The 71280-nt window shown below is 36.9% G+C and overlaps 6 protein-coding genes across 8 annotated transcripts; 4 read left to right on the top strand and 2 right to left on the bottom strand.

The window, feature by feature from the left end:
* The first annotated feature begins 3929 nt into the window (after window positions 1-3929).
* On the top strand, window positions 3930-8464 carry LOC125471773 (pectinesterase-like). The gene is made up of 3 exons (XM_048572514.1): window positions 3930-4654; window positions 5091-5526; window positions 7622-8464. Exons 1-3 carry the CDS (start codon window positions 4025-4027, stop codon window positions 8311-8313), a joined length of 1758 nt encoding a protein of 585 aa, XP_048428471.1. The 5' UTR covers window positions 3930-4024; the 3' UTR covers window positions 8314-8464.
* Window positions 8465-24444: 15980 nt separating this feature from the next.
* LOC125471775 (pectinesterase 3-like) lies at window positions 24445-28071 on the top strand. Its single transcript, XM_048572518.1, is given in 3 exon segments — window positions 24445-25510; window positions 25512-25701; window positions 27143-28071. Coding segments are annotated over 3 exon segments (1758 nt in total). The 5' UTR covers window positions 24445-24625; the 3' UTR covers window positions 27826-28071.
* A 1615-nt stretch (window positions 28072-29686) lies between these two features.
* LOC125471786 (alanine aminotransferase 2-like) lies at window positions 29687-34262 on the top strand. The gene is made up of 15 exons (XM_048572538.1): window positions 29687-29934; window positions 30586-30636; window positions 30725-30775; window positions 30874-30939; window positions 31023-31084; window positions 31229-31307; window positions 31399-31503; window positions 31608-31718; window positions 31984-32121; window positions 32255-32329; window positions 32455-32575; window positions 32673-32827; window positions 33200-33274; window positions 33383-33586; window positions 33905-34262. Exons 1-15 carry the CDS (start codon window positions 29713-29715, stop codon window positions 34019-34021), a joined length of 1632 nt encoding a protein of 543 aa, XP_048428495.1. The 5' UTR covers window positions 29687-29712; the 3' UTR covers window positions 34022-34262.
* A 3923-nt stretch (window positions 34263-38185) lies between these two features.
* Window positions 38186-42328, bottom strand: LOC125471749. The gene is made up of 5 exons (XM_048572458.1): window positions 42088-42328; window positions 41436-41967; window positions 40457-40955; window positions 40175-40256; window positions 38186-38894 (listed from the first exon to the last, which is right to left on the bottom strand). Exons 1-5 carry the CDS (start codon window positions 42142-42144, stop codon window positions 38670-38672), a joined length of 1395 nt encoding a protein of 464 aa, XP_048428415.1. The 5' UTR covers window positions 42145-42328; the 3' UTR covers window positions 38186-38669.
* A 15698-nt stretch (window positions 42329-58026) lies between these two features.
* Window positions 58027-59287, top strand: LOC125471802. 2 transcript variants are annotated; one of them, XM_048572583.1, is made up of 3 exons: window positions 58027-58374; window positions 58575-58699; window positions 59005-59287. In XM_048572583.1, the coding sequence occupies exons 1-3, from the start codon at window positions 58207-58209 to the stop codon at window positions 59141-59143; spliced, it is 432 nt and encodes a 143-aa protein (XP_048428540.1). In that variant the 5' UTR covers window positions 58027-58206; the 3' UTR covers window positions 59144-59287. The 2 variants fall into 2 exon arrangements, with proteins under 2 accessions (XP_048428540.1, XP_048428539.1); XM_048572582.1 differs by having other exon boundaries at window positions 58035-58374; window positions 59002-59287.
* A 575-nt stretch (window positions 59288-59862) lies between these two features.
* On the bottom strand, window positions 59863-68976 carry LOC103930674 (1-phosphatidylinositol-3-phosphate 5-kinase FAB1B). 2 transcript variants are annotated; one of them, XM_009340034.3, is made up of 12 exons: window positions 68441-68976; window positions 67217-68061; window positions 66308-67045; window positions 65532-65685; window positions 65064-65408; window positions 63998-64909; window positions 63581-63912; window positions 63206-63329; window positions 62959-63129; window positions 61061-62590; window positions 60661-60927; window positions 59863-60525 (listed from the first exon to the last, which is right to left on the bottom strand). In XM_009340034.3, exons 2-12 carry the CDS (start codon window positions 67822-67824, stop codon window positions 60205-60207), a joined length of 5502 nt encoding a protein of 1833 aa, XP_009338309.2. In that variant the 5' UTR covers window positions 67825-68061; window positions 68441-68976; the 3' UTR covers window positions 59863-60204. The 2 variants fall into 2 exon arrangements, with proteins under 2 accessions (XP_009338309.2, XP_048428537.1); XM_048572580.1 differs by lacking the exon at window positions 68441-68976 and having other exon boundaries at window positions 67195-67368.
* Window positions 68977-71280: the final 2304 nt, after the last annotated feature.

Below are 71280 nucleotides of genomic sequence, written 5' to 3'. Positions count from 1 at the left end.
CGCTACCCGGAAACTGTGAACTGGCGTTTTGGCATAAGGGTATCACTCCAAGATACTAGAATGTGTCCGGTATCAGAAATCATACTGCCTAAATACTGGTTGACAGCATAATTACTACGAGTTTTCATATTTGAAAAACTTATTGTATAGGATACGTAGTTATGGGGTTTTGAAGTTGTGGACGATTATCAATTGGTTACTATAGTACTTGTAAGAAAATTTTTAGAGATCACAATGTACCACTGTTGCAATTGAACTATAGTAATATGACCTATTTGTATTGGCAAACCCTTATACCTTTATTATAAGGAAAATACAATATGATCTTTCAAATATGAACTTTCAAAATATGAACTTTCTAACATTACTCGTAATTCACATAAAAAGTTTCCTTGTATATAGATGCACTATTTCAAAGTGAGCATCTTAATTAAAACTCATGCAGTGTTTCACCACAAGTTTATGGACCACTAGCCAGTCAAAAGAGCCACAAGATTTCACATTTAATCTCCAAAAATTGTTGGTACCACTTTCTTTAATTTAGGCAAGATGGAGCACGAGAATTCCATGTAGCTACAAGCAGCTGAATCCTCAAACTTAAATTCATCTTTTCTTCGTAACTGCAACACTCACCGACACATGGATTTGATTACATCCGACTTAGCCGATTATTGTAAGGAGCTTATTCCAATCTTATTTCTCAATCATAAGATCACAAAATGGCGTTGCAATGACACTTATCGTTTTGAAAGTGAGAGGTGTAGTGGAAATGCCATGTCAAGTGCACCTATCAAAATCAGAACAGAGACAATAAGAAATCAGAGAATGATAAAGTAGCATGTGATAAATGTGAAAGGGTATAAAATGCGATGAACCCAGCTTTTCCAAGAAAATGATTTACGTACATTCACATCTATTTTTGTTACTTAATTCTGTTTTTATTTATTCGGTTCAAAGGCCAAAATTATTCATAAAAACGTTAAAAAAAAAAAATTCAATGTAAAACAAAACCAAACGGCTCGAATTTATTTAAAATGTTCCGGATCACGAGATCATACATTTTTGCGAGGAGTTGGATTCTCTCCTATTCTTTTTCTCCTTCCATCCCTTCCCTCCTTTATCAGTTCCTCTTTTCTCTCTCTACAAAAAAGGAAAAACAAAATGATTATGTGATTTAATCTCGAACGTTCAAATATGAGATAAAGGGAGGAAGATAATCCATATTAGATAAATTTTTTATTGTGCCGAGCATATAATTTGGTACACTAAGTATAATAATATAATTTATTAAAAAGTTTTAACTAATAATATTAAAACAAATGTACGAAATTGTGTTTTATGTACATTGTATCTTTTTCTTTTTGTGGCCCAACTATACGGGGAGCGGGAGTAGGGGTCTTTAGTTAGGGTAAGTCCATCGTGTGTTCCAGCCCGAGGGATAGGTGCAGGAACAAGGGCATGTAGCCCAAGAGATGAAGCCCAGCGTGTGTTGGCGAGCGAGCCCGAGCAAGTCTGAGCGAGAGGCCCGACGATTCGTGCCAGCCCGAGCGCCCAAAGGTAATGTGATGTGGGCTGACGTCAAGGCGACGTCAACCACAATATAAAATTAATAAAAATATTAAATATTAATAAAAATTTTTAAAAATGTAAAACCCGGTAAGCTTCGAACTCAACGGCTCTCGTCGGAGTTCGTCGCCAAGGCTGATGATACACCCACAAATAAATGGAAGAGATCCAGTCCCTCATCTACCTCAGCTGCCGCCGCACCCCACACCGCCTTCGCCTCCACGCACTCGCGATCCCCCTCCTTCCACTCGCGCGCCCAGATCGCACGATTTGGGATTTGTTTTTGGGGGAAAAAGAGAGAGAGAGAAAGATTTTAACTAAGGAGTTGGCAATCCTTTACCTACTTAACTAAGGAAAAACTAAATTTTTGCACAAATCAGCTATTGATGTTGTCAGAGTCTAAGGGCCTGCCTCGGGAGCTCAAGTGAAAGAGAGCTGCTGAACTAAAAAAAAACACAGCTTTTGGAATGGTGCTTTGGCACCATGTGAAATGAAGAAAAAAATAATAATAAAAAAAAGGTTTTGGTATGGTGCATCGGCACCATAGGAAAAAAACAAAGATTTTGGAATGGTGTGCTGCACCATGTGAAAAGAAAAAATTTTAAAAATAAAAATAAATTTTTTAATAGAAAGTGGTACAATGAGATTAATTAAAAATCCTATCCGAAATTACAAATAAAATTATTTTTGTATTATTTAAAAAAATACTAATATTTTATTACTTATTACAAAAGTTATTTAATGTAGGGATGAAAATGTAAAAAATAATTACTGTTTATTAAAAATAATTAATATTTACTAAATAAATTAAATAATGAATAACCCTAAAAACCTTAGCAAATGGTGGAACTGCCCACAGGAGGGGATAAGCTTTTATTAATACTGGATACAATCATAAAAGACGAAATGTTTCACAGTAAAAGAGGAAAGAAGTTCAGCGTGATCAAAAGAATCTTGCCCCTCCTTCCCCGAAAGGTCATGAAGGAGGTGCTTTTCTGTCAGTTACTCGTTTTTTGTGTCAATTTTTTTCGAGTAGTTTTTTCGCCGGATTCTGGTTCTGTTCCTTAAAAATTGAAAGTATTCCATACAAGGAAAAATGGGCACCGGCATGGCCATTTATAATTCATGCAAAAATAATATGCTCAACAGATAAAATGTTAAAAACTTGAACACCATCCTAGCTAATTAATCGTTTCTCATAAAAAAGAATGCTAGCTGATCATATAACTAGATTGTATTTTGAGTTATTATAGGTGTTGTGATAAAAATAATAAAGTAAGATCTAAGATCAAGATATTTCAGGAGTTTGATCTCCTCAGATAGAATAACAATAGAAATAAAATAATAGTATGTGTTGCCTTATCTGGAAAATGAAGAATAGATTCGAATTTAAAATTTCTTTCAAGATGAAAAGAAAATTACCATTAAAGAAATAGTTATGATTCATGCAAATAGATTTAAGTTAAGAACAAGAAACCATTACAGAAAATTTGTTTACATCAGAAAGTCACATGGCCTGATTAACATAAGAAATTTTTATGGGTACATACGAGAACAAAAGTCAAGTTATATTTTACATGTTATAATAAGAATAAATGATAAAAGTAATATGTAACATTATTTTGAGTAGAATACGTGATGATGCTTTTAGTGCGTCAAAAATTTACTCCAAGGGGGAACAATATATGTGACATCCCACATCGTCCAGGGGAGTGATTCTTAAATGCATATTCTCATCCTTACCTAGCACGAGGCATTTTGAGAGCTCACTGGCTTCGGGTTCCGTACGAACTCCGAAGTTAAGCGAGTAGCGCGTGAGAGCAATCCCATGATGGGTGACCCACTGGGAAGTTGCTTGTGAGTTCCCAAAAACAAAATCGTGAGGGAATGGTAAGCCCAAAGCCGACAATATCGTGCTATGGTGGTGGAGCGGGTTTGGGAAGTGATCCGTCCCGGATCGAGATGTGACAATATACCAGACCAAAGCCACCACAATTTACTTCACTAATTTTATGTAAAGAGTAATGCTCAAAAAAATAAATTATATTTTAAAAAATGAAAATTAATAAAAAAAAGTTTGAAAATTTTAAGTTTTAACAATAAAAATAAAATAAAAGGTAAAGTGAATAGTATCAACATTAATTTTTTAATATAAAAATATAATTTTTTGTTAAAATAAATAATACCGAAAATTTTCTGTTAAAGTTTTATTTTAAAAATTATATAACATAGATGTTAATAATTAAATTATTATTTAAATACTAATAAATATATTTATCTTTTATTGGTAATACTTCACATTATCTGCAAATATGATGTAAAAAGTTGAGCTGGATTACTCTTTATAAAGAACCCCATATCCTCCAGTCCCAACTCAATCAGTCCCCTCTCTTGTCCTCCATGTTCTAAATTTTGTGCCCATTTTCTCTCTTCCCAGTTCCGACAGGCTTTTTCGAAAATGGCCAACATCAAAGAGTTTTTAGCCAGAATGTCCGAATCAGGCAAAAAATTATCCACAAACAAGAAAAACAAGAAGCTCTTCATAACCCTTTTCGCAACCGTCCTACTCGTGGGCGCCGTCATCGGCATTGTCACCGGAGTAAAGTCCTCCAAAAACAACTCCGACGACGAAACCATCGAGGCCTCCCACGCCATAGTCAAATTCTCATGCAGCTCCACCCTCTACCCTGATCTGTGCTTTTCAACTCTTGCCCTTCACCCGGAAGCCTCCAAAAAGGTTTCGAGCCAGAAGGATGTGATAGAATTGTCACTGAACATCACGACCACGGCGGTGCAGCACATCTTCTTCACCGTCGAGAAGCTGCTGAAGTCCAGGAAGAATAAGCTCGCTAAGCGTGAGAAGGGCGCTCTCCACGACTGTTTGGAGACCATTGACGAAACCCTCGACGAGCTCCACGAGGCTGTCGAGGATCTCCATGATTACCCTAATAAGAAGACTTTGGTTCAGCATGCCGATGACCTTAAAACTTTGATAAGCTCCGCCATTACCAACCAAGAAACTTGCCTTGATGGGTTCTCGCATGATGGAGCTAATAAGAAAGTTAGGAAAGTTTTGTTGGCTGGTGAGGTAAATTTCTGAAAATATTGATATTTTGTTGATGAAAAATGATTTTTGCGCTTTCATTTTTATTCTATTTTTTTATTTATTTTTGTTAATTATAATCTGATTTATTCTATTAAAAAGTTAGAAATAGATGTAAATGTGGAGAGTGTGAAAACGGTTGTTCAAAAATCATTTCACTTTGTTATATTTCTCTATATTATATTTTATGCGGATGTTTATGTAAGTTTTTCTAAATTACTTTTGTATAATGTTTCTATATTTTTGGACTATCTATCTACATTTCAATTTTTACTTCACTAATTAATTTCACTTGACATCAATACGTTTGTTTTGTTGATATATTTTCTCTTTTTTTCTGAAATATTCCTACCAATTTTTCTGTTTTTAGACCGCCGATATTTCTGTTAACACCGATATTTACACAATTGGCGTCACTCAGGAACACATAGAAAAATTGTGCAGTAATGTACTGGCCATGATCAAGAACATGACCGATACCGACATTGCAAACGAGATGAAAATGAATGTGAACCGAAAACTCAAGGAGGATATGGTGGACGAGCACGGCTGGCCGGATTGGCTGTCGGTGGCGGACAGGCGACTGCTGCAGTCGTCTTCTGTTACGCCGAATGTGGTGGTGGCAGCAGACGGCACTGGGAACTACAAGACGGTGTCGGAAGCGGTGGCTGCTGCCCCAGAGAAGAGTAGTAGCAGATACGTGATTAAAATAAAGGCGGGGGTTTATAGAGAAAATGTCGACGTGCCAAAGAAAAAGACCAACATTATGTTTTTGGGAGAAGGGAGGGTAAACACCATCATCACTGCTAGTAGAAATGTCGTCGATGGCAGCACAACTTTCAACTCAGCCACAGTTGGTAAGTCCAATTTTTAATTTTCAAGGTCCCTAATTAATGAAAAAAGATCCCACCGAATCATTTTTTAAAAGATCCGAAGAATTTCGTGATGATGTCCGTTTCTTTAAATTTATGAAATTTTGAAATTGTCACAAAAAGAATTCGAACCTTATCTAGTATTTGGACATCATCTCCAAATTTCTGGTCCACCAATTTGACTAGACAGAGGACTTGTACCAACACACAAGCACATGGCCTTGCTTTTAGAAAAGTCATGGTTTTTTTCGTTAATTTTCTTAGCACCCAGCTCTTTTTTTCTGCATTTCCAATTCTGATCATATTTTAAATATTTATGACTACATTATTAGTGAACCATCAGGCAGTGTCTCTATTGTTTTTGTATATGGTAAAATAACATGTGTTTGCGAGATTCAAAAACTAATTACGCACCACTCTCTGATGTTGATATCTTATTTTTGACCAGATTCTTTTGGTGCTTAACACTGCTACGTAACACAAACAATCCGACTTCGAGCTTTTCCTCAATTTAGATATATGTCATTGTTGAAATATAATGTGTGTTGTGCCCTCATGTCTCTGTCTATGTCTGTTTGATTGAATGTTGGCGTGGTCGACACTTTACAGCCATCCCCACGCCCCTCCTCTTTCAATTTGTGTTCTTGCCATGGCTTTTACATGCTCATAAATTTGAAGCTAGTTTCACTATAGCAATTTAGCATATCCTAAAGGATCCTTCTTCGATGCTTCCTTCTACTTTGTTTGTTTGTTTGTGTTTTTTTGTTTATGTATATATATATATATATATATTTTTTTTTTTACATGTTTTTTTTTTTTTTTTTTTACTTTTCTCGTGGTTGTACCTTCAATCATGGTGAAATTTGAGGCCCAAATCAAGGTACCAATCAAACCGACACTCTATTTTTTCAAAGTTTTGAATATAATTTGGGGCATAATCTTTGATGATCACAAGGTGTCGTTTTTGTGTGTCTATCAGAACAAACCATGTTAGACCATGTGTGTCACCTCTTGCTGTCCCAACCAAGTCATCGCCATTTTAATTATGTACATATAAAATATTATTAGCGTGACACCAGCTGCCTAAACTGAATACTTCAAATTTCAATATCCCGATCTCATTCCTCTATGTTTCTCTCGTGATCACTTGATGAGGAGGACAAAGAGATAGATAATAAAACTGTTGAAAGTAGGTTTTCGCGGCATGATTATTCACAAGGGTAATGTTAGGGAAATTAAATTTTTATGCCAAATTGTGTATGTCATACGACACGGTGGTTGGTGATTATACTATTATTTAAGTGTTCATTAACGTGTTGTTTTTTTTATTGATGACCTATCAAATAGTTTACAAATTTGATTTACCTAGCATTACTCTGTTCATAATCTTCTCGCACGACCCTTGTTCTTTGTTGTACTACCATTTAAAATTAAATTGAATGTTGTTTCACCATCCTGCTTCATTCAAATAGAAAAGGATGAGAGTGTATGGGGAACTAGAAGGGTAGAGAAGTCAGGTCCGTTTGGATCCTGGTCCTTGGCCAGTACTCCACATGCATGTTCTTTGTTTGGCCGTTGGCCTGTTTGTAGCTGAGTCATTATGTTTTCCATTCATGATTGGTGTCCCCATTTTTCAGAACAATAAAGCCATTTAAATCGCAATTAATCAGAGTAGGTATTTTGTTTGTTTTTGCCTTGGATTGCACTACGTTGGAGAAAATTTTAGTTGTGACAGGAACACGAGTGGTATACCACGTATTTTTATGTAAGTCGTGAGAAATTTTATTTTTTAAGTTATTAATTTTTTAACACACATATCTCACCATTTATATAGCTACACGTGATGTATTATTCCGTATGACGGTCACATTGAAAAATTTATGTCCATGTTGATAGATTCTGTTCACAAATGAAACAGACCATTAATTACGTATACGGATTGAGATTAAGAATCTGCTTAAGCATCGTTGATCTAGAAGCTCCAAGTAAATTAGGGCAATTGCGTACTGAGAGTTGTCAAGAGTTTGACAACGTAACATTTCAAATATCTGATGAAAAACGTGAATATTTATGGTTGCAGCTGTGGTTGGTGAGAAGTTTCTAGCCCAAGACATAACATTCCAAAACACAGCAGGTCCATCAAAACACCAAGCTGTTGCCCTAAGAGTAGGGTCCGATCTCTCAGCATTCTACCACTGCGACATTCTTGCGTACCAAGACTCACTTTACGTGCACTCGAATCGCCAGTTTTTTGAAGGTTGCTTGGTAGCCGGAACAGTTGACTTCATCTTCGGCAATGCTGCTGTCGTGTTACAAAATTGTGACATCCATGCAAGAAAACCTAATTCCGGCCAGAAGAACATGGTCACTGCACAAGGCAGAACTGACCCAAATCAAAACACCGGCATCATCATCCAAAAATCGAGAATCGGCGCCACTTCCGACTTGCAAGCCACAAAGAGCAGCTTCAAAACGTTTTTGGGAAGGCCATGGAAGGAGTATTCAAGGACTGTGATCATGCAGTCAAGTATAACTGATATCATTGACCCTGTTGGGTGGCATGAGTGGTCTGGCACTTTTGCCCTCGACACTTTGTTTTATGGGGAGTATGCTAACACTGGGGCAGGCGCTGGGATTGCAAATAGGGTGACGTGGAAGGGGTTTAAGGTAATTACAAGTCCCGCTGAGGCTGAGGCGTTTACGCCAGGGAACTTTATTGCTGGTGGTAGTTGGATTAGATCTTCTGGTTTTCCATTTATTCTTGGGCTGTAAAATGTAAATTTTACACTTGTTTTGTTGTCGTACTATTGTATTCTTGTGAGGTTAACTTGTGTTGGGTGATGTTTGACCTAAATTGTAATAATATCCCTTAACCTACTATCTGTTGTAATCAATAAGAGTATCTATTATTTTTGTCAAGAAATCAAAGTAATGTAGTGCAAAGTTGAAAGTTCTTGATGTGGATTTATTGAATCACATAGTAGCGACATTGTGAAATATATTGCAAAATTATAGTAACTATTTACATAAACAAATATAACAAATTAAATGTGTAATTACTATCAGACTTGTGAAATTTAAATGAGAAAAAAAAAAGAATAAGAAATTATGGCCTGTGAACCAAAGAGAGTGCAATGTCATTGCAAGTTGTAGACGCCTCCCCACGTGAAGGTTATGGCGGTGTCTACAGCTCCAAGATACAACCCAAAGCCTCATAGGATGGCTAATCTGCTATTCACGCCAACGGCAGACGGAATTGCCAAGTAATAATCAATTGCACAAGGAATAAAACAAAAGGATTGCAGGAATTGATCATCAAGAGTGAGGGAGAAATAATAATTTTTAGCATATTCTATTTTTCTGTATGAGGTTTCATATTTAAAGAACTCCTCATACCCCTTCGAAAAAGGATACGACTCTTCAAATAAAACACAACTCTTAGATATTAAAAATAAGTAATATAATAAGTTTTGAATCTTTAAAACAAAATCAAGTAAAATACTTAAAATAACTGACAAAACCCCACAATGATTCAAAACTCTATTAGGAATAAAATAGACACATTTGAAAAATCGAAGTTTGGGCAATTTGTATACTATGCAACAGGTATAGGTGTCTTTTGGACTTGAACCTACACTTACTGTTCATAGTTTTCGCTTGAAGGAATCATAGGAAACTAAGTGTTGAACTGGATAACCTCGTAATTCAGATTACAACATATGTCGCACACAGTATTGATAAAAAACTTGGCGTGAGTCAACGCTATTTATGGCCATGCGTGTAACGCCCCGACCCCAAATATTTATTTTTGGGAAATAATTCCGATGATAGTGCTAGTTCAAACTCTTTTTTATTTTACTACCATTAAACCTTATTCTTTATTTCAAATTCCTAATTACTCACAAAATCTACAACCAAAATTTACTTACCAAAAACATAAGATTCTAATAATCAATTAAATCACCATAATTTCTTTTCTTCCCTCAAATTTCCAACAAAAAAAAAAAAAAAATTTAATCTCAATTATTTAAGGCTGCATCTAACCCCTGTTAGACTACCTACTTACCCTTAATGCGGGATCAAGCCTTTCATAGTTCATCTTTCATTTTCATTCCATTTCCAAAGACATTCAAGTAACCAAAATAACCAACATTGGGTATAATAATCGAAACACATCAATTGGATACCAAATTCATATTTAGAATATCAAAATTTGTACAAAATGGCAGCATCGGCCCACTAGCCACACACCGTCGTGGGTGGCGCTCGGCTACCCTGACTCGCCAGAAAATTTAACCATTTCCAAAAATTACCAAATTTTGTAACAATGTACAACTCAAGGAGAGGAACTTTTTCATACAGGGGCCGAACCCTAGTTCGGTCGGGAAGTGGCCAGAAAACCCCTCGAGCCGTCGAAAACCCTCGATATGGGCAGTTGTCAATTTGGCTCCATGGATGCTTCGACGCCCCCAACCTCGGTTGGGCTTTGTTCCTGGTCTCAAGAGGATTTGAGTGATGGTGGTAGTCGACGGTGGTGCCTCCCACATACGGCGAATCGCCGTCGTGCACCCATTTACACCGGCAGGCTCCATTATTGTTAAACTAGGCCCAACTCCTTTGATTTAAGGTGCAAATGGAAGAGAAAGGATCGGGGAAGGTTTCCCAGGTGGTGGTTTGCCATGATGCATCGAAAAAATCGATGAAAAGTCGTTGGAAGGGGAAAATGGAAGCAGGTCAGGTCGGCGGGTCGAAGGGAGGGAACCTTCTCCCCCCCTTTTGATTCGTCCACCCCCTCATTTTCTCTCCTTTCCTTTCCATTACAGCCACACATGTGGCACATCCATTACTCCATAAAATCTGGAGCCTTCTAGATGAATGTTAAAATTACAAAAATATCCTTGAATTTCAACGTTAATAACTTCTTCGTTAGAACTCTGGTTCACGAACGGTTTACGCCTACACGTTCAAGAAATCAAGCTCTATTCAAACATATAAATTGTGACCTTGAAGGGTCTATGGATTTTAGATAATTAATTTCCAAACTTCAAACTTGGTAACTAGTTTAATTTAAAACTCAATTCAAATAAATTCTCGAAAAATAATATAAAATCTCAATAATACCAATATGTAAATTATCAAAATTTTAAAATTCCTAAATTTTGATTTTCATAACCATAAATTGATTTATTTTCGATTTTCTCCACATATTCATAATTATGAATATTCTATTCCATATATTTAAATTTTCAGGGTATTCCAATGCGCTTAATCTTGATTTCATGAGTGTTATTAGAGAACAATCCAATTCTAACAATCACGGCCTCACGACTACTCTCACTTAGGTGAGTCCTCCAAAAGTACATGTGACTTTTACCCTGCGAGAGATTGCTCGCCTTGGAACTTATTCAGGACAATCTCATTCCTTAACATCACACATCATCAGCACAAATATCATAGGGATGAGCATGGGATTTTATTTCAAATCTCATATTTTAGAGTGCTGGAATATAAGTCACACAATATGGATTGTTTTTACCCAATGAACCCTCTTCATGGGATTTCCAATCACAAAGGTTGAGTTTCCTCCGTAGATGACTTCGTTATAGGTTTAAGCCCATCTTCCTCGACAAATCTAGGACTCCATTCCTAGATAGACCTTTGGTTAATTGATCAGCAATATTCTTTTTTGACTTCACATAGTCCAAAGATGTAACTTTGCCTCACTAAGTCTACCACGGCCTTATTATTACAATGTATGTATGTGGCAGGTATAGACTTGCTCACCAATGGGATATCAAGCAGTGCTTTAAAAAATTTGCTTCGAGGCACGCCTTGAAGGCAAGGCTTCAACATTTTTGCCTCTGTTTTGTGGGAGTCGGCGACATACTCGCCTAGGCTTCATGGGGCGCGCCTAGGTGGCTGAGGCTCGCCTGAGGCGCACCTGAGGCGCACCTGAGGCGTCCTTTTTTCATTTTTAAGTTGCAAAAATCTGGAATTCTTTGAGTTGCAGAGTCTGCCCAGCGAAGAAGATGAAGATAGCTATGAGGTTGTTTTTTTTTTTTACTTTTCATTTTTCTAAAATTTTTATAACCCACTTTGCTTATATTTATTACCTCTCTTTGCTGATATTTATTACCCCACTATCTTTCTTTGTCTTCACTTTTCATTTTTCTATACTTTTTGTTACCCCACTTTCCTAAAATTTATTACCCCACTTTGCTGATAATTATTACCACACCATCTTCCTTTATGTTCATTTTTTAGTTAAGAGTGTTTACAAAGTATTATATATATATATATATATATATATATATATATATTAAAAAATGGGTGATTTTGTATAAAATCAATACAAAGTTATCATATTGACCATAGATCAACAATATTTATGTTATTTATAAATAGGTCAATCATGTATTTTGACACTTAAATGCATGTAATCTGCCTCTACTGCTAGCACCCACTTCAATTGACACCCCATTTCTCATATATTTTTACATTTGGATTCAGACGCTGCATTGCAGTTTTTATTTCCTGGTTCCATTTTTTCATCACTTGGATTAAGACACTGCATTGCAGTGTCCATTATTCGCACGACTATTTATTTTTACGTTTGGATATAGACATTGCAATGTAGTGTCCGTTTCCCAGTTCTGTTTTTCTTTTTTTAACATTTTGATTCGGAAACTACAATGCAGTGTCTGTTTTTTTTTTTTTTTTCGTTTTTATATTTTGATTTAGACATTGCAATGCAGTGTCCATTTTCTGGTTCTATTTTACATTTATATTCAAACACTGCATTGCAATGTCCGTTTCCTGGTTCTCTTCTTATTCCCGTCATCATTTTCATATTTCATGAAGTCTCTCTCGACCCATAAAATTAGTTCTTAAAAAAAAAGATACATTTCATATCATATAAAAAAGAGAGATAGAACCCATCAAATTAATCAAAATGCAAAATGATTTCAAGCCCAAAAGAAGAAAACATCAAAACCCAAAAAATTCATCCCCCCGCAGATCCTCATCATGACTTTACCTGTTTTGGGCTTAACAAGAAGGCCATGGTCGGGGCCCAAAGGAACAATATCGTGCTACAGTGGTGGAGCGGGCCAAGGATATGGTGGACCTCGGGTCGAGATGTGGCAATTTGGTATCAGAACCTAACCCAGGCCGTGGCGTGTCGCCGAGGACGTCGAGCCCCTAAAAGGGGTGGATTGTTACATCCCACATTGCCCAAGGGAATGGATCATGTAAGCATGAGTCCCACCGAGAACAAGTTGTTGGATTGGGAATGGAAGAAGGCAGAGAGAGATCGACGTGGTGTCACATCTCGGCCCGGTGTCCACCACATCCCGGGCACGTTCCACCACCATAGGACGATATTGTCCGCTTTGGGCCCTGACTACGCCCTCACAGTTTTGTTTCTAAGAACTTCCTAGTGGATCACCCATTATGGGAGTGCTCTCACGCGATACTCGCTTAACTTCGGAGTTCCCATAGAACTCAAAGCCAGTGAGCTCCCAAACGGTCTCATGCTAGGTAAAGATGAGAATATACATATAAGGCTTACATGGTCCATTCCCCTGGGTGATGTGGGATGTAACAATCCACCCCCCTTAGGGGCCTGACGTCCTCGTCGGCACACCACGGCCAGAGTTAGGCTCTGATACCAAATTGTCACATCTCGGCCCGAGATCCACCACATCCCTGGCCCGCTCCACCACCGTAGCACTATATTGTTAGCTTTGGGCCCCTACTACGCCCTCACGGTTTTGTTTCTGGGAACTCGCACAAGAACTTCCCAGTGGGTCACCTATCATGGGAATGCTTTCAGGCACTACTCACTTAACTTCGGAGTTCCCATGGAACCCAAAGCTAGTGAGCTCCCAAAAGGCCTCGTGCTAGGTAAAGATGAGAATATACATATAAGGCTTACAGGATCCATTCTCCTGGGCGATGTGGGATGTAACACATGGTGTCTTGGCAGGGGAAGATGGAGCCCATGTGGACAGTTTGACTATATATTTCACATATTTGGTTGGCGGTTGGTCATGGGGTGGAGGAGAAAGGTCAGGCAGCATGTAATCACAATTTTTTTTTTTTTTGAAAAAAAAAAATGAGAGAGAATGAAAGTAGGGTAAAATTCCAACTCTTGATAATGTCTTAAAGCCCATGTAGCATTTATCATTGACTTATACCTAGTTAATAAAAATATGTCATTGATTAAGTCCATAACAAAAATATGTCACTAACATATGGCTAAATAGTAAAGTTTTTATTGATCTTTGGCTAAATTACCTTTCAAAAATTTAGGTATTGTGAAGCTTCACCTCACGCCTCAAGGCTTTCGCCTAAGCAGGGCTATCCATGAAACGCCTCGCTCACGTGCCTTCGTCTTTTAAAACATTGATATCAAGCAAAAAATTCTTGGTCCATTTAGCCTCTATGCATGTAGTATCAAGAGTTAGGAGTTCAAATTCTATTGTACTTCTGGAAAATATTGTTTGATTGTTAGATCCCCAAGATATAGATAAAACCAAACCCTGGGGGCAGGCGGGGTAGACTGCTAATGTCACAAGAAAAGGATAGACTACTTTGAGAGGAAACAAATATTCTGGACAATAGATAAACCTTATCTTATTAGGTAATAATGTTAATTAGCCTTCAACTATGTCACCATGCTCAATGTACATCATAAATTAGGATCCCAAAGTTAACATATATAATTCCCGTTCCTAAATGGCTAAAATTTCTTTGGGATTTTAACCATGGAAGGAGGGGGTGTCAAACTACTTCCATACCAACTCAATGTAAAAGTAGCATGCAAACTTGCAAACCACAAAATGAAGCCCAAATCAATCATTTTCTCCCTCTGCCAGTCCCGTCCTAGTTATAGTTATAAGGGTGCGTTTATTGCACCAAACTGTCTAAGATTGGACTAGCTTTAAGAATTAAGCTGGATTGGCTTAGACTAGATTAAGCTGGGCTGACTTAGTGAAGCGTTTGGTACAGTGTCGGACTAAGAAGCAGGGCTATAGTATTATATTATTAAATATGTATTTATTAATGTTTTATTTTTAATTTAATGTATCAATTAATATTTTGTATTACTTTATCTTTTTTCCCTATTTTTCTAGAACTATCTTCCTCTCCAATCTCTTCATTCATCTTTTTCTCCGCCACTCCTTCCCTATTACCCTTTTCTCCCATTTTTGTCCCTTCTTTTCTTTGTACCAGTCTCCTTCCCCTCAATTTTTTCTCCGGTTTTACTTCTGTACCAGTGTCCCCTTTCCCTTCCCTCCCTTTGTATTTATTTTTCTATTTTTTTCATATTCGGTACCTGTATTTTCTGGACAAATCATAGTTGCGCAAGAAAAATCACTCAAATTCACTTCACCCGATGCAAAAGTTTTTAATCTTGCACTAATCCTTTGCATGAAATTTCCCTAACTATGTTTCCAACCCAACCCTTTGCACCCAAAACTTTTTAATTTTAAAATCCCAAGTCACAATCTCTTAGCAACTATGTTGTCAATGGAAGAAAATGGGTCACCATTAGCAACAAGGCTGTTGTTGTCCAACCACCATGACTGATGTCGGTGGTGGAAGAATATGGGTCATCACCTCTGATCAATGATGCCTAGCAGCCCAGCCACCATGAACGTCTGAAGCTTCAAGCAGAGAGAGAGGAAATATAGAAAGAAAGAGAGAAGTGGGGACTGGGTAGGGGTGAAGCGAAGAGGAAAGGGTCTTAGCAATCCGCTCCTTCTCGAGGGGTCTCGCTAAGACCACCTAGCGAGTGTTTTAGTCAAATCCCACCTAGTCTCATTAAACTTAGTTCCTCTTGCAAACAAACACAGGACTACACTAGCTTTTATTCTAGTCTAGTCCAGTGAGGCCTAGTGAAGCTAAACAAACACACCCTAAGAGGGTAAGAGGGTCCAGGAACGGCCAATATGATGTGCAGATAGATACTACAACAATCTAACCCAAATAATTTTAAACACAAAGCTTAGGTTTACCATCATTTTCAAAATAGGAAATCCTTAAAGGCGAGTCTGTCCGGCACTCTCGCCGTGAGTACTAATAGAAAAATAAATAGATAGAATATAAAGGAAAACTAACGAAAAGTCCAAAAAAACTTTCTTTTTAATGAAAAGTCATTTTTAAAGGTACAGTGAATAGTAACAGTAAAATGTATAAATCTGATTTTTAGTTAAAAGTGAACAGTATCGGGAGTGTTTTGTTAAACCTCCCTTTAATAACTGTTTAATAGATTACAAACTACACTACAAGGAAATTAGCTTACGTACTGGACTTTTTTATTCGATGTGTACTCCTTGACTGCATCCCAGTTCACGGAAACATGAGGCAGTTTAACAATGTGACACTGCAACAAAGAATAGTATGAACAGTATTAATTTTTATACTTACATTATAAAATGTGTAAATAAAAATTGTTAATTGCTTTTAATTATAATCTCCAACAAGACTGTACATGTAACTTGATTCTCTGGCCGTGTAGAGTAGTAGTAGTAACGTTTGCCTTCTGTATAGCCAAAGAAGCATATTCTAGGTTGCGGAATTGCAGACACCCATAATGTTTACCTTCAATCTTGTCGACATCGACACTCTGCATGCCATTAGCACCAAGCCTACCAAAATATCTGAAGAGATCATATTTAATAACCTGCGTACACATCAATTATTGCAAATGAGCTAGATTTACATGTTGAAAACCTATATCCTTCATACCCAAAAATATATGTAGTTGTAAACCTTTAGCAAGAGCAGTTTAATAAACATCCACATAATTAAGCAGTAAACAATAAATAGGAACGACTCCTTCGCTGAATCTCGTTCCCCTGTCCCCCGTATTGCCTCTATAGTGACTATCTGCTCTACGGAGGAGTGTTACGTGGGCAATACAGCACGATGACCATAGGGTTAACACGATGTTATTATGTTTCCTGGGAAACAGAACCACAAAGCATGGTGATGGTATTGTGTAAGAATTCTTAATTGCCTTTGGAGTAAGATAGGTCACAAGATAAAAAAATACAAAATAAAAAAATACAAAAATAAAAAAAGCACAACACAGTATATTATAAGAAACATAGTGAGTGATATTATGCCATAAGAAGAATAAAGTGTCAATGGTCTACACGTGTTGGTCATCGCGAATAGGAAAGCGGTGGAAAGGTGAGGAAAGCAGCGGAAAAGCCCAAATCTTCAACCCCTCCTCTTTCTGGAACACAAATTCCATGGCCCTCCTTCAAGTGGCTCTTCTACCTCCGGCGAGGTCCATGTCACCATGGGTCCCATGTTCGCCGGCAAAACCACCGCCCTACTCCGCCGGATCAAGTTAGAGGGCAACAGGAGCAGGTAAATTTTAAATTTTTGGTTAAACCCAAGTTTGATTTGTGAAGGTTTTGGGTAGAGATTGAAGCTTTGTGTACGGTCGTGTTAAATCGGTACCGAATTTCCCTTAAAGGAAACGGCACATTAATCAAGAGAATGGGTATTACTATACTATGTGCGTGTAAATATATGGGAATCCGGCCATGGCTCAAAAAGAAGTCAAATGATTTATCCAGCATTCTGCTTTAACGGATTAGAGGGCAGGGATGCAGGGTAGACCAACCACAAGATGCGAAAAGAAATGCACTTGTTGTACACACTGTTTCATCTCAATCTGCCTGCCAAGTTTCTAGTCTAGTCTAAACCAGACGCTTAATACCCATGACGAATGTTATTGGGTGTAATGCCTAACCCGTTAACTCAAGGAGTTGAGTTCGGGTGACTAATACATAAACGAATTGTAATCAAAGAAATCCAAACCCGTTAAACTCAACTTAGTAAATTGCATATACGATGAACAACTCTGTTAACATGGCACTAATGGGAGAATATAGGATAAAGCTTAAGAATGAAAACTCAATCGGTAATCGATGTGTCACCAATAGAAAATAAGCATGTTAATCAAAATTTAAGTAATAATTCAATCATCAACAATCATATTATTTGATTTATACAATTCGGTTTAAAATTTTACACTAAAAATTAAAAGGAAAAAGTAAAAATTAAATAGAAAAAACCAAAAACCGCTTCTCCCACGATGTCACGTTCTTCGTTCCTCCTACAAAACTCCAACCACGTTCTTCTTTCCCCCCACAAAACTTCACCACGTTCTCCGTCGAAAATAAAATAGGGTTCTTCGATAATCTTTAAGTATTTAACTTCCTCAACCCTAATTTATTTATGGGATATCTGAGAAAAACCTATTGAGGTTTGAGAAGGGCCGAAACAACCCAACATACTCCACTCACTGCTCATCTCTCCATCTCGCATGGTAATTGCAGCTGCTGCTTCTCATCAACCACGATCATCTTACGTATTCAACTTATTTTTCCGTGTTTTTTTTTTTTTTTTAGTGTAATTACTGTTCAGATATGCATACCTTCATTCATTTGATTTGATTTCATTTTTGTTGTTGAATTTATATGCTTTTTATAACTAAATTTATTCTGTCCTAAATATTTGTAGCTTTGAGTTTCAAATAATTAGGATGGAATGGCTTTTGGAGAGAGTCGATGTGAGGCACTACTACAGTTGCGTAAAAAACGAGTAATGTTATTCATACCATATTTTTGTACCACATTTTCATACCATCTTAGGTGGCATTTGATGTGGACATCCACATCATTTGAATTAATCAAAATTTTAAATTTAGTTCATTATTTAATAAACTAATAATTAAGAAAAACTAGTTAATTAAATGATGATTGTGGTATATGAGGAGTCTTTCTCCTTCCGTATCAAATGCTACCTAAAGTGGTATAAAAATGTGGTATAAAAACATATTATGAATAGCATTAGGCCCTCAAAAAAGGCTACTTTTCCTGCCAGAGATGAAATAGAAAGGGATAACAAGAATGGTGGTCATCCATTAGGCCCTCAAGAAGGCAATGCAGCCAATGGTCTTTTAAAAACGAAGAGAGAGAGAAAAAAAAAAAGAAAAAAAGAAAAAGAAAAAGAAAAAAAAAAAGGTATTTTCCTTGTGCCTTATGATTTATGGTTCAACTATATATAATGGATGTAAACTAAATTTTTCTTCTTTTGTCTTATGTCGCCTTTTGGTTTTTCTGATCAATTAGTTGATGTACTGATGTTAAGTCCATACAGTGTACTATATATTAACAAAGTTTACGCCCATTTTGCATCTTTGTTGCAGTCTAATTAATCATATAGGTCGACATGATGAAGTCCGATTGAGACGTACAAATGTTTTCCATTTTCAAAAGTCAAACCAAAGGCATCATAGGAGCAATACGTTTACCTATTTACACTATATGCTTCATTATATAAAGATCGCGAACACAACATGGGATTGCAAGAAATGTTGTACATACAAAAATTTTGTTTCCATTTAAGTTATCATGTAATTTTTCAAAAAATTAGTACTTAATATCACATAACGATCTACTCCCTTCTAAATTTGTGATTTGTCTTATGAATGTCATTTTTTTCCCATTTTGGGTCAATGCGTCAAAAATTAACATTATTTAGTTTTGGCACCTTTCAAAAACTTTATCCCATGTTCTTCAATGTAACATTAAGAGCACTTCCAGCGTCCTCTTTTGCCCTGTGGACTGGCTTAATTTGCAATCCAATCCCCTGCTAAAGTGGCGCCAGTCCATTCGGGCAATTGGGCTGAGGGTGAGCTCGTGGAAGAACTCAGCCATGTCATAAAAAAAAATTGCGTCAGGCACGTGCATAACATGCGCATGTGGGGGGCGCGTTACTGATAAGATTTCAGGCGGTGGGACTTGCATGGCAGCCCGCTCAGTAGCCGTTGAATCTGCACCGTTTGATTTCCAAATCAGCAGTCTCGGTTTTTCCGCTTTACAAATTTAAAAAAAATAAGAAAAGTAAGAAAAAAACAGAAATGTTACGGTGGGCACGTGTCACAATCTAGACGGTTGGATTTCAAATTTTTTTGTAATCTAACTGTTTAGGTTAACTAAGTTAATAAAAAAACTAAAAATCCGAAAAAAATTCAAATTTTTTTTTTCTATAAATACCTTACAAGTTTTACCCACCTTACACCACACTAGTGTAAGATGTTTGCTCATAACTTATACAACCATTACAACTTTTACAATATCCGCCTTACTTGTGTCATAATTTTTTTTCTTTCTATATTTGGTCTCCGTATATACTTGTGTCAGATGTTTGCTCATAACTTGTACAAGTTTTACAATATCGGCCTTACTATCCAATTGTTTATTTGTCTGTTTCCATACTTGGTTAAGAATGTTTTGTATCGGAAGAAAATAGAATCAATAGTATTCCCCTCCTGATCCTACCACACAAATTGGAAATTCTTTTCATTGTCTAACACTTTATAAACAAACCCCTTATTTGTTGTTTTAGATGCTCAACTATTACCAAAAAAAAAAAAAAAAAAAGTAAACAAGAACGTTGCAGAGAAGTGTTACACAAGTCGTAGTTATGACAAATGGAAGGGTGTATGGCAATATACAAGATTTCAAATGGATTTGAACTCATCCATTTGAAATCTTGTTCATTACAGGATAATCTTTCATTTGTCATCACTACGACTTGTAGAGCTCCATTGTAGAGGTTTTATTTACTTTCTTTGTGATGGTTGAGCGTGCAGAAAAACAAAAAAAAGGGTTGTGAACGTCAGACAATGAGAAGTTCAAATATTTGTTGAGGAGGGAAATGTTATTCTACCATTTGAATGGGATCATCTATGGTAAATGCTTTTATCCAAAGCTTTTTGGCAAAGCGAAAGATAGACCTTCAAAATGTGGCAAACCAAAAGAAGACTGACCACGGAAAAGTGGAAGAATTGACAGAGCAAAAGATAGACCATGACAACGACCTTAGTGAGGGCCATGTCCACTTTGTTTGTAATGCAATTCTTGGGTCTATCTTGCATAAACCACACCAAACACCAGCCTTTTTTTCATCAACAAGGTAACACATGATTCTTTCAATTTATTATCATCTCATGTAGTTGATCCAATTTAGCCAACAAATCTTAGCTAAGTAAATCTCTAAAAGCTTGAAAACCTAATTTAATTTTCATACCTGTAGATGGTGATTTCTAGCCAATTATCTTTGCGATGTTTTGCACAAGAACGAAGAGGGAGAGAGATGAGAGTGAAGAAGATGGTGATTTCTAGGGCATAATCTACCTTTGTTCATTGCTATATATATCTTACCTACTTTTACGTCGGATTGACTAATAGGTTTGCTTCCGATATATAATTCGTTGTTTCTTCTTACGGAAATAATTTATATATTATATATTGTATATTGCTTTCTATCTCTCTCATTACATTACTACTAATTATGATAAAACAGATCAAAGGACCAAGGTGAAGAACATGTTATATTGGACAGAATCCTAGTGCATGCATATTGCATAGCATTCCTATCAAATTAGCTGTCTTTTTTGTATTCCTCCTGGTTTTGTTTTGTTTTTGTTCTTTTGGCTTTTTTATGTCTCTTTTCTTGTATGTATGGACGATTAAAGAACTGAATTTACATGTATTTAAAAAAAAAAATGAAAATAGCTATATCAGTAATTACTTCCACTGAGGCAGTTTTATTTTGTAATTTTCACAGTTTTTTCCCTTTTTAATTTTACGCGTTTTGAATACTTCACCTTTTTTGTTTTCTCACTTTATATATATATATATATATATATGACATGTGTTAGCTTTTTAACAAATATCCTTGTGTTTAGAACGGGACGTCAATGTGACAGTGAACTTGTCATACAAGTTGTTCGCAGCTTAAAACATTAGCTAATACTACACATTTGCTAATGAACTCTCTAATTGATGTGAGATCTACCAATATACGTTGACATGTGTCAGCAAATCTATTAATTTTGGATATCTAAATAGCATTACATAGAGTGTAAAATTGAAAATGCATATGGGCTTTAGGGGCGGAATCGCCGGCTCTCCATCACATATTCGGCATTTCACATCAGCACGCGGTATTACCGTACAATTAGTTAGATGCCACTATTCTATATATCCCCACCCTCAATATAAAGGGAAGAAAAATGCAGAGGGGTACCCTTAGCTTTAGTTTAACTTGGATATGAATCACAGAATCAGTCCAATTGAAAACGACCACCAAATTTGGTGAGCGTTAATTTCGCACGTTACGCTACCACTTTTTGTGGTTCCACTTCCATGTGGCAAAACAAGTTCATATTGTTGCTTTCAATTATTCTCTCCATCCGTTGCAAAATGCGAGACACGTTTCATATAACGCGTGGAGGATATAGGTGAAAGTTTTTAGAATTTGATGAAAATGATCACGGGTGGTAATTTTTGTTTATTTCAACGAATTAAATTGTAAGAGGGAGTAGGATTTTTTCCGGATTCTCTTTGTGAGAATCTGGTTGATCAATCAATCGTGTTCGTTCATCGTAATATCGGTTAGAAATCATTTTAAAATTTTAATTTAAAATTAAATATAAATAATACCTAACGAAAATTGACTGCATAATGTATGATGAACAACAATTAATTAATCTCCAAATCTCCACAAAAAGATTCAGAAAGCATCCTGTCCTCGTAAAAGAACTCAAAGTTGGAATCTACCGTGCTTGGTTGATGAATGAAAAGTACAAAGAAAGATTGATGGAAATGATCATTGAATAGAAAAAACGATGGGAAGTGCACCGGCTTCCCAATACCAATTATGAAATTGAAGAATGCATAATCCAATGAGTCCATAGAAAATAACTGCTTTTGTTGGTACTGTGGCTGAAGTGATCTATACTATGCAGTATACACCGTTATGGAAACCCTCTGTTTAAGTTTTATATAACAATTTGGAAGAATTGTTGATTAGAAGAATTGTCTTGGCAATTTCATCAAGTGTAATTTATGTGTACACATATTTATGGAGAAGGAAATCAAGTTGTAGATGCTTTAGTTTCTTTTGGGGTAAATAGCTATGCTTATTACTGGTGGTCCATGATACCAAATTTTGCAGCCTCTGCTTATGCTTGTGACATTTCGTTTTGTCTTTATTATCATTTTCGTTGATCGTTTTTGTTTTTGCGTGTCTTGGCCTAATCCCCCTGTGTGTATCTTTTTTCTTTTACTTTCATTTATTATCAAACAAATTGGTGGAGAAGGGACATGTGGAGGGTTTTTGGGTGTAATGGAGGAGTGAGTGTAGGTGTCTCGCATGTGACTATTACCTAAGAACTAATCTTACCTAATCTTTCTCTATTTGAAAAAAAACAAAATAACAACTTGCAACTAGTATTACGGTTCAAAGATTTTTTTTTTTTCGACTCTTAAGTGATTTAACTTTCATCATAAATAACGAGTTTAATACTAAATTATATCATTAACACTTTATCTCTTACAATGTCGTGGTACAGAAATGTTTCTCACAACAATATTGTATATGCATGTTGTGGTACATAGGAATGAAGGAAGAATGATTTCAAATTAGGGTCCACTCGTTTTGCTTGTAGCTTTGGACTGTCGGAAACAATCAAGCAAACTTAAAATTGATTGATTGGTTGTTGGTTCATATGGGGAAGTTGACATATGGATATGGAGGACTACCTCAAATAAGTTAAGTTGGGGATAAATAACTAAGTTATGTGTGGAGGATATTAATAATTTTCTATGGAAGTTCCAGGAAGTAAAATTCCATGACCAATTTTCTCTTGGTTTGGATTTTCACAAGCATTCAGTCTCCCAATAGCTTAATTGTAGTGTACTACGAAAAGAACCTATGACGAATGTTAATGGGTGCAACGCCTAACCCGTTAACTCAAGGAGTTGAGTTCGGATGACTAATTACATAAACGAATTGTAATTAGACAAATTCAAATCCGTTAAACTCAACTTTGTAAATTGCATACATGATGAGCAACCCTGTTAGCATGGCACTAATGTAATTAAAACTTAAAAATGAAAACTCAATCGGTAACCAAATTATGTGTCACCAATAGAATATAAACACGTTAATCAAGTGATGTTTACAAAAATTCGGTTTAAAATTTTAATATCCCTAGAATTATCGTTGAAGAAATGACTCTGAATACAAGAATTAGTTCTTTTATAACCGGATATAGCGGTGATGGATAATGGATTAGGTAAACAGGTAAAATAATTAAATTCTCCAATATCAATGTCACCCTATGCAGTAGGCAGCAGTTTATTATTTATTTATATGTAGGAAGCAAACTGCCCAATAGGACCAATACCAATTCAGTTTAACTCCAAATAAACAAACAACTATGACTATGAGTGCAACTCCTTGCTCTTGTGCTAATAATTAATTATGGCTGGTAAGCATGGTATAGTATGTTTTCCCTACTAATTAAACCAAATCATTGTTTATTTGTAAGGAAATGGACTTTCTTAATGAAAAAACGATTTACTTTTCATTAAACAAACTCAAATACATCACGAGTCTTGAACAAGGATGTCCCGAATGACGTAAGGAGGGTTATCGAATCTAACCAAGGGAGAACTTACTTAGAGACCAAACCTAAGAGGAGGTGGGAGAGAAGATTTGTACCCAAAACGAAGTAAATTTTAAGAAAAGAGACCATAATAAATGGATCATAAGGGATCAGGATCCTCTCCTGTAGCAAAAGGTAAAGATCCTCTTGATCAAGCTTATTGGACCGTTGAAATTTTATACAACGGTTATAAACATAAGGTTCTCTAAAAGTTATAATAATTATAACGTTGAATAAAATTTCAACAATTCAATAAACTTGATCAGGAAGATTCCTTTTGCTTAGGAGAGCATCCTGATCCGATCGTAAGTAGTAGAAAAAGTAAATAAACTTGTTAAGCAAGAAGAAGCATCATAGAAAGAGGAAATCCCACACTTGTCCAAAAGTGGCTCCAAATCTCACACCTCCTTCAGTCACACACACACTCCCTTCACATTTCACACCCAAAGCCTGGAAACGAAACCAGCAAAGCAAATTATACAAACCCAGCAAACCAAAAGCAGAAAAGCAGAGAAGAAGAAAAAAGGAGTATCAGAAATGGACTCCGTAAAGTCCTTCAAGGGCTACGGCAAAGTCGACGAGCTCGAAGAGCAGGCCTTCAAACGCAAGACCCGGAAGCGTCTCATCATCCTCTCAGTCTCCACGGTGGTTCTGTTGGCGGTGATCATCGGCGTTGTCGCGGGAGTGATCATACACAAGCGGAACAACTCGTCGTCTTCTGTACCCAACTCGGACCCCGGCCCCGAATTGACTCCGGCGGCGTCGCTGAAGGCGGTTTGCGGCGTGACCCAGTACCCGAGTTCGTGTTTCTCGAGCATCTCCGCGCTCGAGACATCGAACAGCACCGATCCGGAAGTGATTTTCAAGCTCTCTCTGCAGGTCGCCATTCACGCCGCCGCGAAGCTTCCCGGGCTGCCGGCGAAAATCGGCCGGAACATCGCCAATGGCACCCACCTGAAGAAAGTTCTAGACGTCTGCGAGGGCCTGTTTGAAGACGTGGTTGACAGGCTCAACGACTCGCTGACCTCCATGGATGTGAATCAGGGCGACAAGCTTCTCTCCGCCGCCAAAATCAACGATATCAAGACGTGGTTGAGCACCACATTGACCGATCAGGAGACTTGTTTGGACTCTTTGGCGGATCTCAACTCGACCCTCGTTCAAGAATTCAAGGCGGCGATGCAGAATACAACTGAATTTTCGAGCAATAGTTTGGCGATTGTGGCGAAAATCCTGAGTCTTCTTGCGAATCTGAACGTTCCGGTTCACCGGAGGCTGCTCGGGGTCGGAGGATCAGAGGTGGATTTTCCGGGTTGGGTTAGTCCGGGGGATAGGAGGCTGCTGCAGGACAACAATGCGACGGCGCAGATAGTGGTGGCGAAGGATGGGACCGGAGATTTTAAGACGATTCAGGAGGCGGTGGATAATGGTGCCAAAGAAGAGCAAGAACAGGATTCTGATTCATGTGAAGCAAGGGGTTTATTATGAGAATGTGTTGATGGATAAGAGCAAGTGGAATGTGATGATGTTCGGAGATGGGAAGACGGAGACGGTGGTTTCCGGCAACTTGAGCTTTGTGGACGGCACCCCCACCTTCTCCACCGCCACTTTTGGTACTAATTCTTAATCGCCACCACATTCAATTTAGTTAATCCTGTGTTAATTAGTTTCCTAATTTATTCTGTCCTTGTTTTGGTTTGATTAATTTAATTCTTGTTTTGAGATTAAGCAATCAATGTTCGGATTTAGGAAAAACACCTAGCGAGATAGATCATGTATTTGTTGTGTGATATTAATATTATGTTGGAAGCACTAGTTGCAAATGTGGGCTAGTCCAATTGATAAGGGCCTGCCGGCTGCGTTTAGAAAACTAGCCAAATAGCCTCCAAGCCTCAAGGCATTCTAACATGGCTATTCCAATTGAAGGAAATTTCATATGGGAGTCACCCTTCTATCGAAGGGATTCACCGCCATCGTGGTCCCTTGGATCACTACACGTGGTCTTGTTCCAGAAGAGCACAATGACAGTGAATCCGTACTATAGAAGTCCTTCTTACTCATGTGAGGAATGTGAAACGTTGAGGTTGGAGGTAGGAAGGAGACCATAGACATTGGGACCAAGTCGCCTTTCTAAATTGATGACATTGATAAGGCTAAATTAGGAACCAGTCACATGGTTTATGCATCTTCGTGTTATCTATGATGTGCTAGTGCTACTCATTCAACTGTTGATATTGTTTTGTTGTTTTTTTTTATTGAAAAGAATCAAAAGATCAAAGCTTAGTTTTAATACTGTTAAGTTGGATTCAATATCTATCTGGGTGATGTGTGAGGACAGCAGATGCCCCCCACCATGTGCATGTCTGGTTTATGCTCAAATATATTGCTCGTTGTTCATGTGGTGGCCCCATTTGTTGCATATTTAATTTGCTGTGCAAGTTAGCAACTTAGCACATGCCTGCTTGCCCTGATATGCAAGTGTTGTCTGTCTATCCTGAATGACATCATGTGGCGGATCAGCTGACTTTTTCTCATTGATTGCCTGAAATTATGTTGTGTTGATGACCATGTGCATGTCATGGATTATGCAAGCTCCTGTTCTGAGAATTAGAAATTTTGGTAAATATAACCGCTGAATATGCGAGTATGTGTGAAGAATTCAAGGATGTTTAGCTGATGGATCCGAGCCACTTAAAGGCAATGCATATATTGTTGTATAGCAGAAGGACCCTAAACCCTAAAACATTAAACAATTGTTTGTAGTGGCCTGCACCAGTCATAAGAAAACACAACCCCTCCTATTGGTTTCTATGCAAGTATGCATTTTAAGATTATAGGAAGTGTCCCTAAAAATTGTCAAGCAATTAGGATGATTCCTTGTGTTCTTGCATTCACATTCTCTCATAAAATGTGTTGGGTTTTTATGTCTTCAGACTGAGAGACGTGATTGAGAATTCATGTTTTGATTCAAACTGTTATGTGTTTTAGCTTTCTGACTTATATATAAACTCAATGTGTTTGGATTCTTACTGTGATTACATATTGGATTGCCAGCCGTCGCGGGGAAAGGCTTCATTGTGAAAGATATGGGATTCATCAACACTGCAGGAGCAATAAAGCACCAGGCAGTGGCATTCCGCTCTGGTTCGGACCTCTCTGTGTACTACAGATGCTCGTTTGATGGCTTCCAGGACACCCTCTATGCGCATTCCAACCGACAATTCTATCGGGAATGTGACATTACCGGGACCATAGACTTCATTTTTGGCAATGCAGCTGTAGTTTTCCAGAACTGCAACATCCAGCCCAGGCAACCTATGGTGAACCAGTTCAACACCATCACAGCTCAAGGCAAAAAGGACCCGAATCAGAACACTGGCATTTCAATCCAAAAGTGCAGCTTGTCTGCGTTAGACAGTAATCTCACTGCTCAAACATATCTGGGGAGGCCTTGGAAGGATTACTCCACCACAGTCATCATGCAGTCTGACATTGAATCATTCTTGAACCCATTGGGTTGGAAGGAATGGGTTACCAATGTTGACCCACCCAACACCATATTCTATGCAGAGTACCAAAACAGTGGGCCTGGATCACGTGTGGATCAAAGGGTTAAGTGGGCCGGTTACAATCCTACTCTTACGGATGATGAGGCGGCCAAGTTCACGGTAACGTCATTGATCCAAGGCGGTGAGTGGTTGCCGGCGACTGATGTGGCATTTGAGACTACCTTATGATCCAAGAAATCCAAGAGTTGCTGAAAATTCAATCGTTCAGAAATCAATCTCTAGAAAGAATATGGTTTGATATATTTTCTGTCTTTCACGTTCTATCATTACGGTTTGGTAGCCACACATATCTGTTACACTTTGTGTATGTCCTCTTCCTTTCTTGCCCTTCTCTACCACTCTCCCCTGGAAAGTCATGTAATTACATTCTCTTTTGATTGGTACACTTGAAAATACCTGAAATATTCTGATCAAGATTTAGTTCAAATTAGCGTTGAAGAACTCTCTCTCTTCAATTTCCCGAAAATCAATTGTTTTCAATAAGAAAAACTCACAATTTTGAGTCCGAACGTCTATATATGGCACCAGACACGAGTGTGAGACTAAGATACAAAGGGTTAGGTATTGTAGCACAAGGGAGAGAGAAATTCTCCCGTCTAGAGTTCATATGCGGAGCACCAAACCAAATGGGAGGTGACCAAATACGAGTGATGGGGCGTATTGCGTGTGATATTCGACGATCACGTAGACCGATCATCCTCACCAATGAGTTTCTCCAAGTGACGGGAATAAAACAGATTGGGGAAGTGAGAGAAGAGGATGGGTTGGTGGAGATAGAGCGTGGGATGATAATACTTCTTTATCAAACGTTTAATGCGTTTATTTTACTTACGAGGCACTGATTATAAGTTGTAGGGTATTTTCTTTTTCTTGGTGAATAAGTTTGTATATGTAATTGCTTGGTGCAAAAGTTTTCCTCTACTGATGGGTTATGGCCATGCAAGGACTCTTGATGCGGTATTGACAAAATGAAAAGTACTAATGGAGATTTAACGCGATGATGGAAATATTGGACAGATATGATGTATTACAAACTTAAAATTCACACAAATTCAAGATTCGTTGTGTATATGAGTAACACAATTAAAACACTTATTTATAACATTCTTCAACTAAGTACAGATGACGTTTTACCACAATGATAAAAAACAATCATGCATATGCAGCTTGATGCAGTTTGATTTCCGCAACTAATTAAAAAAAAAAAAACTAAAAGTAAATTGTTTAGGTCTTCCTCTTAAATCAAATACCTTAGTGATTCAAACCCTTCTATAGATATGGCTGTAATAAAGTAATTAAAAAATGCTAGTATTATCTTATGTAGCCTCACATGGAGATGTTTTCCGTTTTGGTTGGAATGCGATTGGTCTGAAGTTTTTATTTAATATTCTTATTCAAGATGTAAACGTTTTAATTAGAATTTAATAAAATTTACCTTTGACAAAAAAAAAAATCATTTTTGTTCAATTTTTCTAATCAATAGTTTGATTTTATTTCTTTATTGATCTTATTTAATTTTGCTTGCTTAAAGAATCAAGCGTTTGACACGAAAGGAACACAGATAAATGAGTAATGCATGATGTGGATGTAATCCAACTTCCAAGCGCTGCGTATGGAAAAAAAAAGGAGGACTAGTTCTCTTCTCTCTAAATTCTCTCCTCTTTTCTCTCGATCCTCTTTCTAAATCAATAAAAAATTTTAACGTAACTTAATTGTAGTCGTTTAAATAGAATGAGAGAATATAGAGACAGATAATCTTTGACACAAAATTTTAATATAACTTAATTGTAACCGTTTAAATACAAGAACAAAATATAGAAGGAGATAATCTTACTTGCAAAAAAAGGCAGTAGAAAAGTATGACGTGTCAATGCGTTGAAAATCCAAATAAAACCAGAAGTCATTATCCGTGGGCGAAGGCCATCGAAACGGTGATAAGAGGGAGAGGTTTCCTTAACGTGCCCAGAAAACGTGAAAATTTGCCGTTTTGCATCACATCGCGCGTGGAGTCTCGCTACTTTTTCCTTCCCTCTATAAAAACAGAGACTGTAGAAGATGCGGAAATTTGGCAGCGGCAGAGTCAGAGATCTTCTCATCCGTTCCTTTCAGCAAAAGCAGATTCGTTCAACCACCTCCTCCTCTGTGTTTTCTTCTTCTCACTCGCGTTTCCTGTCCGCTGCTCCAGCTGTAGATGCCCCTCCTTCTTCTCGTCCCATGGCTGATCACTCTGCTTCACGTCCCTCTCCTCCCGTCACTCTCCAGAACATCAATCCCAAGGTTTGTGATATTTTTCCCAACTGGGTTTTTGATCTTTTCTCAGTTGGGTTTTTGTTTATGTTTTTGTATTTTTGTTTTGCTTATTTTTGCTGTTTTTGTGCAGATTGCTGTGTATTTTCATGCGTATTTTGGTGTTTGTTTACTGTTTGATTGGTTTTGTCTGTGTGGATGATCAAAGGTTTTTGATTTATTGTTTCTGCATCTGGGTTTGCTTTGATTTGTTTGTTATTTTAATCCAGATAGTTCATTTCGTCTTTAATTTTCATGTATTTTCTTAAAATTTATAATAATAATTATTAACAAATAAATGATTGATGATGGATCATGGATGTATGGCGCATTGGTGTGGTTAATTTTTATTTTTTCTATTTTATTTCAACCCACACTGGCTCTTTTGTTCTGGACCTCAGTTAGTTATTTTATATTTTAACTTTTGACAAATTAATTTCACTCATCACTCATATCTGGATCACTCTGATTAGATTTATTTGATTCGTTTTTATTTTTCAAGAGGGTAGTAATTGAATTGATTGGTTATTTAATCTAGGTTTTTGTTTCTCACAGTCAAATACTTAAACTTGTTTCTTGATTTCCTAGTACTGGTGAACATTTTCTATTCCATTTGTCACCCCTCACATATAATTTTTACAGGTTTTGAAATGTGAATATGCTGTCCGAGGTGAAATCGTCACCCTTGCCCAGGTACATACATTGACTGTATAGAAATTAATCAAGTGAGGTAATTCTATCCCTTTATCTTAATCTCGACTGTAATGTCGTCCTGTGACAGAGGTTACAAGAAGAGTTAAAGGCGAATCCAGGCTCTCATCCCTTTGATGAGGTGTGTTTACTTTCTCCCTTGATGAGTTACAGTATTAATCTGTATCTTTTAAGACATTTCTCTCACTTGGGTACTCACTGTGAACATATGTTATACAGATTCTCTACTGCAATATCGGAAATCCTCAGTCTCTTGGTCAACAACCGATAACATTTTTCCGAGAGGTTGGTTTAGTGGACTACATGGTTGATAACTTTAATGCTGAAACATCTCATATAATCCTTGATTGTTACAATCTTTCTTTCAGATTCTTGCATTATGCGACCATCCAGCCATCTTGGACAAAAGCGAAACACAGGGTTTGTTCAGGTATTGGAAAAATGTAACATATAAGAATATATATTTTAGGCTGCCCTACAATCCTATTCAATTCAATTCTAGGAATTCATAGAGAAGTCTTCCTAGAAGTTAAAAATCTTATCTTTCTGTTGATATCTTTCTTACCCGTTGCAGTGCCGATGCAATAGAGCGGGCATGGGAGATTCTGGATCAAATTCCTGGAAGAGCAACTGGTGCTTACAGTCACAGTCAGGTAATGATCGTAGGATTTACATCACATAAATTTGTAAAACTAGGACGAAACTCAAGCAATATGTCATATATTTCACCCACTTTGGCATCAGGGTATCAAGGGTTTACGTGATACAATTGCTGCTGGAATTGAAGCTCGTGACGGATATCCTGCTAATCCGAATGATATTTTCTTAACCGATGGTGCAAGCCCTGCGGTATCTCCTGAGTTCCCTTCTGTTCAATTTTAGTAGCGTCACAGTGTTCCTCAATATATTAAGTTCCACTTCATTACATATCATCTCCATTTCTCTCTTTCCAGGTCCATATGATGATGCAATTGCTGATAAGTTCAGAGAAGGATGGGATTCTTTGTCCCATTCCTCAATACCCTTTGTACTCTGCATCAATAGCCCTCCACGGTGGCACACTGGTATGTCTGGATTTTAAGAGGTTTATCCATTTGATAAATGTCAATAGATATAAATTATTTTGCATTTATACTCAACTATTGAAGCACTACTAGTTATTGGCTAAAACTCGAGATTAAACTGATTAGTGAATTGCCTGATTATTGGGAAATTGACGTTAAATGACTGCTAGAAACTAGAAATTGGAAGAAAAAAAAAAAATATATATATATATATATATATCATTTATTGTTGTAAGAATTCAAATCTGTGGCTTGGTGTACGCAGGTTCCTTACTTTCTTGATGAAGCATTAGGGTGGGGATTGGAAACTTCCGAGTTGAAGAAGCAATTGGAGGATGCGAAGTCCAAGGGTATCAATGTAAGGGCCTTGGTTGTGATAAATCCAGGCAACCCAACAGGACAGGTGAGATGAATGGCTTTTAATCAGAAAATTCCTTGTCAATATTGGAGTTTTCTCAAGGGAGTGTTCTTGGAAGAGAATCTTGTGCATAATTCTAGAATGTCATTGGTTAAGTTTTATGGTATCTTGTCTGCAGGTTCTTGCCGAGGACAACCAGCGGCAGATTGTGGACTTCTGCAAGCAAGAAGGACTTGTTTTGCTGGCAGATGAGGTAGATGGACTTTTTTGTTGGAAGATTTACGTCAATTACTTTGTGACATGGTTGGAGTATTGTAATTGTTGTTAGAAACTTCTATAGCTACTTCCTGGTCTAATGTTTTGTTGAATTTTGCACAGGTTTATCAAGAAAATGTTTATGTACCTGATAAGGAGTTTCATTCATTCAAGAAGGTATCCCGATCTATGGGATATGGCGAGCAGGATATTTCTCTGGTATCATTTCAATCAGTCTCTAAAGGTAATTAGGTGGATCATTATGTTTGTCATGATGGTGAGTAGCTCATGGAAATTAATGAACCCGGAAGAATTTGTCATTGTTTTTTCTTCTTCTGTAGGGTACTACGGGGAGTGTGGAAAAAGAGGTGGTTACATGGAAGTCACTGGAATCAGTCCTGAAGTAAGGGAACAAATATACAAAATGGCATCCGTAAATCTTTGTTCTAATATCTCGGGTCAGATTCTTGCAAGCCTTGTCATGAGTCCACCAAAGGTGAGTTTATTATCTTTTAGTAATCTTGTATTTGACTTTTATGGTAGAAATTAAGTTGGGTTCAAATATTGGAATGTCCGAAATGGGAGAAGGCATATACTAGTTTAAAACCATTTGGCAGACGCTTGTGACAGTTCTGAGGCGTTTTCAAGCTTATTATTTAACAAATTTCCAAACATTTCAAATCAGAAAATTTTGAACCATTTTCTTCTGTTAAGTGTGCCATTGGGGCTTTGGAGGAGTACAATTTTGCTCGTCATTGCACTTAAATTTGTTACACATGGCATGGGGATCTGGAAATTCAGTTGATCTTAAACTTGGTAAATCAAATAAGTTTGTTTTCTATTGATGAAATTTTTTGGTTGAATTCAGGTTGGAGATGAATCCTATGAAATGTATTTGGCAGAGAAGGATGGAATTCTGTCATCCCTAGCAAGGCGTGCAAAGGTTAGTGAATTCTGTCATCGCGAGACAGTAAAGACAATAGGATGACTTTAGTTTCTGAAGTTCAGTGAACTTTTTGCATAGTGCGGCTGATTTTCTTTTGAAACACAGGCATTAGAAGAAGCATTGAACAGCTTAGAGGGTGTGACATGCAACAGAGCAGAAGGAGCAATGTATCTCTTTCCCTGCATAACCCTGCCGCAAAAGGCAATTAAAGCAGCAGAGGCTGAAAAGACAGCCCCAGATGCATTCTACTGTCACTGCCTTCTCAATGCCACAGGAATTGTTGTCGTTCCTGGTTCTGGTTTTGGGCAGGTTAGTTTTATTTATTGTTGTACTGCAACTTAGCGTGGTAGGAATGGCTGCTCACCTAAATTGAAAATATTATGCAGCCTATCGAGTGGTAATACGATATTACCCTGGCCTTCTATATTTCTAAGAAACAATAATAAGTGAACCTCGTGGCAGAACAGTGAAATGTTTGAATTTTGAGTGTTCTAGGGAATAGGATCGCGTTTAATTAAACAAAACTATAAGAAGTTGACAAACCCTTCATTTTGTTGATTAGGATTATTATGCAATTGTCATGTTGAGTAGTTTTAACTGAAGATTGTTTCCATTGCACTGTGACAGGTTCCGGGCACCTGGCATTTCAGATGCACTATATTGCCCCAAGAGGATAAAATTCCAGCCATTGTCACCCGTCTGACGGACTTCCACAAGTCGTTCATGGACGAGTTCCGCGACTAGAAAACCCTTGTGGTGTGATCTTTCAGGATAAGCGCCAAATAGAGATGAACATTTGTGTCAAAACTTTATAATCTTTTGTTCATGCGGTAGATAAACAGGTCCAGGTACAGTCGTACTGGCTGTTATGAGAATAACATGTTATTCTTACTAGGGCTTTTTCTAGTTTGAATGGCATATCAAGTTGTGCATCATTTTGTTTTCTTGTTTTTAGACCATCAATAATATTTAGCTTTTTCAATAATGGCACTCTGAATAGCAATATTTCTAGTACCTTAGTACATATCACTGAATGGTCTGAAATAAATATTAATGGTTAAAGCTTGCATATAGAGATCTAATGAATAATTGCAACGGATATTTTTGCAGATAACTTGTCCAAGGAGAACATATCATGTTAATTAACATCATGCTTTCTATTTCACTAATCATGTGACATCACTGGTCTTTTTCATCTTCATGATTAAACAATTATAGACTGAGGTAGCAATCAAAGGGGGTAATTAAAACATCACATCTTTTAAGTAGTCAGAATTTAAGTTATTGGTCCTTAAAAGTTGATAGTCATGGTTTACTTACTCGCTTTTTATTAGGATTTTGCACACCGGCAGAGGAGAATAATTTATATAGAACGGGTCACCGTTAGATGACGTTTCTTATTTAATAATGTACATAGCATTTGTATAGAACGGGTTACCGTCACATAACGTTTCTTATTTAATAATGCACATAGTAGTTGTATAGAATGGGTTACCGTCACCGTCAGATGACGTTTCTTATTTAATAATGCACATAACATTTATATAGAACAGGTCACCGTCACATGACGTTTCTTATTTAATAATGCATTGCTATGTGTGATTTTTTTTTTTTTACATAACAATATCTTATTGGATCGGCACCCTATGTAACAGTGAACTTGTTCCTTGTAAATTGCTCTCGAACATGAAGGTTTTTCTGCAAGATATGGTGTTCACTAATGGTTAAACCATATGACTCATTAGCATTTATAGAAATCCATAAGTGCAATTTCACAAGTTGGAGGAGGGTATAGGCAAGGCAAGGCACTCGCCACTTTGAAAAGTAATTGCTTTTGTGCAACTCCACTTGTTTGTCAAGGAGGGATTACTATTTTCTATTATATATATATATATATATATATATATATATATATTTATTTTGTCTTGAAAATGTGAACTTTGTAAGTTTGTTTTTTTGAAAATAAAACTAAACGTTTAACTATTCAAAAAAAAAAAAAAAAACAAACTAATGTTTAACTCCAATATTTAATTTCAAATACAAAGGAAAGTTTATCATTACAACAAGCATAATTAATTAAAAACAAAGGTAAATGAAGAAGATGGTTGGGTATTTATATAAAAAAAAAGTAAAAAAATAAATTCATTTTTGTTCTTTTTTTTTTTCTTTCCATTTTTAAGGATTGGATTAATCTTCACCGCTTGATTTTTCATATTATTGAATCTAATGCACAAGAACGTTCACGTGGTGCAACCGTAACTTTTTTTCAAATTATATTTTATCGTTGGAAATCCAAGGGTTCAGATCATTGGACCATTGGAAATCTAATGGCCATCATCGCCCAACGTCATAGAGTCGTTGTGCTCTTCAGATAAGGCTGCTGCAGCAGGTCCCACGACAATAGAAGCTGTTGGCCCACTTGCTCGGATACGTGTGTATTACACACGCCAGACAAAAACAAATAATAGAACGTGGCTGACGTCAAACATGCCTGCTGGCTTGAAGGCCGGGCTTGAATTGTAAGGGTAGTTGGCGGGCTTGGCCTGGCCCACCAATTGTCCTTCTTTTGATCCCTAGTTGGAATGCGAAGATGATCCAAAGTTGGAATTTATTGCAAACTTGAATTGAAAGAGATATTGGAGAGGGCAAAGATGAAGGTGTGTGAATTCTAGCCCAATATCCAGCCAATTTATTAACATTGGAAGCTGAAGATAAGAAGTGCCACGTAGATAAAAACCCTATCTAAAATTTGCACAACCAATTACATCTTGACACGTGGCACTCGAAATCCTATCCAAAAAATTATTAAGATTACATAAAGATAAGAAATCTGGAAAGTTACTTACTTTAGTGACACTTGTCACTAGAAATCCTATTAAAAAATTATACATAAAGATAAGAAATCTGGAGAATTATTCACGATAGCGACACGTGTCACTTGAAATCCTATCCGAAAAATTACTAAGATTATAAAAAGATAAGAAATCCGGAGGTTTAGTCATTTAGCGACAGGTGACACTTAAAATATGTCCGAAAACCTTACTTGTCACTCGAAATCCTATCCGAAAAATTACTAAGATTATAAAAAGATAAGAAATCCGGAGGTTTAGTCATTTAGCGACAGGTGACACTTAAAATATGTCTGAAAACCTTATTTTAGTATAATAGTTTAAGTAATTAACCATATTAATTATGTTTGGCCTATGGCCCTTTGGTCCCCTCGGTTGGAGTTGGACTTTTTGTCAAAGGGTTATGTTTGGCCTATGGCCCTTTGGTTCTATCGGTTGGAGATGGTAAAAAATATGGCTTGACACTGTTCATTAAAATATAATTTATTGCAAGATTATAGGGCTAAACATGACCATTTGGCATTCCTTCGATTGTAGATGGTCTAAAGTGCAATTGAGAAGCCATTGCCCTTGCCCTTTGGCAATGAGTGGAATTGCTCTAAAAGAATACACCTCGTCACCATTGTGTGTGTGTGTATATATGTATGGATATAACTTTTGAGAGAGGTTCTTCTTCCTTTTGTTGTATATTGTATATTGGTGTTAATCTTCGAGTTAGACTCCATAATGAAGACAAAGTGGTCCAACAAATACCACCATTACAACTTTAGGGAATGAGTGATCGCCACCGTGATATGATGTCATGTGTAAAAAAATTTCATAAAACGTTGAGTTTCTAAACCTGAATAAAATATTAATGATAAACTCATTTTACGCAAGTTGCTAACAAATTTTAGACTCAGAAACTTTAAGAGCCATCATAATAACCTTTTGCTGCAACTGCAAGAGTGCCGCAAAAGCAATAACATTTGAAATGGTTGGGTCATTTAAGACAAAGTGGTGCAGCTTTTATCATCAAATGAGATCAAATCTTTGGTCTCTTCGAGCACGTAAAAAACAAATTATTACTGTGCCAAAATCTCTCTTTGCCATTTGCTAATAGTAAAAGTATATATCCTTTTCTTTCTTCTCGTGCATGGCTGCATGCAGACAGGTTACAGGTAGGTCCCAAAGGTTCCAAGTTCCAACAATGGCAGGACGATAATATTGTGGTGTTCTTGGATTCTGGGGTAATAAGCCAATAAGCCAATAAGCCAAATAACAAAGAACAAAACTGCTTTCCACTTCAGATGTTTTCCGAGTCCAGTCTAACCTTCAGCTCTCATGTGATCTTTATTTTAAAGCATATTTAAATAGGGTGAAAATTGAACTACAACCTAGTGATTTAGAGGTAAATGACAGATTGCGAGGAGACTTTTTTCAAATTAAAAATTGGAGGTCTTGGGTTCGAAACCCACTTCTAGTTTAGAACTTAGACTTGTGGCTAGTAAGAGACTGAAATGCCTCAGTGAGTCTTTTCGGCCCCCGAAATGGATGGATAATCGTGACTTACCATCAGTTGTCCCCTCTTTTTTATTTTATTTTCAAAAAAGGGTGAAAATCAAGGACCTCAAATCCAAAAGTAAATATGTGGGAGCTCCAATATAACAGTGAATATATGGGTTTCAATAACTCGAGCTATAAGTTCTTTCTAAATGTCAAGACTTTAATGGGAAGAAGAAAATGTGTTTTAGTTCGGCCTTAATTTGTTATGATTTTGATAAAACTAAACGAAATAGTTATCAAACGGTCCAAGATTTTGCAGTGTCACTAGCCTATAGTTTTTCCAAGAAATTTGAGGATCTACCAATTGATAATATAGGGAATAACCGACTACTTATAAGCATATGCAAAGTTACTCATTCTAACAATGTGTGATTCTTTTGAATCGTCTTTACTTGGATAAAAAAAAAAAAAACACAAATTCTTTATACAAGCGATATCGGGAATAAAAATTAGACTTGGAACTTCATGTGTAAAGATTAATGCTCTTAACGAAGTATAGGACTGATAAAATATCATTTGCAGGTTATCCTTTAATACTTTGATTAAGAGTTGAGACATTGTTCATGGGTTAGCGATTAGGGGTGCAAGTTTGCATTTTCAATTCCGCCAATTAATTTCTAATCTAAATATTCTTTAAAATTCAGAATTAAATTGGAAAACTTGTTTTTGATCCGATTGTGCCGAAAATCACCCCTAATAGTGATTGTCACACTCCCGATTTTTCTGTCTGCACTTCTCGTCTATCAATCCTCCCTTCGTTATTCAATCCTCACACAGAGGAAGCTTAGAATACGAAAATCGCTTCCCTTGTTCATAGGTTAATTGTAGATTCTAATTTCGATTCGATTTCCCCTTGTAACGGAAAAAAAAAAAAAACCAATGACCTAGTGTTGCACCCATTACTGCTCTTTTTTTTGGACTTACGGTGCAGCCTCACTCTGCAAATTAAGAAATATATATATATTTTTTGCATTTTTTTCCTTTCATGATCTGGGTTGTTAATGGTTATTGCAAGGGAAGCAGCCGCAAGAAATGTGGCCAGAAAAATGAGGGTTGTGCCTATTTGTGATCATCTTGTGTGCTGCTTTGTTGGTGGCCTTGTGGATTTGTTCAGAGTGCTGCTGCCTCGCTGTTGCACTCCACTCCTCAGCTTTTCTGTGAACTACTGCCATCCTCTTCATCAGCTTCTCCTCCAGGTTCGATCTCATCTTCTGTATCTTCACCTATAACCCAAAACAAAAATGCATCAGCCAGTTAACTACAAATGAAGTTCAAGTGAAAAAGGAGAAATTTGTAGACGTGAGCGTAACTACATTGTGTAAAGTGGATGAGCTCCGGTTATGCAGGCAATTAAAACTAGAAAGAGAGTTTAGGGTGACTATTATGTCACGGGCTCCATAAGTGTCCACTAGTAACGCTATCCCCACTTAACCACCTAGGCCGAATCCCTTGGGTGGTATCAAGCCCAATGAACCTTAGGTGTAGGTTTTATTTTAAAAGATCTCGGTACAATTAGAAGTGGAACACCTATATTTAAACCTTAGAATATTGTTGTACTTCTCTGATGTGGGATTCTCTTCACATCCATCTTCGCTTGTAAGCCAACCTTTTACACCACCAACTACCACACTACTGCGTGGACATGATTCATAGGTCATGGACATATAGAATATGACATTAACATATAAAGATCCAAGTTATAACAGTAATGGATTAATAATACTCGTAACGGTGTGACAATAATACTGAATAGGGCCCTCTTCACTAATCTATAAGGAATTTAGGAAAGAACAAAAAACCAAGCTTCCAACCCAATTAAATACTCTCCAATTGCCAGTATTAAAAAGTGGGGGTGATGACTTCTAGCTTTCTTCTTTGCTTTAAAAGTTTGGCATGTATAGAAACTACATATTATATGAAGCAAATTAAACACACTTCAATGGAGGTGGTCCAGACTGCAGTGTAAAATACAAAAGAAGAATAATGTCCAAGAGCGACGGGTGGCTCAAGAACTAGGATGCCAACCAGAACCAATATAATAATTAATGCACTTCCTACCATTGCACTTCAATGGAGGTGGTCCAAAGTGCAGTAATATGTTTGATGACCAAATAGCAAAAGTGCAGAAGTGTAGAAGTGTAGAAGTGCAGAAGCAGAAAATAGATGTGTGAAAATCATTTATCTCTCAAAAATAAGTCGTATTTAAATCAGGATTTTTGTGCCCCTTTATTGACTTGAAGTTTTTGTGTTACCCGGGTTTCTTTTTTTGTTCAATATTTATAACCAGTTCAACTTGTATGTATTTTTCAATTATTTCCCTATGCTACTAGAAAATCATTATACAAATCACAGCAAAGGGAGGCAACATCAGTATTCAAGTTCACATCTCATGTGTCTGATGCTTGCATTTGAATTGCCATGGAAAATCAACAAATGGTTAAAGAACAAAAACCAGCTAAAGTAAGATTCCACCAAGGAAATACTAACAGAATGACAGAAGTACCTCAAGCTTTCTTGACTGAGCTTCTGCTTTTGCACTTTGGAGATTGACCCAAGCTTGGATTTTGGCTTCTTCTCTTTGATATCTGTACATTCAAACCACACGTTCATTTTTTTTCTTTTACAAGCGATATTACTATTTTAAGTTAGAGCAAGGCACGGGGAGAGGGTTTAAACCCGAGATGGACAATTGAAAATAGAGGCCTTACCCACCACTTGCAAAACTACTCTTAAAACTCTTAAACAAATGTGGTTTAACACTTTAACTTAATAATCCAGTTATTACCTAAGGCAGCATTCGTTATTTTCTTCCTCTTCCCATGCAGCACCTCTAATTTCAGAAATTCTCTCTGCGTACGCATTGCTTGTTTCGAAATGTCTCAAGCTCTTCGATATTTCCACTTCCTCCTCTTCCCTTGAGCTCCAGTTCGATGTAACTGATTCGTACTGTGTCCCAAGGCACTCCTGCAGCTGGGCAATGTCAATGGTGTTGTTGGTGCTGCTAGAGTGCCCCAGTGCCAAAGGCCCTGACCTGTTCGCAGGCGTGTTGTGGCGCGCTGGAGATGAGCACTTGAACGGCGTAGGGCACCTTGAAGTTGTTGAGCTTCCAAGAGGAGTCATCTCTGTGCCGACGTCTCGATGGTGTACATCATGAGCCTCTTCTGTGCCGCTGCCCGCATCTTTCGTGGCATCACAGGCTGAGTTTTTGAATAGAAAGCCCTCTTTAGTTGGCTCTAAGCACCTGGAATTGGGTAAAATTGGTTCTATGTCATCGACGAACTTATCTGCAGGAACAAAACAAAACCCAAATTTCAGTTTGTAAAACAAATTAACTCAGTTCATTGAAATTTGGTTATGAACAAAATTAAGCAATTTCAATGTAACAGTAACTATTTCAGCTAGAAGACTTAAAGACTTCAATTCTTTTTGCATAAACAGATACCTAGCAAAACCCTTTATTGATTAAGGAGATCAATTCTTGTGTGTTTTACAGAAATTGAAAGATACCCAGTAAACAACATAAATGAAAAAGTAAAAAATAGATTCTACATTGTTTACTATCTGGGCTTTAACTTGAATTGGCTTGTAGCTCGATTGGTTAAGAGCATTCGCCCATGCACCCGAGTTCAATTGCCCCCTACCCAAATATTATCAAAATTTTAAAGGGAAAAACAAAAGTAGGGGAAGATGAAAGTGGAACAAAAAGATGATGCAAAAAGCCAACAGGTGAGAAGGTTCCACAAAATTGAAATAAAAGATTTAACCTTTTAGAAGTACATCAGCTGATGTTGAGACCCCATTGAAAGCTCTGGTAGATTGATAATTGTTCAAAGAAACACATCTTTGAAAGCTTGAGACCACCTTTGAGACCCTTTCCTCTGTGACCCTTGATCTTTCAGCAAAAACCTCACATTGTTTTGGATTAAAAATCTTTGTGGAATCTGATTGCGGCTTGGTGGTGTGAGCAGGAGAGTCATGGCAGGAAGTGCTTATGAGCCACTTTTCAGCATCATCCCACTTTGAAGGAAAGCTCTTTCTGGAAAAGTTGCCAACTGAGAAGCTGAAAACTGGCCTTCCAGGACTGGGAGGAGCTTCTGCTGCTCTCCTCTGTGTCATAGAGTTCACTCCTCCCTCCCTCCTCTGCGCTGATGTGGCGTTGCTTGGGACCGGGAATGACTTGACAAACTCAGAGGTTTCCCTGAGGTTGAGCTTGCAGAGAGGGTCTGGAAATGTGTCTGCAAATGGGTCCTTTGTGGTTTTTCCATAGAAGCTTGGGTTGCTCTCCAATGGCGGTTCCTGAAAAAAAAAAATAAAAAAAAAAGGGAGGATACAAGTTAAGAGTATTTAAAACCCATTGTGAAGATCATAAAAGTTAAAAACAGAAGGTAAAAGAAAAAACCAAATGGGGATATTTACCCCACTGGATGAGATAAAAGATGGAAGTTGAAAGCATCTAGGGCTTGTGAGATCCATGGAAAGAGAGAGGTTTTGTGGTGGATGTGGATGGGGATGCTTCTCTTGTGGAATCACTACTTTTTGGTATCTTGGACAAGAGCTTTGTCTATCTCCCCCACCATTTGGGTGTAGTAATAAAACACTTTCTCATGAGAAAATGACCAAGTGAGCAGCAGAAATTATAGAAGCGGAAGCAAAGGAGAAAAGCATTGACTGCTGACAAGTTGCAAAATTTTTATTGAGAAAGATAAAACATAAAATAAAAATATATATATTAGTTTGAGATACTCCCACCACATCTCAAAATAAATGGATGTAAATTTTGAATAAGCGTGGGTCAGATAGTATCCCAATGCAGTGGTATATGTTTTTTGTATGCAATGAAAGTTGTATTTACGTTAAGTCAGATAGTATTCAAATATAATGAGCCTTATTTTTTTTAAAAGTATTTGACCATTCAAATAGTATATGTTCTTTGTATGCACTACAAATTGTACATACATTGAGTCAGAGACTATTCAAATTCAATAAGCCTCGTTCTTTTAAGAGTATTTGATCATTTAGCCGGTAAAACTTGCATACAAGACCTACGTTGAGTTATATAATTTATAATTGTAAACTCAAATACAACGAGATTCGTTTTTTTTTTATTGTAGAGTGCTAAACTGGTAGATGAAACCGTCCTACAAAGTTTTTCTTTGATGCCATTTCAAAGTACTGTACCAGAATTGAGTCACATGGGAGTCGGCAGGAAGCAAAAGCTTAAAAGCTCAGCCTTCAAAGTTTAGAGTTACTCTATAACTACAGTGACATTTAGTCGTACTTGAGCAGAAGGGGAGACTAGGAACTAGGAAGTGGACGAAAGAGTGTGCCTCATAAAAAGGGGAGGGACTGCTTTGGGAGCAGTGGACAAAGGCCACTCATGAGTCCCAAGCGTGAAGAGAGAGAGAGAGAGAGAGAGAGAGAGAGAGAGAGATTACTGGTGTTTTCTTTTTTTTTCTTTTTTTCTTTTTTTTTCTTGGGAAGCTTCTTTTGGGGTGGATCCCCTTCTCTGGGTTTTGTGTCCTTTTAACAGCTTTTGCAATTTACAGGCTTTGTAATTTGGATGGAATCTCTGGATTATGGTGCATGTCTCATTCCAGGTAACTAGATTGCTGTGTGTGTGTGTCTGTGTCTTGGGCCTTAACCTAAGTGTTTGAGAGATGTAAAGGAAAGGTGGCAAAAACAATTGATGGTGGCTATCAAGAACTTGGATTAGGTACATTGGAAGATCTTTTGGGAAGTTACAACTTACAGGAACATGAAGTTGAACAACCAAGAACACATGCTATTCTTTTGGCTAATGCTATTCTAGAATAGATTGGCTGTGACAACCCGTCCCTAATTTGACAATTTTATTAATTTTAAATGGATGAATTGACGAAAATGCCCTTAGAGGTGAGGATGTTGACCATCGTGGACTAGCATATAGTGGGACATACGAAATATTCTTTTAGTGTATCCTTGTAGTACTCGACAGTACAAACTCGTAGGCATAAGTGGAATCGAATTTGGAGTTACGATAAAGGTTTTACGAATTTACGAACCTGAAAGGCGATTTGATAATTTCAATTGAGAGATATTTTGTGGCTTGTTTTGTGAGACATGTGGGGCCCATGCCCCTATTCCTTCACCTCTCCCGTGTCTCCCTATCTCTCACAACACACACACACACACACACACACTCTCTCTCTCTCTCTCTCATTTTCAAACATTTCTCATTTTATCTCTCCACCTGATGACTGCCATCTCACCTCTCTTAGCTCTCTCTCTCTCTCTTTCATCTCTCTTTGTCACTTCCTTTCTAACTTACTCTCATTCTTTGGGAACCACACGCCACCACCACCATCACCCCATTGTTGCTTCGACGAGCATGACCGCACCATAGTATGACTCTACGTCGTGAAACCCAAGCCACGGGAACATGACATATCTCTTTCTCTCTCTCTGAGCAGTGGCGCCACTACTGTTCAATAATTTTCCCCAACGAGTGCTTACTTGGAGCACGTTTTAGTGTAGGATTAGAGTAGTTTTGAAAGTCTATTGTGATGGTTGAGTGCAAAAGCAACTAGGGGAAAATTTCCCAGATTTTCCTGCGGACCCGAAGTTTTTCTAGGTGTTTTCCGACCACGGCTGTGAACTAAAAGAGTATTAATTGAATCTCCGTCCTCCTATTATAATTTTGACACTTAAATGGTGAAGTCTAGTTGCGAATGGAGCTCGATCGGAGCTTTGGAGAATAAGCCAGCTCCAGCTTTCTCCTTTGTGGAATCTGGCGACCCGTGATTGAAAACCGGCCCAACTCAGTTGTTGGGTCAATGATCTGGAACCCAAAACCGGCCCAACCTAGTTGCTGGGCCTAATCCAATAACCCTTGGCCTATTAACCCAATCCAACCCATTTAGGCCTGGCCCAAGTTCAACTCAAACCCAATTTCAGTTCCCTGGGTTGACACGTGGGAGCGCATCATGGCCGATACATAGGGCACACGTGCCTCCACCGGAGGTACTGTGCTCCGTCGTCGTCCATGGCAACGACGAAAACTTTTCTGGTGAACCTTTCAGCTACCAAAATTGGCATGCGGCTGCTCATGGCCTTCAGGGCAGCCACTTTGTGGCGGCACGTGGAGGAACCCGAGGTCTCTCCTTAGGTTTCTCAACGTGCCGAATCCAAATTCGCCGTCTGTTTTTCGAAATTCGACTGTTTTAAGATAGTTCCTTTATTAGCCGTACTTTGTACAAAAATGTGTAATTACATTAGTATGTTATATTTACCTAAATGGTTTCGTTTCTAGGCAAAACGCATCGCAAAGACTCTCAATGCTACGAGGTGGATTCGACTCGAAAACATGATTTGTGGGTGGGTCTTTTCTTTGATATATATATATATATATATATATTTAGTTTCCATATATACATCTAATAATGAATTTTCTATATGATTGCTGTAATTAAATTAACATTTATAGAAAATGATGTAACGACGAGAATTAAGAAATCATTATAAATCCTACGGGATGTCTTAGCTAAACTTACAGCTATGAATAGTGTTATGTCGACTAGAATTATCGAATCATTGTGGCATGATTATGTTTTTGTTAAACTGCTCATTGGTTGCTGCATTGGTGTTAGTACTCATCCGGGCTAGAGCCAGTCTTTCACGTGTTTGTGCACATCGCACTGTACGTTCACTTTGGATCCATTGAAGGTGCCAGTCCTATCCTAGATTGCTATAGGCAATTAGAACTCGTATGTGCTTCGTATAGCGCCAGTCTTCACGTGATTGTAGTATTAGAGCGTCTATTATTATTACATCCAATCTTGTTCATGTCAGAATAACTCTAGATAAACTCGTGTGTCAGCATGTGTCGATGAGTACTCGATATGATATGTTTGCTTATGCAAGATTATGTGATTGCGGACGTCATGTGCTTACTTACGAAATATTGTACCGTATTGAATTCTTGAGATGTTGCAGGCTACGGTAAGTATTTTCTTACTATACATAGTATGTATATTTTGGAAACTATATTTGTTTTACGACGAGGGGTTATTATGTTTTTGAAAAGATTTTTACAAAGCTTTGTTTTTAGGCCCACTCACCCTTATTTTTCACCCTTTCAGGTTCTAGTGCTGAGCTTTCATGTTGACGAGGATTCTTGGTAAATATCAGTATAGGTCCACCTTCGATGGTATAATTCTCATCCCACTTTACTGTACTTTACTTATGCTCTGACTTTACGTGTGAAATGAGTTCATTCTTGCTCACCAGCGTACTCTTATATTTAGGCACTTTTAGGTTTAAAATTTATTCATATTATCCACATGACTACACTTTATGGCTTCGTCACCCTCAGAGTGTTGGCCAGCATAGCTCGATTCAGAGTCTAGGTGGACATTCCGGGTCGGGGTGTGTCAGTTTAGTATCAGAGCATAAGTTTGGGTAGTATTATATTCATCACACGCGTGATGTAAGCATTCTCGGTTCTTGAGCCTAATTTTTGAATCTTGCCACCTCGTCCAGCACGAAAAATGTGTTTCCTTTTTTCTGAGTTTTGAGTGACTTAGACGACTTATCGACATTCTACAACATCGTTTTGGAGGACACCTCTAGACCTTAAACAAAGAACCTTTCTGCCAAGGAAAAATCCATTTCTAGAATGAGATGATGACCCCGAAGTGGGGCTAATATATTGATATTTGTGTCACCAGAGAATTACCAATCAACCCATCACTATTCTCCAACCAACATTACCAAACCTTGGGAATGGGAAATGCCAATTAATTTTGATTCTTTGGTAGTACCTGTTAGTCTAGCATCTATCAGAATTCCTATGAAGTTTACTTTCATCAAGATTTCTAGAAATGTCTAGTGTGACAATGTGGTGCTAAAGTGGTAGCACTCGACAGAAGAACATCTGGTGGACAATCACTTTTGGTCCTTGATAGCACTAATCTTCTCAAACACGCTAGTTATCATTCCAGATCCTTAAGAGGAAGATCAATTTCTGTTTAAGTCCATTCTAAGATAGGTTATCAACAAAAAATTTTAGCCTTCAGACATTTCAACCAACACTAGTTCCCAAATTTTCTTTCGATGTTGTACTCGTCATCTCGATGAAAATAAACATGGAAGTATGAGTTATTATACCTACAGTTAGTAGAAATCCTCATGTAGCAAGTATTTTCCTTATAATCAACAAACCCACCTCATTGGATCAGTTCCTTACCAATCATCTGAAACCATCTACCCGAGCGGGTTCTAACTTGTAATCAGCCTACGGTGACACTACTAATTGACAATATTGTCCAATATCCAGGAATTGTCAACCAGTATTCAGGCGGAATGATTTTTGATACCGGACATAGGTACTAGTATCTGGGAGTGATACCCTTATACCAAAACGCTGGTTGACAATTTTAGGGTAACGAACAATATCAAAATATCAAAAATGTGTTAAATAGCGGCGTAACTAATATACTGATTAACAATGACTACCTGAGCCGAAGAAATTAAAATCATGGAAACTTAGGAGCATGCCTTGTATTAGGACAGTAAATTCATGGTTGTGTTAACCATATTCCCCAGTTAGGTAACCTGAACATTCTCGACCAGTCATTCTTGTGGTCACTTTCACCGACAAACATTAGAAATGAAGCACTAGCTAGATTCCCGTTGTAAGAACGAATTGAGTATCGAGAAAGCTGTGAGGACCCATTATCACATGGCGTAGTGAAAGGAAGTAGTATGGTACGTTTCGAGGATGTATACCTTTAGCGTCAATTCTCAAAATTTTACCTGGGATATCACTAAATGGTGAAGTGAATTACACCATCGATCTACTTTCTCGTACCACACCAATTTTCCTTGTGTATTTTCAAACAACTCTACAACATTGAGAGAACTTAGTTACGAAAGCTTACTGATTAGGAATTTTATTCAAGCAAACACCTTATTTATGGAACCTGAAACCTATTCGTGAAGGCGAAAAACCAAACCTTAGGATCGTACCTAGATTTTAGCAACCCAATAGGGTGACGATTAAAACCGTTAATACCTGTACTTTGAATTGATGGTTTACCTGACCAACCGAAGTGTTGTCTCACCTTACCTTAGTTTTACATATTTCGATGACATTGATTATTTCAAAATCCTCGTTGATGTTTTCTTTGTATGTTTTGGCTGTGTAGATGCCACATGACGGAGTGTCACTTATTTTTCCCAATGTTTAGAACCGTTTTAAATTGATCATTTTATTCATGACCTTGAGTCAATAGTTGTCACCTTCATTTGAAAACTGGATGACACTTCTTTGTGGAGAAATGTGTCCAAAATCTTTATCAACCTTAGACCTCTCAAATACATCTTCATTTGAAGGGAACTAAATTTTTTATAGCGATGATGGAATAACCAAATTAATGCCTACGATTGCACTATCGTGTATCATCTTGGTTGTGCAAATGTAGTTACTGTTTACCACTGCAAAAGATATATCCACCCTTGAACAATTCCAGCCTTTCCTATCCCATTCCAGCTGGAGTTCACAAGTATCGATTTGACGTTATTTCCGAATTATCAAGAAATCGTTCGAGTGGTTATAATCATTTTTTGTATCCAAATAGAGATGGGGAAATATCATCGTAAACTCTCGGTACGAGATATCTTATACATGTGGAGATTATGATGATGTTTCGATGATTACTGATCGACTTGACAAGTCAACTCACCTTCCGTTGGTCCAGAGGGACTACGTTTAGACTATTTGGTAAAATTCCTCATTCTTGAAATTATCTGATTTTCTAATGTTTCAATTAGCATATACTCTGATTACGATTCCATATTCACTTCTTGTGCTGGAAGGTATTCCAGTCAACCTTGAGTACATGTCTACCTTATTGCACTTCGTATTAATTTTGAAGCAGACATACAGTTTAGGTGAATCGCTCAAACATTTAAATTTTTAGTTTTGACATTTGATGCTTCAATCACCCTACAAATACTCTGTTGAACGAATCTTTATTGTTTTTGGTTGATTATTCCAGAAGCTACCGTTGTAGTGAAATGTTATGCATTCAATCTAGTTATCCTATACTCTAGATTTGATAGATTTGTCTTGACCCTCAAATTCTTGAGTGTTATTTTAGCTTTCTTGACATAATTTTTTGCTAAATTCGAGAGAAATTCAATATGAATATGCTCACTATGGTGTTGTGAACTGCATTGTTCGAATATATGGTATGTGTGTCACTACTGCATCTCGCCGGGACACGTGGTTCACTTCTAAGCCTTGGGAAGTCTTCTTGAAGGGTATGGGTACAAAGTTGTTGTTCGGTACCACACTTCACCCTTAGACTAACGACCATTATGAATTATTTAATCCGGACCTTTGTGGCATGTTACGTTATCCATTCTATAGTTTTAGCATGATAGTAGTATATACTTATCTTTGTTAGAGTTGTGTGTAATTACGGTTACACTTTTGATTTTTGGGTATGGTAGCATTTGAGGCGTTGTATAGAGATTTTATGCCTAACACATGATTGACAGAGGAGTATTGCGAAAAGGTATTCGAATAATCGAGATTACGATGTAAGAAATTGTGTACTATTAACGATGCCACCCGAAAGGGTAGTGCGTGAGTATGATCGAGGTTTTGATTAGTCGATGTGTGTGTATTTCCCAATGAGGGGTAAGATGGTAATATTGCACCCTCTTGAATTTGTTATTTGCTTATCGAGACAACAATGAGTTGTTGGTATTGCGGGCTGCAGACCATAATATTGATAACTTATTTGTTAGATTCGTTAAGCAAGTGGATAGGTAGGCCTGTTTACGTTAGAATACTTATTTATTTATTTGTTATATATTTACCTATTTATTGTTTACGCTCGACCCAAAGATACTACATACATACCTTCGGAGTACGTGACGCAACAAGTTCGTAGGTGAAAAATATTCTATGTTCAATTTAATTTTAGTACAAATATTTTTAACTTTATGTTGTTATATATATGTGTATTTTGGCTTATTATACATATGTAAATACTTTCGACTCTATATTTTTATAAGAGGTATTATATTATAGTATTATACTAGAGAAAAAGGAAAGTATGAGTTCGGGGGCATGAAAGAGGAATCATTGCACTCCGATCGCTACAGAATGACATTCTCTTGTATGCAACCACTCTAGCTTGATTTCTTCTTTATGTATTTCCTTCTAATTTCAGTATTTTCTGTTTAGCAAATTATTTCAAATGTCGGGGATGGAATTTTTGTTAAGGTGGGTAAATTATGACAACCCATCCCTAATTTGACAATTTTATTAATTTTAAATGAGGGAATTGACAAAAATGCCCCTAGAGGCGAGGGTATTGACCTTCGTGGACCAGCATATAGTGAGACGTACGAAACATTCTTTTAGTGTATCATTGTAGTACTCGACAATACGAACGCGTAGGTGTAAGTGAAATTAAATTTGGAGCTACGATGGAGATTTTATGGATTTACAAACATGAAGGACGATTAGATAATTTCAATTGGGAGATATTTTGTGGCTTGTTTTATGAGACATGTAGGGCCCACGCCCCAGGAACATGACATATTGTTCAATAATTTTCCCTAGCGAATGTGAGCCTTGAAACCAAACTAAACTTTCTTGAAGCACGTTTTAGTGTAGGATTATAGTAGTTTTGACAGTCTATTACAATGGTTGAGTGCAGAAGCAACTAGGGGAAAACTTCCTAGATTTTTCGGCGGACCCGAAGCTTTTGCAGGTGTTTTTCAACCACGGTTGTGAGCTAAAAGGGTATTAATCAAATCTCCATCCTCCTATTTTAATTTTGACACTTAAATGGTGAAGTCTAGTTGTGAATGGAGCTTGATCAGAGCTCTAGAGAACAAGCCAGCACCAGCTTTCTCCTTCGTGGAATCCGGAGACCCGTGACTAAAAACCTGCCCAACTCAGTTATTAGGCCAATGAGTCGACGCGTGGGAGCGTGTCATGGCTAGCGCGTGGGGCATTCACGCCTTCATCGGAGGTATTGTGCTCCGCCATCGTCAAAGACAGTGCCGGCGAACTTTTCGACAACCAAAATTGGCACATGCGGTGGCGCTTGGCTTTCCGAGCAGCCCTCTTGTGGCGGCATGTGTAACGGTACATGGAAGAACCCGAGGTCCCTCCTTAGGTTTCTCAAAATCCAAATCTGCCGTCCATTTTTTGAAATTTTACCGTTTTAAGATAGTTATTTATTAGCTGTACTTTGTACGAAAACACGTAATTACATTACTACATTATATTTACCAAAATGGTTTCATTTATAGGCAAAACGCATCGCAAGGACTCTCAATGCTACGAGGTGGGTTCGACTCAACGACATGATCTGTGAGTGGGTCTTTTCTTTGATATAGACATATATTTATTTAGTTTCCATATATGCATCTAATAATGAATTTTCTATATGGCTACCGTAATTAAATTATTTATAGAAAATGACGTAACGACAAGAATTAGGAAATCATTATAAATCCTATGGGATGCCTTAGCTAAACTTATAGCTATGAATAATGTTATGTTGACTAGAATTATCGAATCATTATGACATGATTATATTTGTGTTAAACTGCTCATTGGTTGCTGCACCGGTGTTAGTACTCGCCCAGGCCAAGGGCAGTCTTTCACGTGTATGTGCACATCGCATCGTACGCTCACTTTGGATGCATTGTAGGTGCCAGTTCTGTCCTAGATTGCTATAGGCAATTAAGACTCGTATGTGATGTGCATAGCACCAATCTTCACGTGATTGTAGTACTAGAGCATATATTATTGTTACACCCATTCATGTTTATGTTAGAAAAACTTTGCATGAACTCATGTGTCAGCATGTGTCGATGAGCACTCGATATGATATGTTTGCTTATGCAAGATTATGTGACTGCGGACGTCATGTGCTTACTTATGAAATATTGTGCCGTATTGAATTCTTGAGATGTTGCAAGCGACAGTAAGTATTTTCTTACTATACGTAGTATGTATATTTTGGAATCCATACTTGTTTTTCGGCGAGGGGTTATTATGTTTTCGAAAAGGTTTTTACAAAGCTTTGTTTTTAGGCTCGCTCACCCTTATTTTTCGCCCCTCCATGTTTTAGTGCTGAGCTTTTATGTTGATGAGGATTCTTGGCAAATATCAATATAGGTGGCTACCTTCGATGGTATAATTCTCATCCCAATTTATTGTACTTTATTTATGCCCTGACATCACGTGTGAAATGAGTTCATTCCGATTCATCAGCATACTCTTATATTTAGGCACTTTTAAGTTTAAAATTTATTTACATTTTCCACATCACTACACTTTGTGGCTTCGTCACCCTCCGGGTGTCGGCCAGCACAACTCGATTCAGAATCTAGGTGGACATTTATGGTCGGAGTGTGTCATTGGGTCATGCTATGATCTAGAATTCTTAGTCATTGAATCTTTGGCTAAGAAATAATGGCTCGCGGCTAAGAATTTTGGACCATAGCATGAGCCCATTTGTTATAGTGTTTTTGGTTATTTTAGCCTTTCGTATAGTTTGATTAAAGTCTTACTTTGATCTTGTAGTATGATCAATTGTCATAATTTAATAATTTAACCGTTACAACATATTGATTGTCACTTAAAAAAAGAAATGTTTAATTTGAGTGCCTATAGGGGGTGACATACGTGCGAACACAAGTTATTTTTACAATTTGTGTTTTCCTAGATTTTAGGGTTCAAGAAATTCGTTGTTACTTATCGTTCAATCTTAATTCAACGGTGAAGAAGAAAGAACAATAAAAAAGTTAAATGACAACTTATCGTCAAATCAAGATCAAGTGATGGATAACTACAATTTTCTTGAACCATAGAGTCTAAGAACAAATATTTGAATTTTTACAATTCAACTAGTGTTTATATCACAACAAGCAAAATTATAGACTTAAAGTGAAAGTTCGCTAAAATTGCTTGAGCCAAAATTATAGTTTGGCTTTCTAAGACCATCTTCAACTCTTGAGTTAAAACCTATAATTTTTAGCCTAGAAAATTTAGGTTTTAACTCAAAAATTATTTTTCTGCTCCAACCATTATGAGTCAAAATTTTAGCCTTATATTATTAAAAAATAAATTTTGGCTATTTTTTTTTTTGCTTAAAGTAACTTTTTTAAAAGAAAAAAATTATGTAAACTATTTTAATTTAATTTTATAAATATTTTAACCTAAACATATTAGATTCCGGCAAATATTGAAAAATACTAACCAATACCATGAAACTTGTGAAACACTATGAAAGAATATGAAACACATAAAATAATTTGTTTTTATTACATTAGCCGTTGGATTAAAATGTGGACCGATAGATCTTTTTTTTACTGTTGGATTTGATCACATTAAATCTTAGCAGTTGAATTCAATAAATTTATAATATAAAAAGAAGAAAAATACACATATATAGTGAGCCAATCCGACTAACTCTGGGGGAATCTTGAGCTAAATTTGCCCCATAAATGAATTTTGGGTTAAAACTCATATTTGCCCCAAATGTTGAAGCAAGTTAGGGTAAATTTAGAACTTAAAATTTGAGTTTTACTCCAAAAGTTGGAGTAGGTCTAAGAAATACATACAGCTTGCAAGTATAAAAGGTTAAAACCAAAAAGACGTGAAAAAAAATTAGAGTGAGGAGCTCTCATCCACGTAATAGACAAAGTGACAAGTATTGTTCAGTTAAAATACGTCATGTGCTATAAGCTTTTATTTACAAATCTAAACTAGAGGATGTCTACCATTCATGTTGTTGTCACTCAACAATCTTTTCTTTGTAAAAGAACAAGTCCAAAACACCTAAAAAAAATTCATACCCGGAATATAAGTGGAATACACCCGGAATATAAGTGGAATACCACGTGTTATTATATAAATAAAGGAAAGTTTTTTTTTTTTCCCGGAATATAAGTGGAATACCACGTGTTATTATATAAGTAAAGGAAAGTTTTATATTTTTGAGTTGTTAGTTTTTTAATAACACGTAGTGTACTATTCTGCGTTTCGATCATCTTGAAAAATCTCTTCAAAACACTAAGGACAAAAGCTATGCAATTATTAATAAAATTCTTTATTCCACAACAATGTGACAACTGAAAAGAAACGATCGTCTTTGTGAGGATTCCTGGAATCCTCACATCGTGTTCATTTATCGTATATCATGCAGTCAGAAATCAATTTAAATATTTTTATTTAAAATTAAACGCAAACAATACCCGATAAAAACTAGTTGGATAATGTACAATAAACGGATACGTTGAGAGAATTCTCATGATCCTCGGAAAGAGGATCATGAGAGGATCCTCGTACAAAAGAAACCACCATAGCTATTTGTGTTTGCAGCTTCATTTTTTTTCATGCATTTTCCAACAGTGTCTGCTTTTTGAAGTAAAGGGCTAACTGAAGTTGGAAAGGGATCCTCTTCAGATCCCTTTCATCAAATTCACCTTATCAATTAATCCAAACTCTTGAAATTTGATCTAACGGCTACAAACATGGGGCTCCTTTAAAAGTTATAATAACTTTAACCGTTATATCAAATTTCAAAAATTCGAATTTATTAATAAAATGAATTTGATGAAAGCGATCCGGATCCCTTTCCACTGAAGTTAATCAAGAGGTTTAGGAGATTCATGTAACGACATCAAAGGCGTTGTCGTTTACAGCAAGCGACCGTTTAAACTATTATTGGAGTCCTTTGTTGAGATATCTGATGGGAAAGACGACGTCAATTATCATGGACTTTTGCATTAAGAGGACCCACGTCATAGAATTTCTTTGGACAAACACGTCGTAGAATAGATTGGGATAACAGCAAAGTCTAGAGAGGAAGAATTTTTTGGGAATTTATTCTTAGTGGTCCATTATTCACATGAAAAATATATTCACCTAAAAAAAGAGGTAACATACGTCCTGAATTGTTATGATAGTTAGAGTTTTTTTCTTCACATATATCAAACGAGGTATATAAAATATTGATGACAAGAAAGCCGTCTATAATCTAGGGCGTGTTTGTTATAAAAGATTAAACTGTAAGGGATAGTCCTATAAATTTAAGGCATATTGAAGATAGATGAGATTTTTTTTTTTTTTTTTTGAGGGGATTAGAAGATGATCAAACATGTAGAAAACTTATTTATTCCAATACTACCATCTCGAGTAATCATTGTCCTACCTCAAGGGGCTAGTCTGGGATTGTTGTATTTTTTTTTTTAAAACTGTTTCTGCTGTATTGTAAAAATAAATATATGTGAAAAAAAAAGGCATATAAGTGTTTGGGTAAACTTAAGAGGGTTTTTAGCACAAGAAAATATGGGGGTATGATTGTCAAAATGAATGTTTCAAATTTTTTTGGACAAAAATAAAAATTTCATTAATTGATATTGTTCACTTGCCTCCAATGAAAAAAAAAAAAAAAAAAACGTTTTTTTGAGAAGCATGTGAGATGCTTCTACTTTTTGCTGCTTTGGACCCATGATTTTGAAAAAAAAAAAAAATTATTTACTAAACACAATTAAGGCCTCAACGGTTTTCATAAGCAGCTTTAAAAATAAAAATTTAAGCAACCTCAAACCAACCCTAAGTTGGTCATAAATTATTTATTCTTTCTAATCCAAACATCTAAATTTTTTATTCTTCTTAATCCAATCACGTATATGCATTGATTTTGAATGGGATAATTTAAAATACATGGATTAAGGCTGACTTCCATGGGGCTAAAATCTTTCAATAATTGAATGGTAATGAGGACAGAACTCAGAAGATAACTAGAAAGTGGAGGAAAAAAAATAAAAAATAAAAGAATGAATAAAGATTGAACAAAATTTACACGAAAGCAAACTGCATCACCTAAAGAGTAGTTGTTTGGTTCTTTAAAATTAGAGAGGTGGTATATCTCACCTAAAAGAAATACTTCTAACTTAAAGTCGCCTAACATTTGACTCTCTGTATCCTATCTTCAACCAGACACAAAATTAGGGCCATGTAAAGTTGACATTTGATACAATATATATATATATATATATATATATATATTTTTTTTTCTTTTTTTTTTTTGTAAGAAACTCAAAGGACATCTCCAATAGAAGCTTTGAAACCATTAAAACCTCCTTTTAAAGAATTACTCTAAAAAAAATTAATCTCCAACAAAATCTATGAAAGAGTCTATATAATAACAAAATGAACAGTTCCTCTTTAAGTTTACATAGCAATGCTCATAAGCTAAATATTAAAAAAGATAATGCTAGGGAGACTAAATTTGCAGACTAAATGATGTGTCACAAATAATAAATAAACACGTTGATCAACACTTAGTAATAATCTAATCACCAACTTCCATATCATTTAGTTTACAAAATTTAGTCTACACTCTTCCTAGCATTACCCAAAATAGAGAGTGTTGTAGGAGAGGAAAAGTTAAAGTGAGTAGATAAGATAATTTCTTGACACTGTTTACCCACTAGACTAGCAAACATCTAACAAAATTGTTGGAGATGCTCTTCAGTGACAGAGCCAGAAATTTATGTTAAGAGGGGCACACTTTAGACTAAAATGGAAATAATATATATCTAAATTGTCTCTTTCTTTTGGTCACATTGGTATCAAATTCAAAGTGAGTGACTATGCATTTATTCTTCATTATACATGGTCAACTCTATCAATAGTTGAAAATAAAACATTAAAAGCACATCCATTTAGATTTCATAGATGATATAATAACAGGAAATGAGAAATTAACCAAAATCATAGTCTACAAGCAAAGAAAAAAAATGGTATATATGCAAGAAACAGAGAATATGATCAACAAATTATATGTAACAATAGTTTTGAATCTTTGATTTAAAAAGTTAAAAGGCTTTGTTTTTGTTGGATTGGAGTTAATTGGACTAACCAATACAACAAATTAATAGGCCTGAGTCTACCCTAGTTTTAAAGTGGCTCCGCACTGATGCTCTTAATAGATGGAAAATTTGAGTAAGCCACATAATAAGTCAGTCATAATAATTTGATTACGAACTCATTATTTACAAAAGTTGAACTTAAAATCTCTTAGTTATAAATAAAGAGAAATATCAATAAATCATAATGTTACGTGACATAAAAATAAGGCCAAATTGTAAGGAACATATTCTAATTATGTCAATACGGAAATATATTCGAAGTCTGGATTCTTCAACACTTTTTAGGCCACTTATTGTTATGTGGGAAGGTGCTAAGTCTAGTTGGAAATCATTGCCTCAAACCAACAGTATAAACAACGATAATAAAAGAAAAGATTTATATTCTATTAACCCTTGATTTTGATTGATGCCTAAACTTTTTTAAGAATAAATAAATAAAATCTTGCTGATGCAGAACCAATCCTTGAGCAAGTGACATTTAGAAGCAATTGCACCGATTAAAAGTTGAAAAATTAAGATAACTTATTATAGTCACAATACACATCACAATTGAATGATCATGCAACATCACTCCCTATTATTTTACACAACTTCTTTCCCCATCCAATATTATAATTTTAGAAATCCTAAAGGCATTCTTATGTTACTTTATAGTTTAACGTTAATTCTTGTGCTAACATTATAAATATTATGTAAAAACATAAGGTGACAAAGTGTTCATAAAAAGTCCAACTTTTGAAAAAATCCTCTTAGCATTTCTTATATAATTTTCATCGATATCATCTATATCTTCCTAGCTACTAATAGCTTTTTTCTTTTTTGGGTTTCAAAGATATGAACACAAAAATTGGATCTATTTGGATGATTTTTATTTTTTCTTTTCTTGCTAACATATCTCATCAAATATGTGTAAAAGCTTTTCGTTTATTGTGTTTATTTGTCACTTTGTATGAACATGAAAACAAAAACAAACAAAAAATACAAAAAACATGACGTTTTTTCATTTTACAAACAAATCAAACTCGTGGTGCATATGCACAAACTTTTCTTTTTATTGTTTTAATGAGTTACTCGAGTTTATCTAGTTGTCAATTAAGAATGAAATCTTCTTCAAGAAAAGGAGTCATATAGTACCAAAGTTTTACAATGTATTTGTGCATGTAATACATCGGTGTATTATGTATTGTACGATTAAATTTATATAACTGAATTATTTAACCATTCAAATACCAATGCATCACAAAATTACTCAAAACAGAAAATAAAGAAGGGCGGTAGCATCATCAACCAACAATCCAACTATGGTTTCACCGGCAGCAAAAGGTAGAAGATAAGCAAGACGGGCCCCACATCATCTATATTTACAAATATAATGCAAACCATGACAAGACCATTACCCCATCTCAATTTTCGACCAAGAATAAAAAGCCATCTCAATAATTCAATTATTTATTTTATCTCTCTTAAACCTGCAAAACATAAAATAAACTCGAGCATCATTCCATTTCTAGTAGCCACATTATCTTCTGTTCTTCTTCCTCTCCATCTACTGCTTGTTTCTGCAACATATATTTCACGTCAATGGCTGCAGCAACAGCATGTTGCTTTTCTCCTGCTAATTCTCTCTCCATCCAAAAATCTGGGCCAGTTTTAAAGCCTTTCAGCAGAGTTCTGAGGCTGAAAAGCAGTCAACTAACAGTGAAGATCAAAAACTCAACCCTCCAGATCAGATCCTCTTTGAGAGAAGAGGTCAGTATTTTTTTTTTTTCTTTGAATTCTATAAAAATATAGAGTGAAATGGGATTATTATTATCTTTTAAATATAGGATTATGCGATATTAGTTCTTCAATAAAACTACGTTAACGTTTTTTTATTTTTTTTTATTTTTTTTTTATGTCAACAAAGATTTCTTGTTTATATCTGATATTCCTTTTTTTGGTTGTTGCAGGTTTTTGAGGATCGGTCCAATGGAATAATATGCTACAAGGATGACAGAGGGGAGATAATTTGTGAAGGGTTTGATGAGGGTCCTAGGTATCACCAACATAATCCAAGAACTCCTTGGCAACCCAGGTAAACAAATCTTAATCATATGTATTCTTAATCACAATCTTAATCACCAATCAACATTCTAACACAAGTAAAGTTTGATCATGACATATGAAATTGATCGGCTAACAATTTTAACACTCCTCGTTTAGCTTCCTGCGCACCAACTTCTACTTGCGAGTACAAAAAAACGTTTGTGAAATATTCAATTTAAAGCGCGGACAAAAAAAAGAAAAAAAGAACAGTGTGTCACAATCGCTAGCCGGCTAGTTTCGATTCATCTGATTCTGATCTCTGTTTTTTATTTTTTTTGGCACAAATTACAGCAGAGACACAGAGATCTTTGATCATCTTCAACAGAGGTGGATTAATTTCATAACTGGCACAGAATTGAGCCGTGGCGACAAAAGCAGTGTTTTTCTGCAAGAGGACATAAAAAACTGCAATGGCTTCAACACTCTCCGCTAACCAGATCATGCCAAGTGTTCCCCAACAACTCTTGTCAACCATATCAACGGTTCCTAATTATAGTATGTAACATATAAAGAAACGCATATCCTTCAATCAATCATAAAATTGAATAACATGCATAAATGCAGTGTCTTTGAAGCACATTCTGTTTTTCTCTTTCTTTATTTATTTATTTATTTTTTTTTTATTTAACCCAGGACGTATACAAGGTCCAATTTCCAATCCCCTTTTTTGCGCTCCGTTTTCTCGTATTTTAATGACACGTTTATTTAGTTGAAATGGAAAAAATCATGATTCGAAAAAGGCTGAAAGAATAAATGAGAATGAAATCAGCTACTCTTACTAATTGATTTTTTAAATACTGTATTACAGAATATAATGTGTAACTCACGTTTCTTATAAGTGAACATTACATAATTTTCTGACTAAAGTTGAAAAGTAAAGAGTCTCAAGCATGGACGACAATTTGTTATCAACAAAATTTAACATAAACATTAGACAATGAGGACAAATATCATATGCCTTTTGCACCCTACTTTTCCTTTTCTTCCATCACTCCCTGATTATTCATAAGACAGCTCCCCTATTATATTTCCACTTACCAATTTTCTTTGATCAAAAGTTTGATCAACTTGCATTTGATCAAAAGTTTGGTGTGAGAGAGAGAGAGAGAGAGAGAGAGAGAGAGAGAGAGAGAGATGAACATGAATCTAATATACACAAATCTAAAGGACTTTCACTGAACATAGATATTGTAATGCTAAATACATCAAGAATTATATTCCTTCCTACATAAGGATTTAATGGGGAGGTTATCCAATACTATACCCCTGACCAAAATTTCCATGGCTTCAACAGCCTTCTTCTGCATCTTCGAGCAAAATAATCATGAATTTCTCATGTAAAATGAGAAAATGCAAAACAATATACTTCTATACAAAAGAATTGGGATAGCGATATCAAAAAAGGGAAGGTAAATGAAATGAGGTAACAATTCATGTGGCAGGGTCAATTCCTGAATGGCATGCTTACATGTACATGTGGATTGACTCCCAGCGTCATTCAACCGAATTACCACCTGTGTCTTCACCCAAATCAGACTGGGATGTACTTGCAATAATCGATGGAGGAGACCACTGATCTGGAACCATCAGAAAATAGGTTGTCATTGCTTTCCGGAACCTTTTTTTGTACTGCTTTGGGGAAACTACAGTTGGAGAAGCGTTCTTTGGCCCACCGAGGATGCCCGAAGCCTTAACCCAAGTTTCAAGGTGCTTATCCCATGTATACTGCCTCATGAAATCAATAATTCCAAGTACTAACTCATGCTTCTCTTCGTCCACCCCAACCAGTAGTGAATAATCCATTACGTCAATTGACTACATCAGAATACATAATAACATGTTAGATTGGACAAGGGATTACCTAATTTTAGTATACATGGAAATACAAGTTCAGCCAATCAGAATTTGGCACGCGAGCATACGCACAAAGAAGAGAGTTTCAGAACTTACAGCAAGAAAAGCAGTATCATTCCAGACAGCTCTCTCCAACACACGCTTTGCCTTGTTTCCCACAAAGATCGGAGATGTGGGCATTGCTTCAATCAAGTTCTGATCCAGCAGTACTTTGTTGCTCCCACTAGAATCAGGATTATAACGAGACCGTGAAGATCCTTTGAGATCATAGAGCCGTGTAATATTTCTTCCAAACAAAAGATTCTCCATAACTAAGACATCTATCTTCGACTCTTTCCCTCCTTTAAGATGTTTTGATGTAACCTTCAATACAAATACAACCACAGAAAGAGTAGGTATCATTCAGTGGTAATTAAAAATAGTTCTTACGGCAAGCTGTCAGGTTAATCTGGTTAAAATAGTTGACAGCTTTTGAGGTTAATTTAAAAGTAAGTACCTGATAGATCCCCAAAATCTTTGCCAGGCATGTTGGACTTTTTGTGCCAATTGCTTCAGATAGGTATCTGAAATAACCAGGAGCGAACTTTATGAAAGATTCCAACTCCGTCTTGGTGACTTGTTTGATGATAAACCGGTCATCCAAGCTTTTAGCAAAAAAGACATTGCTCTTTCCACCTTGGGCTCCCCACTTTTTACAACGACTAAGAGATCTTACATAGTCAAGCTCAGACGGGCAGCAAATCCTTCTTAAGGCTTCAAAACGTTTTGCATAGTAACACGTCACTGAGTATTTAACCTGACCAAGTGGGCTATCATCTCCGAAAGAAACTCTTGCATGCAAAGCTTTTGTGTATGAAAGCGGATCCAAACCCAGGGAGCTACGAGATCCATACGTGGACAAAAGGCTCTCCTCAGTAGACCCAAAGCTTCGATGAGATTCAGATGTTGTGTCATCATCAGGATGGTGTAACTGCGTAGTGAGAGAGTCAGACAAACTAACATCGCCATTGTCTCTTGTTCTTTCCCCCTCGCCACTTATTTGCAATTGATAATCTGGTGAGGCAAGGGCATAAGATATAAGACTCGTGGGCTCATCATCATATACAGGGACAACAGTATCATTTACCCCCACAGGCAGAAGCAGCCTAGCCCCACCTTTCAGTTCCAACTCCCGAAAGGATGAAACATAGACTGGATTATACTCGCCAAGTGTATCAAGCTTCTGAGAAGCAGATAAAAAATTCTTATTGAAGCCACGGTAGAAGTTTAGAAAGGGCATTTTCAACCAGCTTACAGAATCTTCCATATTTTCAGACCCCTTGGTAGACAATCCAGAAGCAGAATGCGCAAGCTTGGGCCCATTCTGGTCTTCTGCATGGTCTAAGTTCAATCCATCCTTCACAGGAGAGGCACTTGAATCTGCTCGACCTAAAACAGGAACTGTGCGGGTACTGTCCTTCGCTGTTACAAATCCACATTGATTTTCACCAGTCCATGCAGTGTCAAGGGTATCTGACAAATCCATTATGACAGGAAACTGACCATCAGAGAGGGATTTACGAATACCTGCCCTTGGTTTCAAAGGATCAGATTGATCACAGGTACTAACTCCATCAGAGAGATTACACTGATCTTCGTTTTCATATTTTGAATTTCGGCCGCCGTCTCTCTCTTTATTCACCATTTCAGAGTGGACAGTGTTGGCAATGTCTTCCCCGTGGTCAAATCCTTTGTTAAGCATTGCATCCACAAGAAAGGAATCACAACTATTATAACTTTTTCCTGGATTTATTGCCACATTACCGGCAATATCTTCACTATGAGTTGCAGGTTTCCCCTCATCTGGAATTGAGCTATTCAAACCATCGCCATGTCTATTATTCTCTAAACTGGCAGCATAAACTAAGCGATGGTCCCACATGTAAGATTGGAAAAGCAGCTGCCTTCGCAGCCGATTGATCTCCAAAATGTCGATAACAGGCTGGCCCTTTTTAGCTTCTCTGTTCAAAGTTTTCTGGAGCAATTCCTGAAAAATAAAGCATCAAGGAAAACATATTAAGCCAAATATCAAAACAGAGAATTTACTTCACATATGAAGATTGGTCAGAATCATCTTCACAGACAAGGCCATGTTGAAGTAAATGAATATATAAACCAACAAGATTATCCATTAATTGATAAGAAGAGTTTGTGACAATCAAAGATATTTCCGCCACTCGTGCTACATTAAAGGAGCTTGAGGATGAATCACAAGGGTTATAAAAAGGAACTTGATTGACTAAGTATTGTTTCTGGTCCATCCACATGAATGTGCAGCGACAAAAAGAAAACTCTGCATGCATCTTCCAGCCAACTAAAGCTGGAAAGCGGCCCATGAATAACTGAAGGGCTCACCTCAAATTCCACCTTCTCCTTTTGTAACATTCCTTCCAGTTCGACAATTTGGTGTCTCGATTCAGGTGTTACCATGCCACTACTATGCGATCCTGAACCAGATCTTTTCTCCGCAATTTGACGAAGAACATTAAGTACTTCAGAAAAAAGAAGCTCTGCCCGATCAATAACCTATTATAACCAGATAAACACATCAACGACATAAAGCAATGCAATCCTAAAATATCCAAACATGGAACCAATGTACCTCATCTGTTTCTTTTTGTATCCATTCCTGCTTCTCATAATTGAAATCCACTTTGGCGGGTGGAAGGTAGACAGAATGAACATCAATTGATGCATACCGAAAGCAAGCGACCATCTTCCCAAATCTGCATGAATACACATATTGAGAGAGAGAAAGCTAGGGACTTCTATGCAATTATATATTCCACCCACATATTAGTTATGTTCGACAACTTGAAGGGCATCGATGAAGTTATTTGTCAGCATGTACTTGAAATTAAAAGAGAGTTAAGCATAACCATCAGAGTTGGGATCAACCCAACCAACAAGAGTCAAAGAATATCATATCAATTATATTGTAGTACCACATATGCAAATTCTGGGACACAGAAGATACCCATAGAAACGAAGACAATCTCTATGTAAAGAATGGCCGCAGCTCGCCACCCTGCTTGCAGCCGCATGGTTTGAAAAACTGAGCTCCAAAAATTTCCCAAATGACAGACCCCATGCGGCATCAGACATCACTATTCTCCGAGTAGCCGGAGGAAATCCATTTGTCCTCGGACACTTCAAGCATCTGTGCCACATCCAGATCCTTCCTTCCTTTTCACCTGATAAGAGAATTTCTGGCAGCCTCTTAACAGATATAGTGAGAGTACCCTGACGATGAGTATAACAGTGAACATGTGCTTCTGATGGCATCTCGCAAGAATTGCATTGATAACTCTGACACATGATTCAGCATTTTCAGTTTCAAGTTGTATCATAAAGTTGAATGAGAGAGAGAACGTAAAAGTCAAAAAGAGCTCACCTGATCAAATAAATGGTCTCGTAAAAACCGTCCTAATGGTTTATCGAAACTTCCATAGTATTTGATTCGAAACAGATGCGACCTCTCACAGACAGTCCCCTTCCACACGCACCGGGATGATAAGGAAACCAAAATGCTCTGATGGTCAGAAGGTGTCGGAGGAAACTCTTCAGTCATAGGTCCTGGTTCATCAGCTTGAGTTTTACCATCTTCATGCAGAAATGAATTGTCTGAACCACCTAGTTGATTTCCAGTAATTACACTTTCATCATTTTGGGCAACCGAGAAGATACCCTGTCCCATAGTCTCTAAGGACCTCAAATTGTTGCCAGCGAGATGACTAGAAATGATATCAGAGCAAATTTTGGTTGCAGAATTTTCCACCTCTGAAAATTCTTTAGAACCCATTTCATTTTGATTATCAAACATATGATAAGAAGAAAGACTCTTGTGAAAAGTATCTGGAGCATTCCCAGATGGAGTAGAGTACACAGATGTGGTATCTGAAGCATTCCCAGACGGAGAGGGGTACACAGATGTAGAATTGGTGAAACCTGAAGTGGGAGGTGTGGGTAGAGAGGTACGACTACTTAGTAAAGGAGGTTGTATACTTCTGATAGCTGAGTCCAAATCTGAAACTGGGACACTGTTGGCTCTTCGTGGTTCATTGCGAGACTGTCCATTGCCAGCAACACTAAAACCAGGTACCGTGGAAATGGACCTCTCAATGCTTGATGGTTTATCTGGAAGTGCCACAGTAATTGGAGTGTTCAATGGGAGTTCTGGCAGAGAGGCTCCTTCATCGGCAAGGAAGGATGTCTCCAAAGCCAAATGATATGCGGCAAAAATCCCATACTGAACCACATGCTTCACTTTTTTCAGCTCATCCCCATTAGCACCTCTAAGTAGAATCTGGAATGACATGGACAAAATAGCCAAATGAAAACTTCATAGCACTTCAGAATCGCATGTACAGAGCTATACAAGGATAAAAAAAAACTGTCAACGGTGTCAAATTAACACAATCTTCATAAACAGGTGTAGCAGGGATAATCCGAGGACTTACAGTACAACCCAATGGCTTTGGGCAGCCTTCAAAATACATCAATGTCTTCACCAGTTTTTTCCCACCCTGACCAGCAGAACCAAGATCTTCCATGAACCTCTCCACATGAAATAAGTCGCAGTAGCCCAACTTCTGTGATGAGAGATGATCAATTGAAGGGACTATTTGAGCACCTGTGCAGCGAGCTATGCGCTCTAAAAGTGGCCTCTTGATATTCAGAACAAGTGATATGTCTTTTGCAAGAAGATATTCTTGGGCATATCGAGAAACTGATTTCTCTACCAGAAGGACATCAGGGTGGTGTGCATCGATCTTTGCTACTGCCATCTTTAAGTGGTCCATCTCCTAGATAAGGATATAAGTGCATAAGAATGATTAATTTATTATTAAGGAAATAAAAACAGTTTCCAATGTTCTAGAAACTACCAAGTGAAAAACTAAGAGAAGAGAAGAGTATGCAATCAGAACCTGCTGCAATAGAGTATCAAAACTTGACAAGGAGTTAGAAACACGCTGGTACTCAAGAGCACCACCAAGTATCATAAACCGAGGTTTCTCTAATTTGGATGTCATTCGTCGATGAGCCACATTTTTCTTACACACAACTCCTTTGACCACCATACTAGAAGAAAAACACTCAAAACCTTAGAAAACAAACAATTGCTTTTACAGCAACAATATACTTTAATTTCTTATTCAGATGGAAGGCAACATTCATACCACTGGGGCCATAAGCACCGACAAATCAACTACAATAAATACAAACAAGTGACTTCGGTCCAGGTTTTTCTTTTTCTTCCAAAATGATTAAAAATAAGTCAAACTCATTTGAAGTAGGCATAACCTAAAAACAGAAATATTACAGGTCTATAAATATGAAGCGGAAGGTACTATATAGAAGTACATCACTAGCAGAGTAACTCATATCAGACATGCATTGCAATAATTCATCAGAACAAATTCGCTTAACAGAAAAAGTAATCCTGCAATCATATGAAAGTAACACTGCTGCCTTTTAGATTTTGAGTTATCTTTCTAATGGTTATAAAAAATTTCTTCTTTTGTTATTGCAAATGGGTAACTATGCAATAATGATTTGTACTAATATATGGTCTTCGATACGTTTCAATTGTGTTTTCTTAATCATTCATGCACATAAATCAAGCCATGAAATCACGAATGTGCAGTAGAAGTACATACTAATTATGCATGAAAAATTCAATGAATCATAATGCATCAGTTACCTATCATAGTGAGATCCAGAAGCTATACATTTTACTTTTACATAACCACCTGGGTCCATCCCTCCACCTTTGCTCATATCTGGCTTTAATAGTGTGGCAGCCTCCCAGGACAGAGTCGTAATGATCTCCAACCAACCTTCTGTTTCTCCTTCCTGGCCGATTGGAAGGTTCTCAACCTGCAATAGTTGAGCTACCAAAGCCCTAAAGTGTCCATCAACTACATTCTTCATGGCCTTCTTGTGCTCCTCACCTGACCGATCCCTATTGCGATATTCCCCACTTCCAAAACTGCTTGATGCACGTAAATGGCCCCACTCTCCTGTAGCATCACCATCATCGTCATCATCAAGCAGAACAGTTTCCCTTTCATCTTCTTCATCTTCTGGTTCGGGGGGGAGCCATAAAAGTCCATTGTTCTCAAAATCCACAGGTTGTATATCACCATCCCCTGCAGAATAGATAGACGACGATGCCTCACATTCATCCCCAATATCATGTTCATCTTCTTTTTTTTCGAGCTGTGGGATTCCCTCCAAAACCTGTGAGTCATAACTGGGAAGTAACGAGGAGCCACTTAAACTTTTCGCATCAATATTTTCGCCATCAAGATGCACCTTATGGGATCCATCATCGTTGCTCATCTCATCAAAATCAATGTGACTAAAGTAGTCACTGACTTGAGAATAATTCTTTGAATCTGACTGATATACACCAGACTCAACATCCTCATCATCACTCCTGATACCAAAGAACAAACAAGTGGCTCAGCAGCTGCTAAAAAAACTACATATAATTCATTGTTATCTTCTTATAAACTATGCACAGAATGGGAATCATAGTTAACTTGAACATAAATCTTAAGGGCACAAATAATAAGAAATATAAACCTGGCAAAGAAGAAATATAAACCTGGCAGTTGCAACTTCATATTGGTTTGGAGACATATTGATACCAAAATCACTGTTCCTCCATGGTCCGAATTTGCTCTGCGTTTCTGTGTTAGTTTCTGTTAGAGATGACTGACTGGGGCTGAGGCCAGAACCAAGTTGAAGTCGTTGATATGGCCCAGCTGAGTGTGGCATTGAGTTAGTGAAGCTACTACTGCTACCAGTGCCACATGACTTAAAGCTGGCAAAACTTGTTTCTGATGGTGAAGTACTAAGATCTAAGTTGGCAATCAGGATTCCGCTATCAGGAATAGCTACGCCTTGTTCCCGTTGCTTGTAACAAAAATTGCATACACGAATCTTCTCCCACTCTTCCCGATCTGTTCCTGGATCACCAGAGGGGGCAGGAATTGAGTTCTCTGTACACTTAGCACAGAAAACTCGTCCACAAAGTCGACAATGATGTTTACGGTTAAATACAGTAAACTGTGCATCACACTCGTAGCATACCCTACAGCTACGATCAGGCATCCAAAAATCCCTCGAAACATTAGCAGGTTCTGATCGCCAAGGGATCCATGATTTCACCATGGAAATGAAATGGGAGAACATCTTGTTGGGCGCAGCCATCAACAAACGATTCTGCTGCCCTGCTCATTTGCCAATCACCACTCTTAACAAGCCAAACTCTAGATGGGAAACCTGACCAATTCACCCCCAATACTAAAATCGAAACACTAAACTCTTCACAATCGTATTCTTGATTGCAACCGCGCCAAATTCACCCCATAAGAACAAAGACTAACAAAACAAAACACTAAAGGCACCCCATCAGCAACTCCTCTTTCTCTATTTCGATTCAACAACCTGGCACGAAAGGGAAAAAAAAAAAATCCTCAAAACCACAGCTCAATTCACCAAACAAAACTAACCCAAGTTCCGAAATCGAATGAAAACAAAGATGAACACTGGGTTCAGAAAACCCAGAAACTCAATAAAAAACCCCACAGCAACCTCCCAACAACCGCCATGAAAATTCAGGAAACCCAGAAAGCTTCTCTGCATGTACCAACTCAGACCCATCCGTCTCCAATAAGCTCCCACACGCAAACACAAACCCAAACGTTCCAAAAACAACACCAACAAATTCTCTGCTACTAACAAACAATACAAAAAAAAAAAAAAAAATCGAAAAACAGAGTCTTTATTTTTCTATACAATTCGGATAAAAAGATTAAAAGTTTACCTTGCGAATCAAGTAAAATGGAAGCAGAAACCGTTTTCAGATCTTCCATCCAGTGAAAAGCCAAAATGGGGCACCCGTATATTGCCGCCACGTGCCCTCAAGAATCCCCGACGAACCACAAGCTCCAAGAAAAACTACAAAGAGGGTACATAAAACTGCGAAAACCCACCTACCCAGAAATCGATTCGTCCCTAATTCAATGCCCTACGCTTCAATTCTCGATCCCCATTCACAAATCTGCCATCTTTGCAGCCAGAAAAATCTCAGAGTATCAATGCAACAGCAACCATCTCCATCGATTTTCGAAACTTAATTCTCTGAATCCAGTTCGTTCGTTGTATTTGCATCCGCATTGATAAACAGAAACAATCAGAAGACAAATTTTTGTAATATTTATATCAAAGAACTTCAACATCAACATCTGATCGACAGATTTATTTTATTTTATTTTATTTTTAAAAAAAATTCTGTACTTTTCTTCGCTTTTTTTTATTTTATGATTTTTTCTTGTGGCAGAGACAAAGGCGGCTCCGATTAACGTGGTTGCAAATATAATGAGCGTCTATTTTTCTCTGTGTTAGCGAGAAACGACGTCGCTTTCGCGACAAAAGAACCACAGGCCCAGAAAAGTGAAATACCGAGAGTGCCCTCACGTGTGTTCCTCGGGAAACATAGATTTTGTGCGCATGTTACGTTTGACAGGACGCCCGTGTGCAGTTTGGTAATTTTAATGTAGCTGTCCAAAGGACGAGCAATTATCTGCTTTGTCTCCAATCCACAGTATCCAAATGGATATTTATTGACAAAAACGCGTCAGCAGCCCATTGACATATGCACTCAACAAACATGCTAATTTTAAGGGCAAGAAATACAAAATTCTATTAAATTTCTATATGTTTTTTCCAATTTAATTGTTTTGATGCTTCTTTTGCGTGATGTTTATCCATTTTTTAAACTTTTGATTTGGGAAAGAAAGCTGTATTTGGAAGCTGTAATCTTATATTTTATAGGAATTATTGGCATGAATATTTTTTTCTATTCACCGTCTAAAAATTATTTATCTTATAATGCGTAATTTAAAATCTTGACGCTCACTTGTTGATGAATGTTCAAATAAATATATGGGTACATAAAGAAAGTTGCAGGAAGAATCTTTGTTATTGGCAGATCCAATCTTGAGAATTTAGAGGTCCTATGCAAGCCTTTGAAGTAAGGCCCTAAAATTCTCTGACCCTCAACTCTTTGTAATTCTTTAGTATTATAGTCTAATGGTGTTTCTCTTCCATTGTGATGCAATATCGTTTGTTGAAAAAAATACATCAAAAAGTTGATTTCTACTTCAAATATTATTAAAATTAATATAAAAAAGAAGAATATAAAAACATTACTTAAATATTACACGTCTCTCATTTTGAGACACAAATGTACTAATTAGGTTTACATAACCTGATTTTCCAACTAATTCTTTTTTAATTGATAAAATAGCTAATTCATTCAATCTTTCTTGTGACATATTCAAAGAAAGATTTGATCAACCTTTAATTTTGAAAAACTTCTTTTGCAGAGGCAAGTACTTGCAAAATTATAAAGCAAAGACCCAAAGTATGTAAACTTCTTATTTGAACATATACGAAATTTGTAATATTAATTTATAAAAAAAAATGTCACTTAGTACTACGAGTCTAGTGGTATTCCTCTTCACTAGTAAGTGAGAGATCTTAGGTTCGATTATTGACAAAGGTGAATTTGAATCAAATTATCGCTAGCTCATTGTAAGACTATTTCATCCTCTTCCGTTTAATGTAAATAATATCGATGGTCCAAAACAAAAAAACAAAAAAAGACCCCTCCAGAATGGGGCTCTAGTCGGGCCTCTTACTCCGGTTACCCTCAATGCTGACACTGGTTATTAGACCGACAGTTTGAGTAGAAATAGAAAGTATGATATTAGGGTAAACAACCCTGATCACACAATTTCCTAATTTTTAATTAGCAGCTCCACAGCTGACACACTACTCAAAGCCATGAAGAACACAACATTCAGATATTATTTATTATGATTAGTTGTTCCTAATTACAGATGCATAATCTAAATCTATCACTATCATACCTTTTAATTTATATTTTCTTCTTGAATATAATTGTTGAGAATAATTTGTGTATGAAACCGTGTCAAATTGGAATTAGAGGAGTATAGATTTATGTTTATATCCAAAAGACTTCCCAAAAATAAACACGAACTCAACTACTATTGAAGCATTCGTCAAGTAGCTCTTAGTTTAGTAGTGTATCTCTTCTCAATCTTGGAAGAGAATTGTACTTCTCTTTTTTATGTTCCAATTGGAAATAGATTCTAAATTTACCAGAGAATCCAAGTTTGAACTTTCAACTTGATTGGTGGAAGCTTAGGGGAGTGTGGTGTATTAATATTTATATGGATTTTTCTTGAGTTTTTAAAGTGATAGAATTTTACTATTATAAACTCCTTAATTTCATAGACTTTTAATGATATACTTTTATGGAAAAGAAAAGAGTTAAACGGTGGGTCTTCTCCACCTGTGACGATGCCGCATTTATAAAATACGCCTATTGCAAAACTAAGACGCCATGGATCTAGGTTGAATTTCGAACTGGTAGTATTTGTTTATGCCAACATAATGCATGCATCCATGCAAATTGCTTATATCGAATCTTTTTCACTAGTATGGAGGAAGAAGTTTCTTGTCACCACAATAAAAGTGAGAAATAACGACCCTAATTAGTGACTATTTTGGTAGCTATTGCTAGGGTAACAATGATGTTGTCAATGAAAAACTGGCAACAAAAATGATGACTAATGC

Source organism: the organism of the source record quoted next, unplaced genomic scaffold (genome assembly GCF_019419815.1).
Source record: "Pyrus x bretschneideri cultivar Hongxiangsu unplaced genomic scaffold, Pyrus_bretschneideri_v1 Contig61, whole genome shotgun sequence".
Taxonomy (NCBI): domain Eukaryota; kingdom Viridiplantae; phylum Streptophyta; class Magnoliopsida; order Rosales; family Rosaceae; genus Pyrus; species Pyrus x bretschneideri.
The sequence above is the reverse complement of the archived record's forward strand: the minus strand, read 5'-3'. Positions and strand labels throughout refer to the sequence as shown.

Coding starts and splice junctions, on each gene's coding strand:
- LOC125471773 (XM_048572514.1), top strand. CDS start 4,025: ATGGCCAACATCAAAGAGTTTTTAGCCAGAATGTCCGAATCAGGCAAA. Junction 4,655..5,090: donor AAGTTTTGTTGGCTGGTGAG/GTAAATTTCTGA, acceptor GGCGTCACTCAG/GAACACATAGAAAAATTGTG. Junction 5,527..7,621: donor TTTCAACTCAGCCACAGTTG/GTAAGTCCAATT, acceptor TTATGGTTGCAG/CTGTGGTTGGTGAGAAGTTT.
- LOC125471786 (XM_048572538.1), top strand. CDS start 29,713: ATGCGGAAATTTGGCAGCGGCAGAGTCAGAGATCTTCTCATCCGTTCC. Junction 29,935..30,585: donor TCCAGAACATCAATCCCAAG/GTTTGTGATATT, acceptor TAATTTTTACAG/GTTTTGAAATGTGAATATGC. Junction 31,504..31,607: donor CCGATGGTGCAAGCCCTGCG/GTATCTCCTGAG, acceptor CTCTCTTTCCAG/GTCCATATGATGATGCAATT.
- LOC125471749 (XM_048572458.1), bottom strand. CDS start 42,144: ATGGATCTCACAAGCCCTAGATGCTTTCAACTTCCATCTTTTATCTCA. Junction 40,956..41,435: donor AGCTGATGTACTTCTAAAAG/GTTAAATCTTTT, acceptor TTGTTCCTGCAG/ATAAGTTCGTCGATGACATA. Junction 38,895..40,174: donor CTCAGTCAAGAAAGCTTGAG/GTACTTCTGTCA, acceptor TTTGGGTTATAG/GTGAAGATACAGAAGATGAG.
- LOC125471802 (XM_048572582.1), top strand. CDS start 58,207: ATGGCTGCAGCAACAGCATGTTGCTTTTCTCCTGCTAATTCTCTCTCC. Junction 58,375..58,574: donor GATCCTCTTTGAGAGAAGAG/GTCAGTATTTTT, acceptor TGGTTGTTGCAG/GTTTTTGAGGATCGGTCCAA. Junction 58,700..59,001: donor AGAACTCCTTGGCAACCCAG/GTAAACAAATCT, acceptor CACAAATTACAG/CAGAGACACAGAGATCTTTG.
- LOC103930674 (XM_009340034.3), bottom strand. CDS start 67,824: ATGGCTGCGCCCAACAAGATGTTCTCCCATTTCATTTCCATGGTGAAA. Junction 63,913..63,997: donor GAGACCATTTATTTGATCAG/GTGAGCTCTTTT, acceptor ATCATGTGTCAG/AGTTATCAATGCAATTCTTG. Junction 63,130..63,205: donor TACAAAAAGAAACAGATGAG/GTACATTGGTTC, acceptor TGGTTATAATAG/GTTATTGATCGGGCAGAGCT.